Genomic DNA, 60,948 nt, shown 5'->3' on the forward strand with positions numbered 1-60,948 from the left:
GGGGAGGGGTTTTATAGCCAGGGCCGGCGTCCAAGCCAGGTCTTTTCATATAAGGAAGAAAGCGCAGGCTACAGCGGCGGTCAGTGTCCGAGGGCTCTATGTTGGTACCTGATTGGACCAGGCTGCAGGGGGTCGGTCTCCGGAAGTTTAGCCGGTCTCCGGAATTTGCCGTGCAGCACTTTCCCGGGGCATGCCCCGACCTTTCATCCCGGCCTTTTTGTTATAGGACAAGGGGCGCCGGTTCTCTCTGGCTATTTCCTGCTGAACGGGGGCGGCGAGGGGTAGGGGCCAGCCGGGACGAAAGGTCAGCTTATGTAGGATTGTGAAGTGGGTCTATGTCTTTTTTATTGAGTTGAGTGTAAGCTGTTAGGAGCATGGCCCGTCCAGTCGCAGCCTGCGCTATTTTTTTGGACCCATTGAGTCCGGTCCAGAGGGGGCTTTCTTGGAGCTGTCTGCGCCTTTGTTCCAGGCCTGACGATTGGGGCCGATAGGGGATGTGGAGATGCCAGTCGATGTCCAGGGCCGAAGCCACCTGCTGGGAGATCTGTGAGAGTATATTTCTTTTTTTTTTTTAAGAGAGGAGTAGGGCAGGAGGGGATGACCAGAAAGGAGTGGGCAAATAGGCAGGAATCTAATTGACAGGGTGGTGGTTGGGTTTGGAGCAGACATGAGGGTTGGCCGTCAATGCCCATAACCGAAACCTGGGAAGGACGTAAAGTGTCCCCGAAAGAGGGAAGGACCGAATAGGTAGCCCCCGCATTAACCAGACTTACCCGTTACCTGGAGCGTTACCCTGGGCTTGGCTTGGGTTACCGGGGTTCCCGAGTCTGGGCGACGTCAGCCATCGTCGAAGCTCAGCAGCTCGAAGGCCGGAGGAGGGCAGGAGGTCTCCCTGGGGCGCTCTGGTCCCTAGCCCCTAGAGGTCGGGGCCCGAGAGGCCTAGGGACAATCACTAGCCCAGTGTCCTCGCTGTTTGCCCAATGGGCACGGCTTGGAAGGAGGCTGCGGACTGGGGCACATCTTGGCCCAGTGTCCTTCTTGGCCGCACCTGAAGCAGGCCCCCAGAGGGGGGTTTTGGGACCCCGAGCCCGCCGCCAGCCGCAGGGCAGCTACCAAGGCCTGGGTTGGTTGGTTTAGGAGGCTTGCCTGAAATTCGGCCTCTTGCTTGAGCCTTGCCCTTTGGCTGGCCTCAGCAGTTTCTTCACGGGCGTTGTAAACCTTAAAGGCCATTTTTACCAGGTCTCGAATAGGGGTCTGAGGGCCGTCCTCGGCCTTGGCCAGCTTTTTTCGGATGTCAGGTGCGGATTGGAAGATAAAATGATTGGCCAAGGTAGCTGCCCCAATGGGGGACTCAGGGGACAGTCTGGTGTATTGAACAAGGGCCTCAGTCAGCCGATTAAGAAACATGGCTGGGTTTTCATCGGGCCCCTGAGTCACCTCATCTAGTTTGAGGAGGTTTACTACCTTATGAGAGGACGTTTCCATCCCATCGAGGATACACTCTATCATATAGTGTACCCGCAGCTGGCCGCCACCCCCTTCTTGGTAGTTTCCAATCAGGGTCGGTGTCAGGGACTGCCTGAGCTCCCGGGGGGCGCTCGGGGGAGGGGTTGGCACTGTGCCGCTGATCGGCAGCCCTGGCTGCCGTCCAAATGGCCTGCCTCTCTTCGGGGGTGGTGGTAGATCCCAGGATGACATATATGTCCTGCCATGTTAAGGCGTAGGCGCGGGTCAGACCAGTAAACTGCTTAATGTACTGAGTGGGGTTGGAAGAAAAGGATCCCAGCTTGGCCTCAATCTGTGCTAAGTCCTGGAGAGAGAAGGGGACGTGGACCTGGGCCAGGCCCTCAGCTCCAGCCACTTGTCGCAGAGGGAGTAGCGGGGCTGGGGGAGGGGGAGGGGAGGCCCCTGGAGGGTTGCTATGGGAGCGAGTGTGGGAGCTAACCGGAGACGAGAAGGGAGTGATGAGGGGAAGGGGAGGATACAAGATAGGGTTAATGGCCGGAGAATCTGGGGCCGGCGGTGAAGCCTCAGGGGCGGGAACAGGAGCAAAAGAGGCCGGAGTAGGTTAGAGGGGGAGGGGTTAGGAGGGGCCGGAGAGGAGGGGGAAGAGGTAGGAGGGGCCGGAGTGGAAGGGGAGGGGTTAGGAACCGGAGAGGAAGGGGTGAGGGCCGTGGGAGAGGCATAGGGAGGAGGGGCCACCAGATCTCTTGGGGGAACAGAGAAAGCAGAGGACTCAGAGACAGGAGGAGTCAGCTTAGCTCGGGAGGGTGGAGTCGGGGGGCCATGGTGAGTAGGATTTGGCTAGGAGAGCACGTAGTGCACAGGGTGGGGCGAGAGCGCAACGCCCAAAAGGCCTGAACATAGGGGACCTCAGACCATTTTCCCGTTCTCCAGCAGTAATTATCTAAATCACGGAGGACGTCAAAGTCTAGTGTCCCTGTGGCTGGCCATTGTGAGCCATTATCTAGGGAATACTGAGGCCAGGCCTGTGAACACAGAAAAGTGAGCTGCTTGGGGCGGATATCTCTCTTTAGCCTTAGAGTCTGCAGGTTAGCCAGCAGGCACTCTAAGGGGGTGGAGTATTGGGGATCGGGTTTGGAGGCTGTCGATCCCATGACGACCACGGGGCGTGGAGGCAACCCCCGCTGTCTGAACGTCTTCGGACGAGTCAAGGGGAGCCAGAGGTCCGTGTAGTCGCGGGGAACGTCTTCCTCACGACCGCAGGGACCCGGAAAGGCCGAAGCCGGAGGTCTACTCAGCCGCTGGGGACGTCTCTCCACCAGCTGGTGACCGGGAGGGCCCAGTAAGTGCGCACTCGTTACGGGGCCCTAGGAGGTGGTCGTCAGGGAGTGCAGGCCCCAAAGCCGAAGGGACTTACTCCGTATCCTGCCGTCCAGGGGGTTGGTCAGCCGCCTGGGTCCGAGGCTTCCGCGGCGGTGGAGCTCGAGGGGGCCTCAACGGCGAGTGCCGGGGGCCCTCACCTCGAGCCCCACGTTGGGCGCCAGATGTTAGAAAAAACGCCGCGGGAGGAAAAAAGCCGCCTCTAATGACCGGTGGTAAAGGCTTTATTGAGTGGTCGCTCTCTGGCAGAACTCCCGGGGGCGGGTGAGTGAGGAGACAAAGGGAGTCTGCGAGGTATGAGAGGGTGGGGAGGGGTTTTATAGCCAGGGCCGGCGTCCAGGCCAGGTCTTTTCATATAAGGAAGAAAGCACGGGCTACAGCGGTGGTCAGTGTCCGAGGGCTCTATGTTGGTACCTGATTGGACCAGGCTGCAGGGGGTCGGTCTCCGGAAGTTTAGCCAGCCTCCGGAATTTGCCGTACAGCACTTTCCCGGGGCATGCCCCTACCTTTCACTTGGCAGTTAAAATTTTCCCATTTCTCCACATCTTGTAGGCTACAGGTTTGAGAACAGGTTAGACCAATTATAAAATAAGCTACATTTTTTCCCGTGCATTGTTGTTGTTGTTCAGTCACTAAGACATGTCTGACTCTTCAACCCTGTGAACTGCAGCATGACGGGCTTCCCTGTCCTTCACTATCTCTGGGATTTTGCTCAAACTCATGTCCATTGAGTCAGTGATACCATCCAACCATCTCATCCTCTGTTGCCCACTTCTCCTTGTGCCCTCTCTGAATGTAATGAGTAGTAAATTGTGAGCCACTACACATGTACAAGCTAGATTTAGAAAAGGCAGAGGAACAAGAGATCAAATTGCCAACACCCGTTGGCTCATAGACCAAGAGAATTCCAGAAAAACATCTATTTCTGCTTCCTTGACTACACTAAAGTCTTTAACTGTGTGGATCACAACAAACTGTGGAAAATTCTTAAAGAGATGGGAATACCAGACCACCTGACCTGCCTCCTGAGAAATCTGTATGCAGGTCAGGAAGCAACAGTTAGAACCGGACATGGAAAATGGACCAGTTCCAAATTGGGAAAGGAGTATGTCAAAACTGTATATTGCCACCCTGTTTTTTTTTAACTTATATGCAGAATACATCATGCAAAATGCCAGGCCAGATTAATCACAAGCTAAAATCAAGATTGCCAGGAGAAATATCAATAATCTGAGATATGGAGATGACACCCTAATGGCAGAAAATGAAGAGGAGTTAAAGAGCCTCTTAATGAAGGTGAAAGAGGAGAGTGAAAACCTGGCTTAAAATTCAACATTTAAAAATCTAAGATCATAGCATCTGGTCCCATCACTTCTTGGCAAATAGATGGAGAAAAAATGGAAACAGTCACTTTCTTGGGCTCCAAAATCACTGCAGAGGGTAACTGTAGCTATTAAATTAAAAGATGCTTACTCTTTGGAAGGAAAGCTATGACAAACATAGACAGTGTATTAAAAAGCAGAGACATCACTTTGTCAACAAAGGTCTGTCTAGTCAAAGCTATGGTTTTTCCAGTGGTCATGTAGTAGTGAAAGCTGGACCTTAAAGAAGACTGAACGCTGAAGAATTGATGCTTTTGAACTGTGGTGTTGGAGAAAACTCTTGAGAGTCCCTTGGACTGCAAGGAGATCCAACCAGTTAAAATGAGGGCTTGAGATTTCAGATTTTGAGAGAGTCAATTCCTAGGCAGGTTGATAAGAAGTCCGGGGTCCCTGAGGATGAGAGGAGTCTGGGGTCTCTCAAGGAGGGGAAAAGGACAAACTTTTTTTTTTCTTCTCTACATTCCTTAGTCTTAGTCACATAAAACATTTTTTCTTTAAGCCCAGAACTGATGATTGCACAACAAACAATTCAGTTTAAACTCTGTACTAAGGATTATATAACAACAATGTATCCTGTTTGAGGACAGTTTCCCCTTCCTGAAAACCTCCTGGCTAATCCTGTTATCTTAAAATGTAAATTGTGGGAGTGGGTCTAGTAAGAACTTTACAATCTTGAGACATTCTTTTGATTTATTTTAATAAGAAATTTAAAAAGTATATGACTCCCTTGCCTAGACTTAGGGATGGGGGCACTCTCCATCCCCCTCCTGATGTCTATGTTAGATGCATTCTCTGTCCCTTTTCACTTTAATAAAACTCTGCTACACAAAAGCTCTTGAGTGATCAAGCCTGGTCCCTGGTCTTGAAATCTTCTTCTTCAGAGATCATGAATCCGACACCGTTCACTGTAAGTTATCAATTTTAGGATCTTGACTTTTAGGAACAGGTCAGTTTGCAAGTTGGAAAACTGATTCTTCAACTTACTGGCTGTATATCTTGGACACATTGTTTAAGCTTCCTATGTTTCAATTTTCTCATACACAAAATGTACTAATATTATTCTCACTTTACACGGGGCATGCAAAACTTAAGTTTAGAAACTTTGGCTTTAATAGCTCAAAAATTTTGATAATTGTGAGAGTGAAAACTTTGATCTAGACTTTTAGGAAATCAGTGACTTGGCCTGATTTCTGACAAAAGAAGGAGAGGATAAAATTTGGGAGTGGTCTGAGGCAGTATGTTCTTGGCGAAGAGGACATTTGAGTGATTCATGCATGTGAAAAGGAGGGACACAGAACTGTGGAAAGATGTGTTCCTCCTGGTACTTAAATCCTAGCATCTAATCCTAGCATCATTCATTAGTACCTAGTTTCATTATTTCTTGGCAGTCTTCCGTAGAGTTAGCATTACACATTACTTAAAAAATTTTTTTTCTTACTGTAAAATACATATAAAATTTACCATCTTAGATGAACCCTTTTTAAGCGTACAGTTCACATTGTTGTGCGACCATCACCCTTATCCATTTCCAGAATTATTTTCATCTTGCAAAACTGAAACTCTGTACCTATTAAAACAGTAACTCTCCATCCCCACTACCTGCCCCCCCAGCCCCCACCTGTAGAATTCTACTTTCTGCTTCTGTGATGTTTGATCATTAACCACCTCATATAAATGGAATCAGTATTTTCAGTATTTTTCTTTTTGTGACAGGCTTATTTCATTTAGCATAATGTCTTCAAGGTTCATTCAATGTTATAGCATATGTCAGTGTTAGAAAAACACCGCGGGAGGAAAAAAGCTGCCTCTAAGGACCGGTGGTAAAGGCCTTTTATTAAGCGTCGCTCTCGGGCAGAACTCCCGGGGGCTGGTGAGTGAGGAGACAAAGGGAGTCTGCGAGGTATGAGGGGTGGGGAGGGGTTTTATAGTCAGGGCCGGCATCCAGGCCAGGTCTTTTCATATAAGGAAGAAAGCGCGGGCTACAGCGGTGGTCAGTGTCCGAGGGCTCTATGTTGGTAGCTGATTGGACCAGGCTGCAGGGGGCCAGCCCCTGGAAGTTTAGCCAGCCTCCGGATTTTGCCTTGCAGCGCTTTCCCGGGGCATGCCCCGACCTTTCAGTCAGAATTTCATGCTTTTTTAAGGCTAGTAATATTTCATTGTATAAACTTCACATTACTTTTTGTTATATCAAGAACTTTGGCCCTTTATAACATGTTTCTTATATTTTGCACACAGGAAGGGTCACCATACATAGTCAGGTCAGTGTTTTCCCTCTAGGATTTCAGTTCACCTTTTAAAGGGAGGAAGTGAAGGCAGAACAAAGACAGGAGTGGGAACGGACTAAAATAATCATTCAAATGAGTAATTATTTCCTGGACAGTATTCCTGGCTAGATATGTAAAACAGCAGGCCCCCAGAGCTAAACTAAGGAGTTAGATTTGGGGTGAGGGGGTTATTGACTCATATATTTATTGGTAACAGTTTTATTGAGATATAATTCATAGGCCATACAATCCATTGATTTAATGTTATTTAATTCATTCGCTTAACTTCATTGACTTTTCACATATTCAGAGTTGTACAACTGTTATCACAAAATCTTAGAAAATTTTCATAGTCCCTGAAAGAAATCTTGTACCAGTTTGCCATCATCCCCAGGTCCCTCCTCAGCCCTGTGCAACCATTAATCTACTTTCTGTCCATACAGAGATGCCTATTCTGGAAATTTCATGTAAATGAAATCATATAATATGTGCTTTTTTGTGACTGGCCTCTTTCACTTCATTCAAGGTGCATCCATGTTTTAGAGTGTATTGATAATTCATTTCTTTGTTTACTAGATGAAAGAAATAATAGCAGGAATTCATTTATTTTTATTACTCAATAATATTCTATTCTGTTGATTATACTGCATTTTATCTACTCATCAGTTTTTGGACATTAGAGTTGTTCCTATTTTTTGGCTATTATGAGTAGCGCTGCTTTGAATACTCATGTATAAATTATGTAGACCTATGTTTTAATTTCTCTTAGGTATATACCTAGAGGTGGATTTTTTTTAATGTTTTTATTTTATATTGGAGTATAGTCGATTTATAATGTTGTGTTAGTTTTAGACATACAGCTGAGTGATTCAGTTATACATATATCCCTTCTTTTTCAGACTCTTTTCCCATATATGTTGTTACAGAATACTGAGTACAGTTTTCTGTGCTATACAATAAGTCCTTGTTGATTATCTGTTTTTATATGTGTGTGTGTGTGTGTGTGTAGTAGTGTGTACACGTTAATCCCAAACTCCTAATTTATCCTTCTCCGGCAAGGAGTTAGATTTTACAGGACCAGAAAATGAATTTAGGAAGCTAAACTAAGTGTTCACTTCTTTTTGTATTCTTATTTAAAACTGTAAAGGAGAGTGGAGATACATGCTGAGGTGGCAACCACTGAACATTCTCTACAGGCCTCCGTGTGACAGAGGGGAGGACGGCATACACTTTTAGCAACTGGAGTAGATGTTAGGAGACTTTCTACTCTAAAGGAGTTCTCCTCTGAGTCGTTTCCACTCTGTGAGCTCAGCTGAGACCTAGGACAGCCCAGAACACAAGGACCCTCCCTTCACATCCGCACGGACCACTGTCAGTGTGGGCTAGTCTCTGATTCTCCTCTCCCGACCAGGAACCGGACCGAAGAGCCGGTGCCAGTACCTTTCCCCAGGATCGGTCTCTGAGGAGGCAGAGCTCTCACACCTCTGACCTCCAGGGTCAGTGGGTCTCTGGGAGAGTTGCCTGGAGTTCACCCTCATCACACCTTATCTGGCTCAGGAGACTCACTCTTCATCTACTCATCACTATTTCTCGCCCAGGTTTTCCCCTAAAGCAACTCCCTGGGGGGAGCTATTTCCCCGAGTACACAGCGACACTGCCCTGTTAATCACTTTCTGGGCGGAGGTGGTGGCAGTCCTCCGACAGGAAGCTGAGGTTCCTTCCCTGTTCTGAATTGAACATCAAGATTTTCTTGGCTCTTAGAGTCTCTCATGTCTCTCCACTCCACCCCCAACCCCATCCCGGCTTCCTTTTATTTATTTTTTAAAATTAATTAATTTAATTGGAGGCTAATTACTTTACAATATTTTAGTGATTTTTGCCATACATTGACATGAATCACCAGCTTCCTTTTAAAACTTGACTTTGTTCCTGACTCTGGACTTTAATACTGACGTCATTTAAGGATTTGGAGACAATGGGCAAAATATTTCTTCCTTTGTAGTGTAGGGGGACTAGTTGGAAAACTAATCTCCACTAGAGGGAGACTTCATCTTAAAAAAGAAAACGATATGAAATTTGTGATGTTTAATGGAAGTAAAGTATAGAACATGTAGAGGAAGTATATAATTAATTTATACAGCTGTTGCATTTAGCCAACTATCTCTTTTAAAAAAAAAAAAAAAGCTGTTATTTCCACATTATTTTCACAATAATTCATTTTATGTAGAAATTACTTTTTGTTTTTAACTTAATTTTATAATTATGTAAAATATTTACATAATTACTTAAATATTTGCATAATTTACTTCCCTGGTGGCTCAGACGGTAAAAGCCTCTGCCTACAATGCAGGAGACCTGGGTTCGATCCCTGGGTCAGGAAGATCCCCTGGAGAAGGAAATGGCAGTCCACTCCAGTATTCTTGCCTAGAAAATCCCATGGATGGAGAAGCCTGGTAGGCTACCGTCCATGGGGTTGCAAAGAGTTGGACACAACTGAGTGGCTTCACTTTTCTTTAACTTAATTTTATAATTATGTAAAATATTTACGTATTTTTTACATGTAACATTTGGGGGGCTTCCCTGGTGGCTCAGTTGGTAAAGAATCCGCCTGCAATGCAGGAGACCTGGGTTTGATTCCTGCGTTAGGAATATCCTCTGGAGAAGGGAATGGCTACCCACTCCAATATTCTTGCCTGGAGAATTCCATGAACAGAGAAGCCTGGTGGGCTACTGTCCATGGGGTCGCAGAGTTGGACACGACTGAGTGACTAAGCACATATACAAAATATTTACATGGTTCTAAAATCAACTCTAGGGGTACTCTTTTGCCCCCTTCTGATGCCTATGTCAGAAGCTTTCTCTATTTCCTTTATACTTTAATAAAACTTTATTACACAAAAGCTCTGAGCAATCTAGCCTCGTCTCTGGCCCCGGATTGAATTCATCTCCTCCGGAGGCCAAGAATCCCGCGTCTTATCATTCAGCAACAACCTTTCATCTTGGGGGCTCGTCCGGGATCCTTTAGGACAAGATGGGCCTGATAATCTATGTGAGCCTACTTCTGCTGACTCCAGAAATCCTGAGTCTGCCGTTTGATCCTCAAGACAATGCCTCCCTGTCCTGGGCTCACTCCTATGCTGCATTCCACAATCGGTCTAACTGCTGGGTCTGCGGAGCACTCCCCTCTTCATCAGTGGAAGGCATCCCGTGGTGGACATCTCCACTTCAAGGAAAAGACTTTCTCCAAGTCTGCGAATACCTTCGACAACAATCGCATGTGATACCTCTTCTTAAACTGATGACATCTAACAACCTTAAGATGGACTGATGTAACTATGGACATAATGTGACTTTTCATTTTGATTTTAACTTGGTTTAATGACTATTTTGCCTTACATCTGGAACTGTATAATGCGGTTTTCTAACCGTCTAAAAGCTTTTAATTTACAAATAGTTGTCCGAGCTCCTATGAGTGCCACAGCCTCCTTCAACTATTACTTGGAGCCCCTGGATCAGACATCCTCACTATGAGGATTAGGAGAATATGTTGCCTCACCAATTTAGGGATAACGCCCCTTGTCAGCTCGGAAGCAGTTATGGAATGAGAACGACTCCCCTTTTCCCTAGGCAACATAATTCTCCTAAAAGAAAAGGGGGGAATGAGAGAGTCATTTCCTAGGCAGGTTGATAAGAAGTCTAGGGGACCCCAAGGAGAGAGAGGTCTGGGATATTCAAGGAGGAAGAAAGGACAAACTTTTTTACTTTTTCTCCTCTACATTCCTTAGGATTATATAACAATAATGTATCCTGCCTGAGGACAGTCTTTGGATTAAACCCTCTGGCTAATTCTGTTATCTTAAAATGTAAATTATGGGAGTAGGTCTGGTGAGGTCTTTGCAACCTCCAGACATTCTTTGGATTCATTGGAGAGTATATAACTCCATTGCTAACACTAGCAAAGGGGTACTCTTTTGCCCCCTTCTGATGCCTATGTCAGAAGCTTTCTCTATCTCCTTTATACTTTAATAAAACTTTATTCCGTGCTTAGAAAAAAAAATAAAAAGATAAAATCAACTCTACAAAACAAAGTATATTCAAAGAAATTTATCTTCTGTCTTTTCTGAATTATTTCTCCTCTCTCTCTAACTTCAGTTCAGTCGCTCAGTCGTGTCCAGCTCTGCAACCCCATGAGCCACACCATGCCAGGCCTCCCTGTCCATCACCAACTCACAGAGTTCACCCAAACTCATGTCCATCGAGTTGGTGATGCCATCCAGCCATCTCATCCTCTGTTGTTCCCTTCTCCTCCTGCCCCCAATCCTTCCCAGCATTAGGGTCTTTTCCAATGAGTAATCACTAATCATACCACTTATTTTTCCAACGTTGTTTTTTCTATTAGAAACACACATGTTTATCAGTTCAGTTCGGTTGCTCAGTCATGTCTGACTCTTTGTGACCCCATGGACTGCAGCATGCCAGGCTTCCCTATTCATCACCAACTCCTGGAACTTTCTCAAACTCATGTCCACCAAGTAAGTGATGCCATCTAACCATCTCATCCTCTGTTGTCCCCTTCTCCTCCAGCCTTCAGTCTTTCCCAGTTTCAGGGTTTTTCTAATGAGTCGGTTCTTCCCATCAGGTGGCCAAAGTATTGGAGTTTCGGCTTCAGCATCAGTCCTTCCAATGAATATTCAGGACTGATTTCCTTTAGGACTGACTGATTTGATCTCCTTGCAGTCCAAGGGACTCTCAAGAGTCTCCTTCAACACCACAGTTCAAAAGCATCAATTCTTCTGCGCTAAGCTTTCTTTATAGTCCAACTCTCACATCCATACATGACTACTGGAAAAACCATAGCTTTGACTAGACAGACCTTTGTTGGCAAAGTAATGTCTCTGCTTTTTAATATGCTGTCTAGGTTGATCACAGCTTTTCCAAGGAACAAGCATCTTTTAATTTCATGGCTGCAGTGATTTTGGAGCCCAAGAAAATAGTCTCTCACTGTTTCCATTGTTTCCCCATCTGTTTGCCATGAAGTGATGGGACCAGATGCCATGATCTTAGTTTTCTGAATGCTGAGTTTTAAGCCAACTTTTTCACTCTCCTCTTTCACTTTCATCAAGAGGCTCTTTAGTTCCTCTTCACTTTCTGCCCTAAATATGGTGTCATCTGCACATCTGAAGTTATTGATATTTCTCTGGCAATCTTGGTTCCAGCTTGTCCTTCACTCAGCCCAGCATTTCTTATGATGTACTCTGCATATAAGTTAAAGCAGGGTGACAATATGCAGCCTTGGTATACTCCTTTCCAGATTTGGAACCAGTCTGTTGTTCCATGTCCAGTTCTAACTGTTGCTTCTTGACCTGCATACAGATTTCTCAGGAGGCAGGTCAGGTGGTCTGGTATTCCCATCTCTTGAAGAATTTTCCACAGTTTGTTGTGATCCACACAGTCAAAGGCTTTGGCATAGTCAATAAAGCAGAAGTAGATGTTTTTCTGGAACTGTCTCACTTTTTCAATGATCCAACGGATGTTGGCAATTTGATCTCTGGTTCCTCTGCCTTTTTTAATATATCTCCTTTTAAATATAAACTATAGCACACTATTCACATGTCGTACACCTTTCTTTATTCACTTTAAAGTATTTCTTGGTGATCACTCCATAACAGCATCTTGCTCACTGCTTTTTTACAGTGAAAAAGTACTGTGTAGTACTCCTTTTAGTGGAGGTACTATATTACTGACAGGCATTTGGGTTGTTTCCAGTTTGTAGCTATTATAAATATGTTGTATACAATAGTGTACACTTTTCATACTTTTGTTAGAGTACCTTTGGGATGGATTTCTATTTTTTTAACATATATAGTCATCTTTATTAAAGTTCACAATTACATTAGAAATAGATGGATTTCTTTAAGACATGCAGATTCTCATGGGCACCTACTTTCCACTTTTAAGACTGATAGATAAAAAGGTCAATATCTTAGTGTCATTACATCAAGTTTTCACCAGGTAGGAAACCTGAAAAGGTCTCTTGAGCCTTCCAGGTCACTATACTCTCTAAGACTTGCCCATATGGTCTCTGGCATTTCTTGTAAATTTCAGTAAGTGCCTGGGCAACAGAACACTATAACTCTGCTGGGTTTTAAGGTGCAGTTCCAGGGGTTAAATATCATACCTATACACTTCCAAATCTCCAAGGCTTATCTTCAATTAATGTATTACTTTGCTTAGTGTTTCAGGAGGTAAAGAATCTACCTGCAATGCAGTAGGATCTAGGTTCAATTCCTTGGTCAGGAAGATCCCCAGAGAGAAAAGAATTGGTTCCACTCCAGTATTCTTGGCTGGAGAATTAATTTTTACTTTACTAATCTCCCTGTCAAAGAAAGACTCCAAAGCATTGCTAACTGTGAAGTCGGTGAGCTCCTCTTCTCTCCTCAAATCCAATTGTATTTGGAGTCCCAAACGAAGTGCTGCAAAAGAGGGAAAACCTTAACCCAACTGCACTTCAAAACAGGTTACAACAATTAAAAAAAAAATTCACTTCAGAGCAACCCAGATCCAGACAGACTGCTATAGAGAGCTGTTTCCTGCATGGTTTTTCCCCCCAGTCATTGTCCACAGGACTCTGAGAAGATGTAGGAATATGCAGGCGCAGACTCAAGGCCCAGCTTCATCTCCAACGTTGTGGAAAGGGACTGTACATCACCGGGCAGAGCCCTATGCTCCCGTATGCCACCTGGACAGAGCCTGGGGAGAGTGAAGGGATGGATTTCTAAAAACAGATTGCTTAATCAAAAGGCACTGATAATCGTGCTAGTTAGATAGTGTCAAAGTCTCCATTGTGGAGGCTGTACCATTTTACATTTCCATACTCAACATACGAGAATGCCTGTTTCCTCACAGACCCATCAAGAGAGTATGTTATCAAAGTTTTGGATTTATTCAGTCTCATGGGTAAGATGTGCTATTTCCATGTACTTTTAATTTCCATGTTTTCAAAATTATGAGTAATACTGAACACTTTTCATATGGTTAACAGAAATTTGTATGTCTTTCTCTGTGATAGGCTCATTTTATCAATTCATCTGTGGAGATGAGCATACTTTTTTTTTTTACCCTGGATCAATTAATATGATAAACTACATTAATGAATTTCCTTTGACTCTCCATTTTTGCATCCATGGAGTATTATCCACTTGTTTATGATACAAATTTTTTTATGTACTGTTGACTTCTGTTTACTAATGTCTTATTTAAGATTTTTATATCAGTATTAACAAGTGAAGTTGATCTATAGTGGTTTTTGTTTAGTCTTTGTCATGATTCCAAAATTTAGGTTTGGGGATCAATATTACACTCACTTCAGAAAATGAATTTAAAAATTTTCCTCTTTTGCCATGTTCTAAAATAGCTTGAAAAGCTAAGGATTTATTTTTTTAAGTTTGATATTATCTTCTGTGAAACTATCTGGATCTGTTTTGTTTTGTGGGGTAACTCTAATCAGTTTCTCTAATTTTTTTATGTTAAATGGTCTGTTTTTACTTTGTCTCCACATGAATCAATTCTATTAAATTGGGGTTTTACACAAAATTATATATTTAATGTAGATTTTCAAACATATTTACATAGGCTGTTTTAAAAATTCCTCTTCTATCTCTTTCTTTCTAGTTTCATGTATTTGTGCTGAAATTCCCCCCCCTCCATGTTTTTTGAATAGTTTAGCTAAGAAGTGGTCAATTTAATTTTTTCAAAGAAACATTTTGGGTTTATTTGTTAGTTCTACTTTTTGTTGTTGTTTTCAAACCCATTAGCCATTGACTTTCTTTTGACTAATTTCTTCCTTTTGTTGTTATTTGGTTTGCTTTGCTTTTCCCCCTAGTTTTTTGAGTCATAATGTTTATTCATTTATTTTTGCTTTTAAACTTTTATTCATTTATTATTATAAATCTTTCTCTGACAGCTGTTTTAACTATTTCCCATAGTTATTGTTTTCATTATTAATATTTTCAATTTGTTTTGCATTTTTCCTTTGACCCAGAAGTGGTTAACAGCAAGTTTTTTAATTTCCCACTTGGAAATTTAAATTGGACTTTATTGAGATTTTTTTCTGTGGCCAAAAATGTTTCCAGTTGGCACAGGTGGTAAGGAATCTGCCAGTGTAGGAGACTGTGTCAGAAGGAAATGGCAACCCACTCCAGCATTTCTTGCCTGGAAAATTTCAAGGACAGAGGAGCTTGGTGGGCTATAGTCTGTGGGGTCACAAAGAGTCGGACATGACTGAGCACACACATCCCATGCCAGAATATGAATGTACCACATTTTTGTGATTTTTGTGAATCCTTTATATGCATTTGTTGGTGGGGGGGAGTCATATTCTCTATTATCAAGTTTCAGAGTTTAATATATTTTAAATATGCCTTATTTATTGTGTTGTTTAGGTTGTCTGTATCTGTACTAATTTCTTGTCACTTTCTCTCCCTAGGTCTGACAGATTTGTTAAAGTTCCTATTATTATTAGTGTGTTTCTATTTCTCCCCATTTTAAGTATAATTCTTCTGATTTTTTAATTGTGATAAAAATTTCTTTTAAACCTTTTAAGTTAGAATCCTACTTTCTTGGATAATTACAATTGCAACCCCTGCTTAAATTACAGAAAAAATTCTGGTACATTTTTAGTCATTTATTTTTAGGCTTCCTGAATCTCTTCAATTTAGATATATTTCTTTTATACAGCATAGTGTTGGAATTTGCTTTTGTAGTCAATATGAAACTCATTTTAACAGGTGAGGTAAGCTTATTTATATATTTGTTGATGTAGTCAATATGTCTGGCCTTAGAGCCGCCTTACTTTTTTAAAAAAAAGTTATTTATTTTTGGTTGCACTGAGTCTGTTGCTGTGTGCAGGCTTTCTCTAGTAGCAGAGAGTGGGGGCTACCCTTTAATCGGGACCTGAGGGCCTCTCATCGCATCGGCGTTCCTTGTTGTGGCGCACGTGTTCTAAGAGGCTTCAGTAGCTTCAGTAGCTGCACAGGCTTCAGTAGCTGTGGCATGCGGGCTCAGTAGTTATGCGGTAAAAGCAGGCTTAGTTGCTGTGCGGCATGTGGAATCTTCCCCCACCAGGGATCGAACCAGTGTCCCCTGCATTGCATGGCAGATTCTTATCCACTGTACCACCAGGGAAGTCCTGCCGTATGGTTTTATCTTACATATTTTTTGTATATTTAGGTCTCTCACCATATGATCTATGTCATTTGCGTCCTCCCTCCTTTTTAAACATATCTTCTGATATTTAAAAGAGTTTATATTTTTGTACTAATGGTTAACTTTATCCTAATACTTTTATTGTATAATACATAAGTTCTGTCTCTTTTTGGCTATTGTCTATATGAGCATGTGAGATGATCAAAAATGTATATATTGGTCTCTGCCCACATTTTTCCCACACAGCTCCTGACCCTGGTAAATACCTAAGTGATAAAGGCTCTAGGAGCATCTTTTATGCTAACATTTGTCTTTGCTAACATTTATGCTAACATTTGGTCTTTGATCCTGGTTCCTAACAGAGTGCTTGGAATTTCCTGGGTAATAGGGGTGCTTTTGTTCCCAGTGAGGTGATTCTTGGTGGGCTCCTGGATGAAAGCTGGTCACAGAAAGGCCAAATCATGATTAGAGACTTAGAATTCAACCCCACCCCCATTCTCTGTATAAGGGAGAGGTGCTGGAAGTGGAGTTAATGATGGATTAGGCCTGTGTGATAAAGCCTCCATGGAAATCCCAATAAGATAAGTAAGGTTTGGAGAGTTTCCAAGGGGAGTGGCAGGCCTGCAGAGGATATGGGAGCTCCACACTGCTTCCCACACACCTTTCCTGAGCATCTCTTCCATCTGGAGGTTCATCGGTATCCTTTATCTTATTTTTTTATAAATTTTTGTTTTGACTGTCCTGGGTCCTCGTGGCAGCACACAGGCTCTCTGTTGCGTCGTTCGGACTTCTCTTTTTGTGCCGCGCAGGCTTAGCTGCTCTGTGGCATACGGGATCTTAGTTGACCGACCAGGGATTGAACCCAGGCCCCCTGCATTGCATGGTGGATTCCTAACCACTGGACCACCAGAGACGTCCCCTCTCACTGCCTTTTATAAAAAGCAGTAAAGATTACTTTCTTGAGTTCCATGAGCCATTCTAGCAAATTACCTAAGCTCAAGGAGGGGATTATGGGAAGCTCTGACTTAAGAGCTGATTGATCAGAAGCACAAGTAGCAACCTGGACTTGCAATTGGCATCTGAAGGGTAGGAGGGCAGGCAGTCTTGTGGGACTGAGCCCTTAACCTGTGGGATCTGATGTTGTAACCAGATATTATCTCCTTGAGCTAAATTGTAGGATACCCAGCTTGTGTCATGGAATTACTTGTATGGGTAAACCCCCCCACATCTGGTGTCAGAAGTGTTGTAATGAGATAGTAGTGTGAGAGTAAAGGAGGACTGGAGTTTTTCCTAATATAGAGAAACATTGAAAAACTACCTAGGAATCTCTTGATCCCACCCCTCCACCTGCCCACCTATTGCTTTCCTCTAGCACCTTCATATGTGGTACTTAGTATGTGTGTACTCAGTCATGTCCGACTCTGCGACCCCATTGCAGGAAAGAAAATAGGCTCAGAAATTTGTAATTTATAGACAATTTTTGAAATAATTTCTATATTTGCAGCCATCCATTTCTTCAGTGTTTACTGTGTAAAGATCTATTCTTCAGTTCCTATAAAGGAATATATAGAAAACAGGAAGTTTAAATAATTCTAAGTTGGGCCAATAGCTGGTTGGATAAGATCCTCTTAGCTCAGGAAAACAGAAGAAAGCCAAGCCTCCACTCTTAAGACCCACCATCACCTGCCCCATTGAAACAGCATGCAGGGCACTTTGGAGCCATCTGGAAGAAACCTTCAAGAGCTGTTTGCTAAACTATGTAATAGATGAGATGATACTACTCTAATAGTAGAAAGTGAAGAGGAACTAAAAAGCCTCTTGATGAAGTGAAAGAAGAGAGTGAAAAGCTGGCTTAAATTCAGTATCCAAAACCTAGGATCATGGCATCTGGTCTCATCACTTCAAGAAAAAAATAGAAGGGGAAAAAGTGGAAGCAGTGACAGATTTTATTTTCTTGGGTTCCAATATCACTGTGGAGGTAACTGCAGCCATGAAATTAAAAGATGCTTGCTCCTTGGAAGAAAAGCTATGACAAACCTAGATAGCATAATAAAAAGTAGAGACATCACTCTGCCAACAAAGATACATATAATCAAAGTTATGGTTTTTCCAGTAGTCATGTATAAATGTGAGAGTTGTACCATAAAGAAAGCTGAGTGCTGAAGAATTGATGCTTTAGGATTGTGGTGCTGGAGAAGACTCTTGAGAAGCTGAAGCTCCAATCCTTTGGCTACTTGATGCGAAGAGCTGATTCATTAGAAAAGAACCTGATGCTGGGAAAGACTGAGGGCAAAAGGAGAAGAGGGCGACAGAGCATGAGATGTTTAGATAGCATCTCAGACTCAATGGACATGAACTTGAGCAAACTCTGGGGGATGGGAAGGACAGGGATTCCTGGCGTGCTGCAGTCCATGGGGTCTCAAATAGACATGACTTAGTGACTAAACAACAACAACCAAGTTTTCACTAATGAGGCTACTAATGATTCTTCTGGTTTAAAAAATTGCCATGGGGGGAATTCCCTGGCCATCCAGTGGTTAGGACTCCGAGATTTCACTGCCAAGGGCCTGGGTTCAATTCCTGGTTGGGGAACTTAGATCCTGCAAACTGCATGACAAAAAAAAGGAGTGGGGGAATTGCATAGGAAGTAAAATACACTGATAGTTCAAGTAGAAACTTTTGACTGTTACCAATTAGAAAGCACTAAATGAGATAGTTTACCTAACAATGCAAATTTTTCTTTAATGTCTGGGAAGAGATGCAGGATAAAAGCAAACTTGGAGATCTAACCAATCTATCAAGGCTGCAAGATCTCTGATACATGGTTGGAGAGGGTATGACCTCTAGAAGGCAATTTGGCAGTATCTATCAAATTGCATGTAACTTTTGACTTCACAGTTTTACTTCTATAAATTTATCATACAAATATACTTACACAATGAAAAACAACACATGTACAAAGCTAGTCACTGCTGCATTGTGACAGCAAAAGTTTAAAAACAAACTAAATGTTCAACAACAGGAAACTGGTTAGATAAATTATAATACATCATGAGTGTGATATTATGCAGCTGTAAAAAAGCAAGGAAGCTCTTTATGCACTAATATTTAATGATATTCAAAATATATCTTTTGATCTTAAAAGCAAAGTAGTATGTATGCTATAATATATGCAAAAGGTAATGAATAAAATATATTTTTCTATGTATTATTTCTATCCCTTAAAAAATTTGTTTTATTTTTATTTCATTTTGTGAAGCATGTGGGATCTCAGTTCCCTGATCAAAGAACAACTGTGCCCCTTGCATTGGGAGCATGAAGTCTTAACCACGAGACCGCCAGGAAATCCCTATTATTTCTATTCTTGAATATGCACAAAAGCATGGGAAACTACACAAAAACTGATAACTGATTGTGGGAAAGTTATTACCTATTTTTTTAAAAGAAGAGCCACTGCTTCAAAGCAAAAGTTTTACCTTCTATGGTCTCTCTCCACTGAAACTAACCAGCATGCTTTCTGTTCTTCCCATTCTCTCCTACTGTTAGTTAAGACCCTTTCTTATAAGGTTGCAACAAAGGTATGAACCCAAGTTATCTCAGGATGGTGGCTGTCAGTGAGGGAGCAAATCAGTTGGCTGACTTGCAGAGAAAAGAGATGGAGGAAAAAAATCTCCCTTCCTGATCATGTTCTATCGTCCAGATTCTAATACCCTCTGAGGTCCAAACTATACTTTCTACTTTTGAAATCTGTTATAAATATCCTATAACTTTATAATAAATTCCCCCCTTTTCTGTTTCAGGTAACCTGAATATGTACTTCTTTTTACTGGGCAGTCTTGAGCCAATAATAATGCTAAAATTATTGAACACTTATTATTCATCAAGCACCTACTAGGCATATTACATATGTTTAATGCTCAAAACTAAAATTATGCTCATTTCACACCATAAGGGTACTCAGATCCAGGAAGATAAACTAACTTATCCAAAGTCACACATTTAGGCAGAACTAGAATTTAATCCAGGCAATCTGATTCCAGTGCTCAAGGTGGTAGCTGCCCTCAATTATACAGTTTATACATTTCCTCTAGACACAAGGTAAATTTGTTGTTCAACGGCAGATGATCCCAATCCAATAAAAGATTTCCTCATGGTCTAAGGAACAGTATGAAAAGGCAACAAGATAGGAGACTGAAAAATGAACTCCCCAGGTCGGTAGGTGCCCAGCATGCTAGTGGAGATCAGTGGAGAAATAACTCCAGAAAGAACGAAGAGACGGAGCCAAAGTAAAAACAAACCCAGTTGTGGATGTGACTGGTGATGGACGTCTGACGCTGTAAAGGGCAATACTGCATAGGAACCTGAAATGTTAGGTCCATGAATCAAGGCAAATTGGAAATGGCCAAACAAGAGATGGCAAGAGTGAACATCGACATTTTAGGAATCAGTGAACTAAAATGGACTGGAATGGGTGAATTTAACTCAGATGATCATTGTATCTACTACTGTGGGCAAGAATCCCTTAGAAGAAATGGAATAGCCCTCATAGTCAACCAAAGAGTCTGAAATGCAGTACTTGGGTGCAATCTCAAAAATGACAGAATGATCTCTGTTCGTTTCCAAGGCAAAACATTCAGTATCACAGTAATCTCAAGTCTATGCCCCAACCGGTAATGCTGAAGAAGGTGAAGTTGAACGGTCTATGAAGACCTACAAGACCTTCACAAAAAACTAAAAGATGTCCTTTTCATTATAGGGGACTGGAATGCAAAAGTAGGAAGTCAAGAGATGTGTTGAGTAACAGGCAAATTTGGCCTTGAAGTAAAAAAAGAAGCAGGGCAAAGGCTAACAGAGTTTTGCCAAGAGAACACACTGGTCATAGCAAACACCCTCTTCCAATAGCATAAGAGAAGACTCTACACATGGACATCACCAGATGGTCAATACCAAAATCAGATTGATTATATTCCTTGCAGCCAAAGATGGAGAAGCTCTATACAGTCAGCAAAAACAAGACTGGAGGCTGACTGTGGCTCAGATCATGAACTCCTTATTGCCAAATTCAGACTTAAATTGAAGAAAGTAGGGAAAACCACCAGACCATTCAGGTATGACCTAAATCAAATCCCTTGTAATTATACAGTGGAAGTGACAAATAGATTCAAGGGATTAGGTCTGATAGAGTACCTGAAGAACTATGGATGGAGGTTCACGACATGGTATAGGAGGCAGTGATCAAGACCATCCCCAAGGAAAAAAAAATGCAAAAAGGCAAAATGGTTGTCTGAGGAGGCCTTACAAATAGCTGAGAATGGAAGAAACACTAAAGACAAAGGAGAAAAGGAAATATATACCCATTTGAATGCAGAGTTCCAAAGAATAGCAAGGAGAGATAAGAAAGCTTCCCTCAGTGATCAATGCAAAGAAATACAGGAAAACAATAGAATGGGAAAGACTAGAGATCTCTTCAAGAAAATTAGAGATACCAAGGGAACATTTCATGCAAAAATGGGCTCAAAAAAGGACAGAATTTGTATGGACCTAACAGAAGCAGAAGATATTAAGAAGAGGTGGCAAGAATACACAGAAGAACTATGCAAAAAAGATCAACATGACCCAGATAACCATGATGGTGTAATCACTCACTTAGAGCCAGATATTCTGGAGTGTGAAGTCAAGTGGGCCTTAGGAAACATCACTAAGAACAAAGCTAGTGGAGGGGATGGAATTCCAGTTGAGCTATTTCAAATCCTAAAAAATGATACTTTGAAAGGGATGCACTCAATATGCCAGCAAATTTGGAAAACTCAGCAGTGGCCACAGGATTAGAAAAGGTCAGTTTTCATTCGACTCCCAAAAAGGCAATGCCAAAGAATGTTCAAACTACTGCACAATTGCACTCATCTCACATGCTAGCAAAGTAATGCTCAAAATTCTCCAAGCCAGGCTTCAATAGTACATGAACCGAGAACTTCCAGATGTTCAAACTGGATTTAGAAAAGGCAGATATATAGGTAGATACAGATTTTCATTGCAGCAATGTATGTAACAGCAAAAGACTGGAGATGACCTAAGTATCATCTAAATTAGACTAAAAAATACATGACGGTATACCCTAAAATGAAATAATATACTGCTATGAAAAAATTCCCCAAAATGGTCAAAAAAGCAAATCACCAAACAATGTGGACAGCTTACTCCCATTAGTCTAAGAATGCATATAACATTTCTGGAAGGAGACACAAGAAAATAATAACAGTAGTTGCCTCTGAGGAGCAAGAATGGGAGCTGAAGTCAGATGGAGATTTGCTTTTTACTAAATACCTTTCTGTAAATATGAAACTTTTTTCCCCATGTACATTTTTTTAATGAAACAAAAACTAGTTAACTAAAAAAATAAGAGTGCAACCATCATATAATATTACATCTCTATCAGAAAAGCATACCAGCTAAAGATAGAAGTTCTATGAGAGATGATGCTTGCTTAACTATAATCATGGCTTTAGGGACCAAAATATTATCACTCTAGAGAGTGATGAGAACCACAGAGACTAAACACATGAGCCTCGTTTCCAGAGCTCATATTGTCCATCTGTTAACTAGCTCTAAAATAAGAGCTGCTTTTAACTCCATCCCTAGAAGTGTATGAGTGTTCTTGTACTTGGTGTATTGATTGGGATGACTTTGGGGGAAGAAGGAAGGGAGAAGGATTGACAATCATCCGTTAAAATGCTCTCCTGGTTTTCAATGATCTTTTTTTTTTTTGACAACTTATTTCTGTTTTTTTCCTTTCATCTTAACACCTTACACATAAACTTTATAATTCAGAAAGCACAATTCCACTTTCTCCCTAACAATCCAGTAGATGGGTCTGATAACATCATTTTAGATGAGTCTCAGAGAGGTTGCCTAATCCAACAGGTATTAGGTTTGTGTCCTAGCACCACCACTTAATCTTCTAAATCTGTTACTTTCCACACTACAGCCTTCTTTCATCATCCCTGCTCAATCTCATGGCACCAACTCCGGATTCCACCTCAACCCAGCCAACATCAAGCACCTGTATACTTAGGCCCTATGATTCTAGAGAGTGATGGCAGAGACAGGAGTCAATTAAGGACAAAGGATAAGATATGTTTTTCTTTCTAGGGACAAATCTGAATCAACTGCTTTTTAGAACATCATTTCTTCCTTCTTTCTGAGAAAATGAAGTAGTGGACCCTATAAAGAGGGTCTTGGCAGCACTGAGCACCTACCATACTATGACATTATCTAGATACTTTATTCACTTTACCTTATTTCCCCTGTAAAGGTTCTATTATCTTCACAATACAAATGACTACAGAAATTCAGTGAAGCGATGTCAATTGCTTTATATCACACAGCTCCTATGTTCCTGTGTTAAATAAGGACTCAAACCGCAGTCTCTGGCTCTAAAGTATGTTGTACATTACACCACTCCACCCAATGAACAAATACTGCTTTTGGGGCTCCATGATTTGCAAGGGTGGTTAAAGAGCCCAGTCAAAGACAACCTGGAAGTTCTTAAGCATGCTAAGAACCTGGAAGTTATGCTAGAAAAAAGTCAGGGCTGCTATTCAACCAATTTTCCCATATTTATTTACTCTGTCCCTCACATCTCTAAAATGAAAATGCACCTAAGTTTCAGGGGAGAATACTGGGGGCACTATCAGCCAATAAAATGAATAACAAGAAGCAAAAGGCAGCCCCTGCTAACTGCGAGGCGGTCCTGGAAGGGCTGCCTTCTGTGGTTGCCAGGCAACAAAGGTAAACAGCAGGAAGTGGCAGGATCATGGCCACTAACTACAGTGCCAACCAGGTAAGCACTTTTTTTCCATTTCTTTAACATTTAATTTTGCCTTCCAGAGTCCACCTTTTGCCTGACCCCTCCCATAGGATTCTGATTACTGAATAGACCAAAAAAAAAAAAGTGCTATATGATAGTATTTTTTTTTTTAAACCTCCTTGGCTCTCAAGGGAGGGAGGGCCCAAAGGACAAGTAATAAGTATTTCTGGGTCAAGTTTGTAGGCTCTAACCCAGAGGTCAGCAGATTTTTTTCTGTAAAGGGCCACAGAGGAAATATTTTAGGCTCTGTGGGCCAAGTGATAAAATCAAAGATACTATATAGGTATGAGAGAAAACATTTTCCATAAATTTTTGACAAAATTCAAAATATAACAACAGTATAATTTTTTTATATTATTAATGAAAATAATGAAATTCTTATAGGATGAGAAAATATTTTTGCTTAATTGGGATACAAAGTGTTCCCTTTTATCAAATCAACTGCAAATGTTCATCTATTAAAAACAATTCTTAGCTTTCTCAGGCCATCTCAAAACAGACAGGAGGATAGATTTGGCCCATTGGCCAGAGTTTGCTGACCCCTGGTCTAGACCAGCACTATAATAAAAAGATAATGTGAATCACAAATGTAACTTCAAATTTTCTAGTAGCTACATGCTGCTGCTGCTGCTAAGTCACTTCAGTTGTGTCCGACTCTGTGCGACCCCATAGACGGCAGCCCACCAAGCTCCGCCGTCCCTGGGATTCTCCAGGCAAGAACACTGGAGTGGGTTGCCATTGCCTTCTCCAAAGCATGAAAGTGAAAAGTGAAAATGAAGTCGCTCAGTTGTGTCCGACTCTTAGCAACCCCATGGACTGCAGCTTACCAGGCTCCGTCCATGGCATTTTCCAGGCAAGAGTACTGGAGTGGGTTGGTAGCTACATGAGAAACATTTAAAACAAAAAGTTAATTTTAATAATATATTTAATTTAGCCTGGTAAGTCCAAAATATTATTTCTAACATTTAATCAATATTTTAAATTATAATTAGATGTTTCACATTCCCTTTTTTTTGGGTACTAAATCTTCAAAATCCAGTATTCTTTATATAGCTGACCCTTGAACAAGGCAGGGATTAGGGCACAGATCCCCACGCAATTGAACATCTGCATCTAACTTAACAGTCAGCCCTCCATATCCAGGGTTCCACATTCACAGATTCAACCAACTATTGATCATGTAGTACTATAGTACATATTTTTTGAAGAAAATCCGTAAGTTAACTTGCACAGTTCAAACCCATGATGTTCAAGGGTCGACTGTACATACAAAGCACCTCAATTTGGACTGGTCACATTTCCAGGGCTCAAGAGCCACATGTGGCTAGTGGCTTTATGTTGAACAGCACACAGACAAAATGACTTACATCCTCTTTGCAGTGAGTTAAAGCTTCCTTAGCATGGTTGTTCATGCCTTTGGTCTTCAAATCTAAAGAACTGTGTCTAGCTATCATTTCCTGGGCTTGGGACCTGAGTTTCACGGATTCTCATCTCTCTCTCCACAGTACGAAAAACCTTTCTCACCCAAGTATCTGCAGAACTGGTCTCTTGCCAAGCCAACAAAAGAGGTATTCCAGCTTCAGTTCACCCTCTTTACGTCACAGTCTGTGTAATTCACTGGCACCTAAACTCTTTCAGCATCCTTTGGATTCCCATAGCCTCCTCTCCTTCAGCCCTTAATTCAAATTTAAGCCCTTCAGATACTCTCTCCCACTTCTCCACTCCATCTTTACAAGCACTCTTCTCTCCACCTCTACCCCAGAGGATTTCTTCCCATGAAGGCTACACTCAGATTATTGCCGATGATCGTGGTCATCTGCTGCCTTCAGTGCCCCGTTCCAAGGTGAGATATTCATCTCCATTCTCATCTAGAAAGTTAAAGAACCAAGGCATAGGACTGGAGTAACAGAGGGAAGACTTGTAATCTCCTGCAGCCACTGCTTGGAAAATTAAAGTGCAATCTAATTCACATTGTAACAAGAGTGCTCCCAAACTTCCAGCCAATAGGATAGGTTTAACACCCAGAACTCCTTAAGTTGATGAATGATTGGTATAAAATGAACACCTTCAGGTGATAACACTTATATAGTGGGTACCCTGCCAAATTTAGGCTAAGGATGTAGAGTTTAAGCCAGTGGAGGTAAAGGGGATTAAAAAATTAGGGCCATCTAAATAAGAAAGGGGGAAGAGATTGGGTAAGTTATGCTTTCAGTCTTGTCTCATGACAATCCCAAAGGTAAAAAGATGGAACTAAGATGAAAAGAACAGACCTGCCAATAGGCCAGTTACTGGGAGTGAGAAGCCCTGCTGAGGAATCCCATCTTTTTCCATTTAGGCAAGTCCTTGGGGCTCCTTCATGGGCACCTGGCAAATGCCTCTGAAGATACCCCCTGCTCGGGCAATCCTGACCTCCCGTACAGCTGCTGGTGCTGCCTCCCTCACCAAATGGATACAGAAAAATCCTGATTTACTTAAGGCCTCCAATGGGTTGCGTCCTGAAATCTTAGGCAAGGTATTTACTTCTTCCACTTAACTAACCTCAATCCTATTTTCTTTTCAACCTCAGAAATGCCTATTGTTATACTACCACAATCCCAGCAGGGGGAACCTTTAACCAATTCTGTCTTATCCTGTTTAGTCCTTAAGCAACCTCTTCGGCCTGAAGGGATAAGCTAAGGACATCTTCTCCACCCAACCCATCTCCCCCCTTCACACAGTACAAAATGATCTGATCTCAAGGGGAGGTTAACGGTACCAGTTTAACTCTTATTTGAAACCTGACTTCTTGCCCATGGGATAGGGAGAAGGGGATTTAGAATTGAGATGGATTGAGAATGATCTAGGCCTAACTGGAAACATAATTGTCTCTTCTGTTCTACCCCTGACAGCCCCATGATCCAGACAGTCAGAAGAAACTCAGGAAGTCTATCACAAAGACTGTACAACAAGCACCAAGTCCCACCATAATCCCAAACTCCCCAGCCTCAAATCTCAATTCCCCAGATCAACTCCAAAGCTCACATCCCTCTGCAGGTCACACTCCAGGTCCCCAAAGCCCACTCAACTCTCCAAAGTGCCCATCTGGAAGCCCGTGTTTGCCCTATGCAGGCCGTAATGTAGCTGAGATCCAGAAATGCAAACCTGCAACTCCATAAGGGACTAAGGGACTGAGTGACTTAAGGAAGATCCCGCCTTAATCAGGGAAATTACAGATGGGAATAAAGGCAACTTTGTAAAATAAAACTTTTTTTTTTGTTCTTATTGGAGTATAGTTGCTTTACAATTTTGTGTTAGTAACATTGTATGTTGAATCTTTTACTGACTTGAAATTTTTCTCTTCAGCTCTTGAGGTAGGAGGTAGATGGGCATCCCCCCCAACTCCCCCAAGGTAAAGCGATTGGAGATTCATTCCCAATAAACTGAAACACCACTCCAAGATGAGAACAGCAGGACAATTAAGGGAGGAGGCTGGGCCCTGCTCAAACCACTTATTTCTCACTCTGGAAGTCAGGAGATCTCCCCGACCACACATGCGCCTAGGCTCCTTGCAGGCAAAAGCGGAGAGCAATGTCAAGGGATGCTCTACCCATAACACCTCTTCAGTAGAATTTACCTTGGCTAAGAGATGTGTGCAATCACATGAGAATCCTGATATACCACATATGGACTGTGAACCAGACAAATCAAAATGATTGGCCAAAGGAAACCAACAAGAAATGCCTCATAAAAGTAATTCAAACTGCTCTGAGGGCGCAAGTCTGGGACAGTCTGCCTGTGTGCCTATCCACATGTATTATACTTTTTCCTCTTAATAAATACCTTACTTGCTTCACTACTTTCTTTGTGGGAGTTCTTTTCTGCAAAGTCGAAGGGCCAGGGCCCTTGCCAGTGACCACTGGTCTAGTAGCTAGGCTTTGGTGCTTTCACTGCTGCGGCCCAGCCTCAATCTCTAGCTGGGGTACCAAGCCCTGCTCTAAGCTGTTGCGGGCCGAGGCCATCCAAGATCACTCTGGCCGCCTCTTTTAACCCATAATTAGAAGGGTTGGAGGAAATAAATAGGGAAAGCAACATGACAGTGGCTTGGGGTAGAACTAGGATTTTACTCCAGAAAAGACCAGACCAGGAGGAAGATGGTCTGAATTATATCAAACAAAACCTCAAATAACCAGTCTGTCACTCCTACCCCCCTCACTTTTCACCCCGAGCATGAACTACAACTTCAAAGTCAGAAGTACAACCATTTAGAGTAGAGCAGGTCTATGTGCATTTGAAGGTGGGTAAGAAAAGCAACAGGATGCCAGGGTAGGAGACATGACCCTTGTCTAAGAGATCATATCTGATCTGACAGAACACACAAGGGAACTAAGAGTTGTAAAAGCAAAACTTAAGCAAAAATACAAATACAATTTGAAAACTGAAGATACAGAAGTGATTAAGAGACAGAGAAGAAAAATAAAGGGTGACAGTTAAGTAGAAAATTGAGGCAGAATTACATATATGACGACCACTCTGCCACTCCCCTGAATGATTAAGAAGCCACCAAAAAAGTCCCCTATCCACTTCCCAGCCTCTAATTTCTCTTTCTCTTTATCCCTGTTCTGCACCTTCCTGGCACTGGCTGTTACACTTAATGCACTTGCCAAACCTTTCCCAGTTCCAGTACCCAGCTGTTCCCTTGTGAACACGGGTGCCTCACTCAGGACAAGCACAGAGGACATTTGGTGTACACTGGAAAGCGTGTTAGTCGCTCAGTCCTGTCCGACTCTTTGTGACCCGTGGACTGTAGCCCACCAGGCTCCTCTGCCCACGGGATTCTCCAGGCAAGAACACTGGAGTGGGTTAGCATGCCCTTCTCCAGGGGACCTTTCCGCCCCATGGATTGAACGCAGGTCTCCGGCATGGCAGATTCTTTACTGTTTGAGCTGTAAGGGAAGCCCCGGGTGTGCGCTGGAGAAGGCTCCAAAGACTTCTCAGGGCCAGGATGGCAACAAGGGAGAAGTGATCCTCACTTAAAGCCAAGGACTACTGGGAGCTGGGATGAAGACTGACGAGGCAGCCAAGCAAGGTCTTCCTCTCCAACTGACACCAATCACAGTCACTGCTCCTCCTCTCCAACCCACAGCTGTGACTGGCTGGCTAGCACCGAGAGCGACACACTAAGGATATCAGTCACCCAGAGCCCAGGGACTATTAAAACACCACCCCTGCCACAGGGAGTTAGGGACCCAAAAGCCTGGCCTATATGGACTAGGAAGTAGCAAGTTTTCTCATAAAGCCAAAAATGTCTGCCAGCTTTCCAACAAGCCTCCTTACCTCTACTCTCCCCTGATTTACATACTTAGCTCATGGTCCCTTGGCCATCCCTCCTATTGTTCCACTGGATTGTAACTTGCTGATCTGTACCTTGGGGCTTATAATCAGTTCTCAGTGGGATTTTGGAGTTTATAACAAACTAAAAGCTCTCCACAGCTTAACTTCCTTTCTCCTGCTCCTTTCTTCTCTGATGTTTCTGCATGTTAAATCCCTAGCTACTCTTATTTGCTTCCCTGATAATTTTTCCAGTGCTCACTTAAAAGACAAACTGCTTCCTTCCTGAGGAAGGTAGGATTGGAGGATGCAAACACCTGAGAGGAGCAGACCAGAGGGAGACCAGACAGGGGAGGGAGGAAACTGGCTCCTCCTCCCCAATTGCCACTGTCTTGGTTTCTCAAAATATCAACGAGAGTCAAAGGCAAAATAATAATTTTAATTCAGTTTCAGAAAAAGATGTCACGTGATTCTGGATTAGAAAACATGACAGTAAGAGGTTTGGTTTTTCTGGAAACACAAAGAAAAGAAAAACCTGCAATAGATTCAATGATAATTTTCTGGATCTTCTTCTTGCATCAAAAGCTATATATCTTCTCCCCAAGACCTGCTTCAAGAGCCAACTTAACTCTTTTTATCTCCCGCTAGCTGGGACAGGCTAATTCTCCTCCACCCCCACCCCTCTCCTTCAGTCACACTGTGTGGGTGCTAAAGACCCTGGGCTCTGACCAATGGACAGAATTGTCCTTTGAGCCAGCATCCCACAGGCAGTGGCACCCGAATCCCCACTCCTAGTCCCCATGGCAGAGGCCACAGAGCTGGCATTGTTTCCACTGTCTCAGGAAGAAGGAGCCAAAGGCTGACCCTCAGCATAAATCAAGGCCTGACATGAAGAGAGAAAGAAGGCTCCCAAGCCCAGAGTAGGCTGCAAGCCGGGGGCAAGAAAAGGGAGTTTTTTGCAATCATTCCATCCTTAGAAATAAGGGGAAAACTGAACCCTTTTCCACCACTTTGGTTCTGTAACATACTCTACTGCTGAGCTCCAAGGGGATCTGCAAGCAAAGAAGGGTCTAAACAAATCAGGATAACTTTGCCCTGGCCAAAGACAAGAGTAACAAACAGAAGACAGGTCAATGTGATCATTTGCAGGATGATGACGCTGGGAACTTCGGCTCTTCACATGGCTGCCAGCCCTACCGAGGACAACACAGTAAGAACCAAGACAACCACTCCAGACTGGTGTAGCTGGGAAATCGTCAGGCCTTTTCCTAGATCCCACATCTGTAAAAGTAAGAAAAAAATGTCAGCAATCCGGGTCCTGGTCACTCATAGCGCCTTTCTCAGGAAAGAACTCCACTTAGAAACAGGCAATTTCCCTCAGAACGATTCTAGAGAAAAGCACTTCTCCCTTATTCGTGACCTTCACCTTCCTCGAAACCCACAATACGGTACCTGCCACCCTCTTATCCCAATGACAGTAAAGGGAATCGATTCTCAGTCCCTATATATAAGAACTTTCAGACTAAACAGATAAAACTTCCCCTCGTGACAACAAAACCAGATCAAGGTTTTCCAAAGTGTGTTTCTCCAAAAACTAGTTCCTCAGAATGTTAAAAGGCATTACTCAAGTTCTGAGGTCAAATAAATTTGGCAAATGTTTAAATACAAGACTTCTCAAACAATTTACTAATGCACACTGTTAATCTCCAAAATGGGGATATACTACATGGCTTTTTAGATATAGTCAACCACTGAATCCTCTTTGGAAAGCAACATTTGTCCACTGGGGGAACGAGTATTTTTAAAAAAAATACTCTTTGGGGACTTCCCTGGTGATCCAGTGGTTAAGACTCCACACTTCCAATGCAGGAGGTTCAATCCCTGGTGGGGAAATAATCCCACATGATTCAAGGCATGGCCAAAAAAATATTAAAAAGTACTCTTGGGATCTAGACTCAATTTTGTTTTGACTGTGACACGCCCCCATGACTAAGAAATATCTTTTTAGTTAGTACCCAATGTCTGTGTATATATATTTTATATATAAAAATTCATGAAACGATAAGCAATATTTATCAACACCTTGTTGATATATTCTGTATGGTATATTCTATTTAAAGTTCTTTTTTGTTGGTAGCAACCCACTAAATAGATTTTCTACCCACTGAGTCAAAAAACACAGTTTAAAAAACACTGATTTAGACTCTCCTGTGCCCTAGGGATACCAACATATCGTATTCTAAAAGATCCCCTAAGGCTAAAGCAGAGTCTTCAGGTTTCACACTTTCCACACATGACTGCATCAACACAAATGAGCCCAAACTTTAAGAATGCTTCAGAGAAAAATTAGAACCTGGAAAAAACTGAAGATGAGAAGATGTCCCTACCTCAGGTGTCAAACAGCTTCTACCTAGATAAGATTAGGAGTCAAAGAGACAAACAGTTGCTTGCTTATAAAGGAACAGTTCAGTTCAGGTGCTGTCGTGTCCAACTCTTTGCGGCCCCAGGGACTGCAGCATGCCAGGCCTCCCTGTCCATCACCAACTCCCAGAGCTTGCTCAAACTCATATCCATCAAGTCAGTGATGCCATCCAACCATCTCATCCTCTGTCGTACCCTTCTCCTCCCACCTTCAATCTTTCTCAGCATCAGGGTCTTTTCCAATGAGTCAGTTCTTCACATCAGGTGGCCCAAAGTATTGGAGTTTTAGTTTCAGAATTACTCCTTCCAATGAATATTCAGGACTGACTTCCTTTAGGATAGACTGGTTGGATCTCTGCAGTCCAAGGGACTCTCAAGAGTCTTCCTCAATACCACAGTTCAAAAGCATCAATTCTTCAGTGCTCAGCTTTCTTTATGGTCCAACTCTCACATCTGTACACGACTACTGGAAAAACCATAGCTTCGAATAGACAGACCTTTGTTGGTAAAGTAATGTCTCTGCTTTTTAATATGCTGTCTAGGTTGGTCATAGCTTTTCTCCCAAGGAGCAAGCATCTTTTAATTTCATGGCAGCAGTCACCATCTGCAGTGATTCTGGAGCCCAAGAAAATAGCCTCTAACTGTTTCCACTGTTTCCCCATCTATTTGCCATGAAGTGATGGGATCAGATACCATGATCTTAGTTTTCTGAAAGTTGAGTTTTAGGCAGTTTTTTCACTCTTTTCTTTCACTTACATCAACAGGCTCTTTAGTTCCTCTTCACTTTCTGTCATAAGGGTGGTGTCATCTGCCTGTCTGAGGTTATTGATGTTTCTCCCCGCAATTTTGATTCCAGCTTGTGCTTTATCCAGCCCAGCATTTCACAAGATGTACTCTGCATATAAGTTAAATAAACATGGTGACAATATACAGCCGTGACATACTCCTTTTCCAATTTGGAACCAGTCTGTTGTTCATGTCTGGTTCTAACTGTTGTTTCTTGACCTGCAGATTTCTCAGGAGGCAGGTAAGGTGGTCTGGTATTCCCATCTCTTTCAGAATTTTCCAGCTTGCTGTGATCCACACAAAGGCTTTGGCATAATCAATGAAGCAGAAGTAGATGTTTTTCTGTAACTCTCGCTTTTTCGATGATCCAATGGATGTTGGCAATTTGATCTCTGGTTCCTCTGCCTTTTCTAAATCCAGTTTGAACATTTGGAAGTTCTTGGTTCATGTACTATTGAAGCCTGGCTTGGAGAATTTTGAGCATTACTTTGCTAGTGTGTGAGATGAATGCAATTGTGTGGTAGTTAGAACATTCTTTGGCATTGCCTTTCTTGTGAATTGGAATGAAAACTGGCCCTTTCCAGTCCTGCGGCCACTGCTGAGTTTTCCAAATTTGCTGGCATATTGAATGCAGCCCTTTCACAGCATCATCTCTCAGGATTTGAAATAGCTCAACTGGAATTCCATCCCTTCCACTAGTTTTGTTCATAGTGATGCTTTCTAAGGCCCATTTGACTTCGCACTCCAGGATGTCTGGCACTAGATGAGTGATCACACCATCATGGTTATCTGGGTCATGAAGATCTTTTTTATACAGTTCTTCTGTGTATTCTTGCCACCTCTTTTTAGAATCTTCTGCTTCTGTTAGGTCCATACTGTTTCTGTCCTTTATTGTGCTCATCTTTGCATGAAATATTCCCCTGGTATCTCTAATTTTCTTGAAAAGATCGAGATCTCTAGTCTTTCCCAGTCTATTGTTTTCCTCTGTATCTTTGCACTGATCATTTAGGCTTTCTTATCTCTCCTTGCTAGTCTTTGAAACTCTGAAATCAGATGAGTGTTATCTTTCCTTTTCTCCTTTGCTTTTCTCTTCTCAGCTATGTGTAAGGCCTCCTCAGAGAACCATTTTGCCTTTTTGCATTTCTTTTTCTTGGGGATGGGCTTGATCCCTATCTCCTGTACAATGTCACAAACCCCCATCCATAGTTCTTCAGGCACTCTGTCTATCAGATCTAATCCCTCAAATCTATTTGTCACTTCCACTGTATAATCATAAGGGATTTGATTTAGGTCATACCTGAATGTTATAGTGGCTTTCCTTAGTTTTTTCAATCTTAAATTTTGCAATAAGGAGTTCATGATATGAGCCACAGTCAGCTCCTGGTCTTGTTTTTGCTGACTGTATAGAGCTTCTCCATCTTTGGCTGCAAAGAATATAATCAACCCGATTTTGGTATTGACCATCTGGTGATGTCCATGTGTAGAGTCTTCTCTTGTGTTGTTGGAAGAAGGTGTTTGCTATGACCAGTGCATTCTCTTGGCAAAACTCTGTTAGCCTTTGCCCTGCTTCTTTTTTTATTTCAAGGCCAAATTTGCCTGTTACTCAATGCATCTCTTGACTTCCTACTTTTGCATTCCAGTGCCCTATAATGAAAAGGACATCTTTTGTGTGTGTTAATTCTAGAAGGTCTTTTAGGTCTTCACAGAACTGTTCAGCTTCTTCAGCATTACTGGTTGGGGCATAGACTTGAGATTACTGTGATACTGAATGGTTTGCCTTGGAAATGAACATAGGTCATTCTGTCATTTTTGAAAGTGTACCTAAGTACTGCATTTCGGACTCTTTGGTTGACTATGAGGGCTATTCCATTTCTTCTAAGGGATTCATGCCCACAGTAGGAAATATAATGGTCACTTGAATTAAATACACCCATTCCAGTCCATTTTAGTTCACTGATTCCTAAAATGTCAATGTTCACTTTTGCCATCTTCTGTTTGATCACTTCCAATTTACCTTGATTCATGTACCTAACAGTCCAGGTTCCTATGCAGTACTGCTCTTTACAGCATCGGACTTTACTTCCATCACCAGTCACAACCACAACTGAGTGTTGTTTTTGCTTTGGCTCTAGCTCTTCATTCTTTCTGGAGTTGTTTTTCCACTCTTCTCCAGTAGTATATTGGGCACCTACCAACCTGGGGAGTTCATCTTTCAGTGTCATATCTTTTTGCCTTTTCATACTATTCATGGGGCACAGTGCTTTCAAAAAAAATAAAGGTACAATGCTTTACAAAAATATTGAGTTCTACTGGGTGGTGGTGATAGGGGTATATTCTCTAGCATATCAGAGACCCTGTCACTTCCTACTCTCTTTCATCAATTCCACCCTCCACTCCATTAGTTTTTTTTTTTTTTTTTTTTCTTTTAATGTAAGGGTAGATGTGTATTTACATGAATATGAATGTACAGGGAAAGTTCTGGATGTGATCCTGGAGAGACAGCAGTGAGCAGTTCTAGAGAAAAGTTCTTAGTTCCTGCCCAGGAACTGAACCTGGGTAGCCTGGATGAAAACCAGGAATCCTAGCCACCAGACCACCAGGGGATAGAGCCCCATTAGATCTCCTGGCAGCACAATTATCAAGCTCAGAGTGCAAGAACTATGGACTGTCACAGAGAACAAAATCCTGTCCCACACCCAGAGCCAGGACTTGCTAGAACAAACAAAAGCAGATTTAAGGGCTTAAGAAAAGCCCTGACTGAGTTCTGACATTTTATAAAATCTCTTCCCCATCCCTCCCCCTATTCTGAGACAAAAGCAAATATATGGGAAGTCCCTGCCTGAGCCAGGATGCCAACAGAGGAAGCTGATCAGCTGATTTTATTGGAGAGCTTTGTTCCAATAAAGCTTATTCTGTTTGGAATAAGAAGTCATTAATGGAAATGCTCTCCCTCTGCCTCCCCCCTCCCTGAGGGAAGTGAAGTCATTTTGAATCAAACTGAACACTGCCCCAGGGAACAGTTAATAGATACACTTAATTTAATAGGTCATTTAGTCTCTCACTTTTCTGATTCCATTAAACTGTCTACTGGACCAGAGTAAAATTCACAAAGTGCTTGTCTCTAAGCTCTAATGTGGAAGCTACAAAAGGTCAAATTAAGGCAAGAACATCCAACTGACAGATGGCTCAGGGTGAGAGATAATGGAAAACCATAAAGAAGGAAGCTGTAATTATCTTCCTGACAAAGGAAGCAAGACCAGGGGTAGGGAGACCACAAAATATAAATTTTGAACTCAGGAGAGATTGATCCCTGACCTGGGGTAGGTTTGATTTCTTAATAAAAAGAAGGGGACACCAGTTTGAATTGACCCCAAGCTCATATAGGAGGCAACTTGGACAGAGTTCAGGCTGTCAAAAGATTTCTAAACCCAATATTGAGATCCTAGACAGTCGGTTTCTTGTTGAAGTTGGTCCCATTCTAGTAGTTCAAAACAAATAAAAAACAAAAGCAGCTAACATAATCCAATATCAAGTTAATAATAATCAGTATACTTGACTCCAGATTTGTCACTTTGTCCTGATGGGAAGATTAAGACTGAAAGCAGTAACTATGTTATCTAGTTCATAAACAAACCTCCAATGTCTACAACAGTGCCTGACACAACAGGTAACAATTTCTGTCTGATAAATATGCCTTCTATGCCAGATTGTGGCCTGGCTTCAGGGCTCTCTTTTAGTAATGACCCTTTAAAACTGAAGAGTTCACTGAGACCCTGAAAGCATCTGCCAGGTCTATGTCCGTGCTCAGCTACATCACCAGCTGTGCTGCCTGGCAGTGCCCAGGCAATCTAGTTTAGCTTTGTCCAAGAGGCCCTTGAGCAAACATCCAGCACAACTAACTTTAAGAACAGTACTAAACCCAGATCAGGAAAGAGAATCCTCTGAGTCTCTCCGTTCCTTTCACCTAGAAAATATACAAGTCTACAATCAACTTACCAAGTGTCGGATCCCATTCCAGGTGTGATACATGAGAGGGAAGACAAGTGCAAATTTGGCTGTGTGGATCAGTGCTGGCCCCAAACACAGGGACTTCACAAATTCCAAATGAGACTCAAAGCTCCCAGGGACCAAGAGGGCCGACAAGCCAAAAAGAGAGACTCCTGAGGAGAAACAAAATAAGCCCATCACAGCGGTCCATCAGCTACAACCAATAAAACACATAAAAGTGGTTTCTATGACAGTCCCTAGCACTTCACACAATTCTAAACCAATTTAAAATGGGGAAGATTTAAACTAATGTTCACATGTGTCGTAGGAGATAGGTTCCATGGAATCTGACTCCAATCTCTTAAATTTAGAATATATATTTTAGCATCTTAATCCTTCATCCAACAATCTGAAAGTGTTTAATTTTGATGAACTTTTTGGGGCTGTCCATTACTCCGTTAGTCTGGAAGGACGCTGATGTTGAGAATAACTACCATGGCTCTCGGTTCTTTGACGAAACTTCAGATTGTTGGAGCATTCACTGTATTCCGGGGGTGCAGCTTTCTGTAAGTTTGCTGTGGCTGAACCAAGAAAGCAAGCAAATGCAGACTACTACAGAATTATGATTCCATGAAAGATTTTTGAGGAGATGAGGAAGGTTGGTATCTTTCAGAGTGATTTCACAACGTAAAGAATTTCTTTAGGTTGAGTTCCATGGAGGTTTGTCATTGAACTGTAATCTGAACTACAAAACTATGACATAAGAATAATAGAATAAGGAATAATTTGTGTTAAGTCAACAAATACTATGGAAAAAAATAAAAATGCAATGCCAACAAGAAAGTAAAAAGACAACATACACAATGAGAGAAAATTTTTGCGCATTGTTATGTCTGATAAGGGACTTGTATACAGAATATATTAAAGACTCTTACAGCTCAATAATTAAAAAAGACAACCTAGTTTAAAAATGGGCAGAGGATGTGAATAAATCTCTCCCCAAAGAAGATAAGTAAAAGGTCCATAAGTATATGAAAAGATGCTCAATACCATTAGCCACTAGGGAAATGCAGATCAAAACTATGAGAAGCCACTTCACACCCACTAGGCTATACCGTTAGTGATCCATACCCATGGGTTCTGCATTCAAATGAATCTGAATGGAAAATATTAGAAAACAGATTCCAGGACTTTCCTGGTGATCCAGTGGTAAAGAATCCAGCTACAAATGCAGAGGACACGGGTTCAATCCCTGGCCCAGGAAGACCTTGGATACTAGAAAACGCTTCTCAGAAATGTTTTGCTTTCCCTCAGGGCATGAATACTCCTGCCACCCCACCCCCTAGAAGCTGCAGGGGAACAGACAGGCAGAGTGTATCATGAGATTAGTTTGACAACACTTTAGATAAAACAGCAATCAGATGCTGGCAACCTGAGTTTTAATCATCATTTGAACAGATTCAGCAAGGCCCTTTTAGCTGTTTTCATTTTCTTTTGCAGTGACATCTACAGGGGTTTGCTGGGAAGAAGTATCAAAGTTTACGACAGCTTCTGGAAGTGCCAACAGGATTTACTGACAATCCGCACAGTTCCTTGTGTTGTAGCACTTAACTGCAGAGGAGCAGGCTGAAGTTGGTCTTGGCAGCCAACAGAAAGCACTATTTAATTTTTCTCAGTGATGAGATGGGACAGCTTCAGTGGCTTTGTTTTCCCAACTTAAATTGTTTAGATGTTAGAAAAGTCTCTCCTCATGTTCTAGGAGGACAGTCTATTTTCTGCTTCCCAGTATACTAAACATTAAGAAGAGGACTTGGGAAATTCCATACTTAATTTCTTCTCACATACTTTTCATTTGTAAAGAGAAAGCTTTGGCCAACTTGTGACTGAATTAACTGATTGATATTCTGTGTTTGAAGATGTGACACAATAAGAAATACACATGTGGTCTTTTTCCCAAATCCTGGTACACAGCTCCTAAAACTCTTGGAGTGAGTTTTTTGTATACTAATGAGATGGCTGGTAGCTGGGGGCGCCTAGACAGCTTCGGGATGGGGGGCTAGCTGCCAGGAAGAGCAAAGCATGATTGGAGGATTGGGACTTTCAGTCCCATACATCCCTCCCCTTCCCTGTCTACTCCCCGCTTCCTCTCACTACATACACACACCTGTGAGTGGCTGGTGATCGAGCTAATGACCAATGGCCAATGATTAATCAATCCTGCCTAGGCACTGAAGCCACCATAAACTATAGAATTTGGACAGCTTCTAGGTTATTGAACACAAGGATGTGCTGGGAGGGTGGTGTGCCCAGAGAGGGCATGGAGGCTTCATACACACTTTCCTCTCCATTCCCATATACCTTGCCCTTTGTAATCTCCTCCACTGGTTTTTATTTTGAAAACCAGTATGTCTAAATAAAGTGTCTTCCTGAGTTATGGTGAGCTCTTCTAGTAAATTATCAAAACTGAGGAAGGGGTCATGGGAACCCTGGTTTCCAGCTGCAACTTTATATATATAATTCTCAAAGTCCTAGCTAGGCATTATAAGCAGAAAAGGAAGTGATGATATAGTAGCTAGTTAGTGACAAAGTTGGAACTGAACTCAGAAATACCCAAAGTTTGTGCTTTTTCTCTACACTGTCTCAGTTGGGAATGACCAGGGTGTAACACTTCACATCTGAGAATCAATAACTCATGACCTACCTCATGAAAAGCCCAGAAAAACAGGGATTTCAGAGTTCCATTAGTTACTTTATAATCTGTCAGTTCTTTGGCTTTTCTAGAAAAGAAGTGACTACCTGAGCAGGTTGCCTATAGAGTCAAGTGACCTCTCACTGAAGTTCTGATTTTCAATCCGACCTGTTTTTAAAGACTATCCAGAACATTCAGGACCACTCTTCTTCTCATTCAAGTTAACTGTACAATTTATTTACAGCTGCATTCTACATTAGGACTTCCTTGGTGGCTCAGATGGTAAAGCGTCTGCCTACAATGTGGGAGACCTGGGTTCTATCCCTGGGTTGGGAAGATCCTCTGGAGAAGGAAATGGCAACCCACTCCAGCACTCTTGCCTGGAAAATCCCATGGATGGAGGAGCCTGGTAAGCTCCAGTCCATGGGGTCGCAAAGAGTCGGACATGACTGAGCGACTTTACTCACTTCTTCTAACGTATCTGTTGTTTGGCACCCACATTTTATTTTTCAAATCGCATTCTTTAAAAAAAAAAAAAAATTATTTGGCTGTGCTGGGTCTTAGTTGTGGCATGTGGGCTCTAGTTCCCTGACCAGGGATAGAACCCAGGCCCCCTGCATGGGAGCATGGAGTCATAGCCACTGGACCACCAGAGGAGTCCCTCAAATCTCATTCTTTTCATTGTTGTACATTGCATTTTGATTAGCCTTTCCCAGTCTTATGCACATTGCAGCTTCAGCTACCTGCCATCTTCAAGGAATTTACCTAATTTCACCTAGATTTTTACACTGTTGCTATGAAAAATCACAAGTATTTTAATCTCATATAGAACCTAAGCAATGGAAAAGTGTTACTGGCTTCTTTTTCCATCTTTTAAAGAACTGCTTATAAAGTTCTTCCTCAATAAATTCTATTTAAAGTCAAACTAGTGTCATCATGCTTTTTTAAGTTCAACATGCTTTTCAGAGTATCAGCCACAAAATCTCTACAGTATGAATAAACACCTCATCATGGATTTGTCTAGCCCAGCTCATTCTGTTACTGAAACAAATGAGAACGTAAACTTTTTTTGATTTCTTATGGTCTATGGGATCAAGTTCCAACTTCTCAACACAGCGGTCAAAGTCCTTTACAGTCCAGGACACTTATCTTTTGCCACTTTTTCCATGACACAACTCTTAAACAATCTAGTTATCATTATCCAACCTTATCTTCTGCTACTTCCGTAACACAGCTCTTAAACAAGCAGAACTATTTATCATCATTCAAGATTCTGGATGCTTTCCAAACCCTGGGCCTTTGCATCTGGTGGTTTCTCTGTTGGAACATTCTCCTCTACCTCCTTTCCATGAATCCTCCCGCCCGTTCTTCTTCAAGATCTCCAACTCCTGCAGAGGTGGTCTCACCTCTGGGACCTCGTATCTCTATTAAAAAATTATCCCAATGCATTATAAACATTTATTTGTCTTATTCCTTAGATTCTTTTACTCTTGAGGGTAGACGCTTTTATCACTATCCAATTTCTAATGCTTAACAGAAGATTAATTAGAAGTTAGGAGGAACTGGTTCCAAATAGGAAAAGGAGTACATCAAGGCTGTATATTGTCACTCTGCTTACTTAACTTCTATGCAGAGTACATCATGAGAAATGCTGGGCTGGAGGAAGCACAAGCTGGAATCAAGATTGCCAGGAGAAATATCAATAATCTCAGATATGCAAATGACACCACCCTTATGGCAGAAAGTGAAGAACTAAAGAGCCTCTTGATGAAAGTGAAAGAGGAGAGTGAAAAAGTTGGTTTAAAGCTCAACATTCAGAAAACTAAGATCATAGCATCCGGTCCCATCACTTCATGGCAAACAGATGGGGAAACAGTGGCTCACTTTATTCTTCTGGGCTCCAAAATCACCGCAGATGGTGATTGCAGCCATGAAATTAAAAGATGCTTACTCCTTGGAAGAAAAGTTATGACCAACCTAGATAGCATATTAAAAGCAGAAACATTACTTTGTCAACAAAGATCCATCTAGTCAAGGCTATGGTTTTTCCAGTGGTCATGTATGGATGTGAGAGTTGGACTATAAAGAAAGCTGAGCACAGAAGAATTGATGCTTTTGAACTGTGGTCTTGGAGAAGACTCTTGAGAGTCCCCTGGACTGCAAGGAGATCCAACCAGTCCATCCTAAAAGATCAGTCCTGGGTGTTCATTGGAAGGACTGATGTTGAAGATGAAACTCTTAATACTCTGGCCACCTAATCAGAAGAGCTGACTCATTTGAAAAGACCTTGATGCTAGGAAAGATTGAGGGCAGGAGAAGGGGACGACAGAAGATGAGATGGTTAGATTGCATCACCGACTCAATGGACATGGGTTTGGGTGGACTCTGGGAGTTGGTGATGGACAGGGAGGCCTGGTGTGCTGTGGTTCATGGGGTCTCAAAGAGTCAGACATGACTGAGTGACTAAACTGACTGAGGAACAAACATTTCTGAACTGACCACCATAAGCAAAGTGACTGACATGGTTGCATTCATTTAGCCTAAAAATCACTCGAAGGATGAAAGCAGTTTATTACGTTAATAGTTTCCATTACTGGGCTTCCCTGGTGGCTAAGAAGGTAAAGAATCTGCCTGCAATTAAGGAGACCCAGGTTTGATCACTGGGTTGGGAAAATTCCCTGGAGAAGTTAATGGCTACCCACTACAGGATTCTTACCATGGACAGAGGAGCCTGGTGGGCTATGGTCCATGGAATCACAGAGCTGGGCATGACTGAGTGACTAAGACACTCATACAAGCACCCATTGAGTGCTAGAGGATATGAATGGTAAATAAGATAGATGCAAGTCCTACTCTCTGAAGAGTTTACAGTCTAATAAAAGAGATTTACAAAAAGCTGTGAAGAAACAGTGCAATAAGAACTATGAAGGAATAGTGTTGTGAAATTGAAAAGTAATAACAGAACTAGAAAGAAACCAGAGCTACTACTTTAGATATGGTGGTGAGTAAAGTATACATTGAGCTGACAATTTTGTGGAGATCTAAGAAATAAGAAGGAACTAACCACACACTCTGTAGCAAGAGGAAGGGGTGGACATTTCAGATCAAGGGAATAAAACATGCAATGATTCTGGGAAGAGAAAGAGTTTTTACCTGTTCCAAAGAATTCAAAGACAAGTGTGGCCAGAACAGAGTAAGCACGGGGATAAACGGCAGCATGACTCAGGCAAGGGCCAGATCAGGCAGAGTGTTTTAGGTCATGGTGGAGAGTTGAATTTTAATCTAAGTGCAAAGGCAAACACTGTAAGAGGAAGATCCTAAGTGTGACTTGATTCAATTTATTTTCAAGAGATTTTTATTGTTCTTGCTGTTGTGTGAAAAATACATTGGAGGAGTGCCATAAGATTGCAATGATCACAGCTGCTGGGACTGACTTCATTTCAGGTCAAATGATCCAATTCTTCTCGCCATTTGGTCCAATACACACCATCTTCCAAGAGACTACTGCTATCAAATTTATCGTGCTTCTCATCCCTATTTTCCTAAGTCAACATCCAGAGTGTAGTTTCTTGAAATCCCATCAACTCTGGAATAGGCATTATTAATATTTTAAAACAAGGAATAAACAGAGGCTTAGAGAGGTAACTAAGTTGCCTAAATCATCCACCTAGCAAAAATCTGTTCCAGTTTTGAAGTAGGGACTTTCAGAATTTAAGGGAAACATGGTAACTACTATTCTACAGCAATCAGCTACTGTTACAGAATTAAGGGAAAAGGTTTGGGAGGAAGAGTATACATGCTAACAAATACAAGGTCATTCAAAGGGGTAAAAACAGAAAAAAATAATTATTAAGTTCAGCTGTGAAAAAAATAATACAACTTTAGCCATACTTAGCAAACTAATACTTCTTTACATTACAGTCTATGAAAGATTCAATATCCTCTTTTTTCATTCAGTAGCGATAAATATACTGAGATAATATGGAACTGTGTGCATACTCAGTCATGTCCAGCTCTATGCAACCTCACGGACTGTAGCCAGCCAGGCTCCTCTATCCATGGACTTTTTCAGGCAAGAATACTAGAATGGCTTGCCATTTCCTACTCCAGGGAATCCTGCCAACCTAGGGATCAAACCCACGTCTCCCACAATAGCAGGTGGATTCTTTACCACTGAGCCACCCAGGAAGCCCAATAATCGAAACTATAGCCTAATAAATAAATTGTTCTTGTCCTTCCAATGATTTTTAGGACTCAATCTGTTTATAAACACCACCACACTAAGCAAAAAGTATCAATCTAAAAATTATAAGATTCTAAGTAAGAAAAAATAAAGTAACTATGAATTTATAGTTAAAACAAGTTGGAATCAAGATTGCTGGGAGAAATATCAATAACCTCAGATATGCAGATGACACCACCCTTATGGCAGAAAGTGAAGAGGAACTAAAAAGCCTCTTGATGAAAGTGAAAGAGGAGAGTGAAAAAGTTGGCTTAAAGCTTAACATTCAGAAAACTAAGATCATGGCATCTGGTCCCATCACCTCATGGGAAACAGATGGGGAGACAGTGGAAACAGTGTCAGACTTTATTTTTGGGGGCTCCAAAATCACTGCAGATGGTGACTGCAGCCATGAAGTTAAAAGACTCTTACTCCTTGGAAGGAAAGTTATGACCAACCTAGATAGCATATTAAAAAGCAGAGACATTACTTTGCCAAAAAAGGTCCGTCTGGTCAAGGCTTTGGTTTTTCCAGTGATCATGTATGGATGTGAGAGTTGGTCCATGAAGAAAGCTGAGTGCCGAAAGATTGATGCTTTTGAACTGTGGTGTTGGAGAAGACTCTTGAGAGTCCCTTGGACTGCAAGGAGATCCAACCAGTCCATCCTGAAGGAGATAAGCCCTGGGTGTTCACTGGAAGGACTGATGCTGAAGCTGAAACTCCAATACTTTGGCCACCTCATGCGAAGAGTTGACTCACTGGAAAAGACCCTGATGCTGGGAGGGATTGGGGGCAGGAGGAGAAGGGGATGACAGAGGATGAGATGGCTGGATGGCATCACCAACTCGATGGGCATGAGTTTGAGTAAATTCCGGGAATTTGTGATGTACAGGGAGGCCTGGTGTGCTGCGATTCACGGGGTCGAAAAGAGTTGGACATGACTGAGCGACTGAACTGAATTGAATCCTAAAATTTATCCTATTATTTAAGTGCAAGTACGTTAAAAATCAGAAACTGTACAGATTCTCAGACAACACCAATCATCCTTATACCTGGATTCCATTATTACTTTACCAACCAAAGAAAAGGCAATACAGGAATAACAACATTGGATCTTAAGATAGGAGTTCCTATCCTTACTTGATTACCAACAAAACTAATCTAATTTTGAATCACAGACTTAGTTTTATAATTTCTCCAATGTCTCAGCAGTAGCTTCCTAAATGCAGGAGCCCTATACTTGAGCCACCAGTCCTGCTGATGACCACTTCAGTAAAAACATACTCTATGGAAGACTAGGAGGGACCCCAAAGGATATTATGAAAAACAAAGGCTGCAGCTGTATTTCATATTATATAAATAAACAGAAATTGTGGTTTGTTACCAGGATCTTTTGAGAATGGAGAATGAGTTAGTATTTCTGTACTTGATCAATCCCAGGTGACGAAAAATGGGTGCTAAAATGGATTTTCTGAAAGAATAAGGTTGATGATTAATCTTAGACTGTGTTTGGTCAATGTTCAGTCGGCCAGGCTATCTCCATTATATTTCTGTATCTGTTCTCTGTAATGTCAATAAATATAATATCAGGACATGCTAGGAATAGTTTAAAAACTGGATAAGAAAAAATTTTTAAAAAGAAAATAAAAACTGGTTAAGAAAAGAACCTGAGCATTGTGAGAACTCATAATTAACTGTTAAAGAAATGAATGAACAATAGCTTCAACGGACTTATCATTTTCTCTAAATCGAGCTGCTGAGTTGCAAAGGAGACACTATCAAGAGTCACAGAAATAGCAAAGTTTTTCAAAGAAATGTGTATGTATGTGTCTGTGTGTTCATGTGCAGATAAAAACACACATACATACCTGCACTCAAGGCAATACCAGTGCCACGGTGGCAAATGGACATCGCCATGGGAAGAGACCAGCTGAAAAGAAACACACAAAGGCAATTTGTAAGAGGAATAGAGGACACCATTGTAGAGAATCCATCTTGGAAAAGAAAATATAAACTACTTTGGAAACAGGCAACTATTTATCACAAAGCAAAACCAAACAGCTTTCATATTTCTGTGTTTCCACTCTCCAGGTTAAAAGTAAGAAAATGATTTATTTAAGAAGCCCCTCCCTTTTCTAGACTGCATCACTAACAGAGATGAGAAATTAATTAAGACTCAAATTCCTTTCATAAAAGAAATAACATGGGTCAAAAACATCAATTAAAGTTGCATACAATTAGAAAATAAACACTAGAATACAACCATCTGGGGCCTTCCTTTCCTCCAGTAGTAAGACAGAAGTAGAAGAAAACTTGAGTTTTATTTATCTACTGTTTCATATAACATAGTCATCCATAAACTTTATTATTATATAACCAAAAATATCCAAATTGAGCATATCATTCACTCCCTAATAAATTACTTATCCCAAACTTAAAATCTAATTTTGCTGGATTTAGTATATGTTTCTTAAATCCACAAGTGTTTTGAAATACTCTGTCATCAAACCCTTTTAAAAATCATGTTCTCAAAAAAAAAAAAAAAAAATCATGTTCTCATCTGTCTATCTGCCATGCTTTTCCTTAGAAGGATAAGCAATACTTCTATATTCTGGACCTAGTTCTCTTGCTCAAAAGAGAATTGGTTAGTAATATGAAAAGAACAGGCATCTTTGGATAAAGTTAACATTCATCCTGAAAAGTCAGCTTAGAGAATGTTGAGCATAATCAGACCATATAATCCACACTCTAAAGGAAAAGAATTCCAGTAGATTGAAAAGATCATGAAAATAAATTCTATGTAATAAAAATGACCACAGTAAAAAAAAGAGCAATGTCTATGTAATAAAAATGATCACAATACTAAGTGTAATAAATAATGTATGTAAAAAAAATTATATGTTAAAAAATGGTTACAGTATTAAAAAAAAAAAGAATAATGTCTAAAGAAACCAAGAAAACTGGCTAGACACCACTCTAGATTAACTCAGACTAACAAGATAAATATAAAAGGCAGAAGAAGAGCCTCATAACAAAGGACGAGGAGAGAACAATGGCATAATTTGGTCAGAAGAATCAGGAGACTAAAACCCAGAATGAGCTGAGGCTTGCAAAAATGTCAAGGACAACAAAAAGGGGCTTTTAAGATTGTACTCAGGGAAAGAAAGCCTCCTAACTAGGGTTGACAATTTTATGTTAATGGATGACAAAGTGCAAAGCAGATTGCTCAACTATTTTATTTGTCAAAGAGAATGATTATCAGACTAAAAAAGACAGAACAAATATTGATTTGAGAGAACTGGTGGGGGGGGGGGGAAGTGGGGAAATAATAAGACACTACTTAGCATTCCAAATGCACTTAGGACTCCTGGCCAGATGAATTAAACCCCAAGGGCTAACACATGAAATATAACCACTGATCTTATAATCTTTAAGAAATACTGAATGGAAAATGGGAATGATATAAAGTCAAATGTTAACCTAACTTTAAAAAATGGTTAAAATCATAGGCTGGTTAGCCTAGTACCGAGCTGCTAAAGGAAATTTTATTTTCTAAATAATCATGATAGTATTTCCAGTCCCATATGATCTTCTAGAATCTTGTCACTCCTCATCACACCGTATTTATATTTAGCCCCTTGACTCTGGGCAGGACTTCATGACCGACTACCTCATGATACAGAGCACAGCAGATCTGGCATTGCATGACTTCCAAATCACTTGCACTCCTTCCATCACTCCATCCTTCTCTCATGCTGTAAGGAAGACTGAAATAGTCTATGCAGAGAGATCAAGTAGAAAGATCCATGCAGAGAGAAAATGAAGGCCCCTCTAAAAGCCAGAATCAATCCAAGACATGTGAGTAAACGAATCTTCAAATTATTTCAGCCCCAGTTGGTGTTTTCTCGTTGAGGCCTCAGACATCATGAGGCAGAGACTAATAGGTCACCCCCAGTATTTCCTTCTGAACATATGTAAGAGTCTAGCACAGAAAATCAAGATTGATTAACTCAGTTAGAGAAAAGTGACAACTAGAAGCCAGTAAGATTTCCCTTAGGAAAATTTTTTTTCAGGAAATACTGAGATCCTTTTCAACACAGGTTATATCTTATTCACCTTTGTATTTCAACTTCAAAAAGAGTACCAAGTGCACTGAGCAATTAACAAACAGCTCCTGATTTGAAGAGTGTTGATCTTTCCCCTTTTTTTGACTGTTAGTAGAATGTTAACCAAGAAAAAACTAGAGACATAGGCTGTATGAATTTCAGCCAGTGATCTAACAATCATGCTGCAAACAATACCATCAAAAAAGCAAAAAGCAAAGAAGATATATAAATGGCCAGTAAGTATATGTAAAGATGTTCAACATCACCAATCATTAGAGAAATGCACATCGAAATCACAATGAAATACCTCTTCACATTCACTAGGATGGTTATTATTAAAACAACAAAAACAGTAAATCACAAATGTTGGCGAGGATGTGGAAAAACTGGAAACCTTGTGCACACTGCTGGTGGAAATGTAAAAAGTGCTACTGCCCCTACAGTCAATACATTGTTTTCTCAAAAAATTAAGTATAGAATTACCATAATCCAGCAATTCCACTTCTAGGATATACCCCTAAAGAACTGAAAGCAGAGATTCAAAGAGATATCTGTGTGCCCATGTTCGTAGCAGCATTATTCACAATAGCCAAAAGATAGAAACAATTCAAATGAATAGATAAGCAAAAAGTGGCACATATGTACAATGGGATATTATTCAGCCTTAAAAAGAAATAGAATTCTGATAGATTCTTCAACACAGGTTAACCTTGAGGACATTATACCAGATGCAATAAACTAGATACAAATGCACAAACATCATATGATTCTACTTTATGAGGTCCCTGGTAGCTCAGGGGGTAAACAATCCGCCTGCAATGTGGGAGACCTGGGTTTGATCCCTGAGTTGGGAAGATCCCCTGGAGAAGGAAATAGCAATGCACGCCAGTATTCTTGCCTGCAGAATCCCCATGGACAGAGAAGCTTGGTGGGCTACAGTCCACGGGGTCGCAAAGAGTCAGACACAACTGAGTAACCACGCACAGCACACAGGCCAGTCAAATCTATAAAGACGGAAATGCGAACGGTGGTTGCCAGTGGCCGGGGGAATGGGAATTACTGTACAGAGTTTTGGTTTGGGAAGATGAAAAGATTCTGGAGATGAACAGTAGTGATGGTTGCACAACAATGGAATGTACTTAATGCCACTGAACTGTACACTTAAAAATCAATAAATCAATAGACTGCTTAAGTTTGTTATGTATATTTTACCACAAATTTTAAACAAGGTTAAAAGGCAACCCAACATAAAAATGAGCATAGGACTTGAATATTCATTTCTCTAAAGAAGATATACAGGTGGCCAGAAAACACATGAAAAGACATTCAACATCAATAAAGGTCATCAGGGGGAAAAAAATGGGCTTAGATCTATTTTACATAGTTCATGGTAGAACTAGAGCCACTGTGCAGAAGATATAAGTTATAGTAAGTTCAATAAAATAAGGGTCTTTCTGAAAGTAAGAGAAATTTCCAAACTAAAGGGTGATATGAGTTTCTTGTCACTGGAGGTATGCAAGCACAAGTAGACGTTTACAAAAATATTGCAGAGGAAATTTACTCATTTGTGGCTTTTAAACTTTTTTCTTTTTTTGAGTAGCACCCTTTCTTCAAAAACAAAATCCTTAGTCAAGTTGCTTTGGTTGTAGCCAGGTCTAAGGGCCTACAGTACAATCTGCATGTTGGCCAGCCCCACACAACTACTCACAGAAGTGGGTAATTGTGATACTTAATGAAGTATCCCAAGCCCCAAGCAGCACTCTTAAAACCAATGTGGTTGAAAATTAAATTAAAATCTAAGAACTCTTCCAACTCTAAATTTTTAAAATATTTTTCTAGCATCTTTTAAAATGACTTGTTTTCCTGAAAATGTAATTCCCTATATATACTTTTGCTTTGATAGTGACAATTTACTAAGCGATAAAGAATACTTCAGAAAGGTTAACTTAACCATATATTTCCATGCTACCTCCAAAAATTTATAAAAGTTATAACAGAAAATATGACTCCAGATATCTCAGATATCTTACCCAGACATATCACCTTGGAAACAGCCCCATGTTTCCTGTTGTTTCTTTTCTTTTTTTCCCATGAGTATGTCTAGAGTTTCATAATCAGAAGAGCAAACAAAGTAGTTTAAGTCTCATCCCACTAGCTTATTATCATTTGTTAATATGACTTGTGAAAACAGGCCAGAGCTTTAAATATAGACTCAACATAATTTGACAAGTTCTTCTTCATTATAATCCTCCCTCAAATCTTTCATCTCTTAAAAAAAAGTTTTACCATAAAGTAGCAAAGATTGAGATCACTTATTTGTCGTCTTCTGTTTTAGTAGACTGTCCAATTTCTACAATCAGAATTATTTCAGGAATCTAGTTTGGAAAAAATCTGAAGGGTTGTGGTATTTGTGGAGGTGGTTAAAAAATGACCAGCTTCCCTGGCAGGAATCCAAGAAAATACGGTAGCAGGACTCAAGATGCTTTGCTGCGTTAGGAGTTTTTTGGGAAGACACTAGCATAACAGCCATCAATGCTACTTCTGAGGACAACAAATTAACAGAAATAGATGTACGTATATGTATATACTCATATATACACATGTACGTGTATTTGTATGTGTCTGTGTGTTCATACATATATATCACAGCTCTGTCAGAAAAAGTCTAGAAGCAATGATATCCTGTTAGCAGTGAGCACATCTAGCACCCAGATCTTGATTTCACAGGAGTCATCTTGAAAAATTTCCACCAGCCAAGTCTGGGACAATCTGAACATCAAAATAAATCAGAGTAACAGTGTAACTCTGGGTAAGACAAGAACTGTGAAGTAATGTGGTGGGGGAGGAGTGTGTGTGTGTGTGTGTATAAAACATATCTATTCCTAGTTTCTGACACAGAGCTCTTAAAACCCTTATCAATCTCCTCACTGATATGGGTGCTAGGAGTATCTTTTTATTTGGTCTTTGACTCTGGTTCCCAACACACAGTTCCTAAATCCCTTAGAATTTCCTGGGAGGTAAGAGTGACCTCTGTTCTAATGAGGTGACTCTGGATGGGGGCTGGTTGCCAGAAAGACCAAACCATGACCAGAAGCTTGAACCTTTCTGCCCCAACCCCACCTCCTTCCAGGGAAGAAAGGGCTAGAGATTAAGTTAATAACTGATCATGACTACATGATGAAGCCTCCATAAAAATTTCCAAAGTACAGGGTTTGGGAAGTTTTCAGATTGGTAAATACGTCCACATATCAGAAGGATAATGCACCAACTCCATGGAGACAGAAGCTCCTGTGCTCAGGATCCTTCTAGACACAGAGGGACCTAAAAGAGCACCTGGCTACTCATCTGTATCATCTGTAATACCCTTTACAATCATAGTAAACTTAAATAAATGTTTCCAAGTTTCTTGAGCCATTTTAACAAATCACTGAACCCAAGGAGGAGGTTATGAGAACTCTTGATTTATAGATGGTTAGCCAGAAGTACCAGGTGGTGCTAGTGGTAAAAAATACCTGCCTGCCAATGCAGGAGACCTAAGAAACATGCGTTCGATCCCTGGGTCAGGAAGAACCCCTGGAGAAGGGAAAGGCTACCCACTCCAGTATTCTTGCCTAAAGAACCCCATGGACAGAGGAGCCTGGTGGGCTACAGTCCATGGGGTCGTGTACAGTCAGACACGACTGAGCGACTAACACTTTCAGTTAGAAGTACAAGTGACAAGCTGGGATTTGGGATTGGCATCTGAAGTGGGAGGCAGTCTTGTGGGACTGAACCCCTACCTGTGGGGTCTGTGCTATCTCCAAGTAGTTAAACAACTAAATGTAATACATGATCCTCAGTTGGATCCTGGACCTATAAAGGACATTTTGGGACATCTGGCAAAATCTGAATGGGACCTGAGGATTACGTGATTAACACAGGATCAATGTTAATTTTCTGACTGTGATGGCTGTAGTATGGAGAGTTTCCTCGAATTAAGAAACATACACTCAAGTATTAAGGGACTGCAGCAGACAGAAGATGTCCACACTCTAATTCCTGAAACTTGTGAATATTTACCTTAAATAGCAAAGGGGAATTAAGGTTGCAAGTGAAATTAAAGTTGCTAATAAGCTCACCTTAAGATAAGAAGGCTATCCTGGATTATCTGGATGGGCCCAATATAATACAAAGGGTCCCTAAAAGTGGAAGGGGCTGGCAGAAGGAGGGAGTCAGAGAAGAAATGTGACAATGAAGCAAGTTCAAAGTGATATGATGGTAGAACCTGACACATCACTGCTGGTTTTGAAGATGGAGGAAACAGGTTCCAAGCCAAGGAATTCAAAACAGCCTTCAGAAACTGGAGAAAGTAACATAACACTCCTCCCCAGAGCCTCCAGAAATGAATGCAGCCCTGCCAACACCTTAATTTTAGCCCTGTTAGACCTAAGCCAGACTTTGAACTACAGGACTATAAGATAATAAATGTGTCATTTTAAGTTACTAAGTTTGTGATCACTTATGACAGCAGCAATAGAAAACTAACACAGGAGTAATGGAGTATCATCATCGCTGCACTTTTTTAAAATCATTCAGACATGTTAACACATTGGGAGTCTGCATAACGGTATACAGAAACACAGCACACTATTTCTGCAACATTTATGCAAATTTCAAATGATTTCAAAATAATTTTTTTTAATTAATAGGAATTACATTTTGACTTACCTCCAGAACTTTTACCTGCTACTACTAAATTCCCTGGTTCCAGAGCCCTTACCTGTAGATGCTGATATGGGGCGACAAAGGACGGTTTGAACTAGTGTTCTTACTCCAGAACCTCTCCATCTCTTCTTTGGCCGTGGTTCCCAAAGGAACAGCACTAAAATAAAACCAAAAGGTTTAAATGATTAAAAGTAAACTTGGTTTAAAATTTCACATAATAAAAAGTTAAAGGTAAGCTGGGCTAGATGAACCCATATATTAAGAAAACGTGTCTGTCCACTCACCTTATCTTTCTGCCAAGTATGACTCAGCTACTAATAACCTCAACCACCCAATGAGGAATATAGAAAGCAACTCTTCTTTTCAATCCCCCAACACCCAAGTACAGTAATGGAAGATTAACTTTCTTGTTGGGCAGCAGGGCAAATACAGTATTTCAAAACCATTTACATATCACCCAGGTCATGTGTGATATCTCATACATTACCACCTGCTTTCATCCAGCTCTTCAAGACTCCTTTCCAAGTTCTCAAAAACTGAGAACTAGATTCAGTTCAGTACCTCTAAATAGTTGCATGATTTTTCTTGTCACTAGGCTAGGCTGAAGAAAGTGAAAGAGGAGAGTGAAAAAGTTGGCTTCAAACTCAACATTCAGAAAACTAAGATCATGGCATCTGGTCCCATCACTTTAGGGCAAATAGGTGGGGAAACAATGGAAACAGTGTCAGACTTTATTTTTTTGGGCTCCAAAATCACCGCAGATGATGACTGCAGTCATGAAATTAAAAGACACTTGCTCCTTGGAAGAAAAATTATGACCAACCTAGACAGCATATTAAAAAGCAAGAGACATTCCTTTGCCAACAAAGGTCCGTCTAGTCAAAGCTATGGTTTTTCCAGTAGTCATGTACAGATTTGAGAGTTGGACTATAAAGAAAGCTGAGCGCAGAAGAATTGATGCTTTTGAACTGTGGTGTTGGAGAAGACTCTTGAGAGTCCCTTGGACTGCAAGGAGATCCAACCAGTCCATCCTAAAGGAAATCAGTTCTGAATATTCATTGGAAGGACTGATGCTGAAGCTGAAACTTCAATATTTTGGCCACCTGATGTGAAGAACTGACTGACTTGAAAAGACCCTGATGCTGGGAAAGATTGAAGGCGGGAGGAAAAGGGACGACAGAGGATGAGATGGTTGGATGGCATCACCAACTCAATGGACATGAGTTTGAGAAAGCTCCAGGAGTTGGTGACGGACAGTGAAGTGTGGCGTATTGCAGTCCACGGGGTTGCAAAGAGTCAGACGACTGAGCGACTTAACTGAACTGAGGCTAGGCTGAAGCCAATTCTTAGACAGCTATGTTCAACAATTTAATTTACTATGTACCTACATTAAACATGATCCATCCCCCTCAAGAAAAATATTTCCCCATATATTACTTACAAATTACAAAAGTTAAAAACAGTAACTCCATACTGGGAAGAAACTTAGCACATATTTCCATATTCAAATTGCCAAAGTTAAAATCACTGACAATGAGGCAAATGATATCATATGTCCCTGATGTGATATACTGAGGATAAAACATCATTAACGTATTACTCCTGCCAAAAATGCATAACCTAAATCATCAGAAAACAATCAGACAAATCTAACTTGAGAGAAACTCTGAAAAATAACTGACCTGTATTCTTGAAAAATGTCAATGTCATAAAAGACAAAGAAGGCTAAGAAACAGTTCCAGATTAAAGGATACTACAGAAATATGACAACTAAATATAATATGTGAGCCTAATTAGATCCTGGATAGGGGACAGACAGACTGTTTGGGACAAATGAAAAATCCGAAAATTGACTGTGTATCAGGTAAGATTGGTCAAAGTTACATTTCCTGAGTTTGATAACTGCATTTGTATAATTATTCTGTGTTTTATAAGATAATTTTCTTGTTCTTAGGAGAAACTGGGGTTTATTTTGCTGCGCTGTGAGGTATGTGAGATCTTATTTCCCTGACAAGGGATCAAACCCATGCTCCCTGCAGTGGAAGTGTGGAGTCCTGATTATTAGAATGCCAGGAATTCCCTTAGGAGAAGTATTTAGAAGTAAGTGGTCATGATGTCTGCAACTTAATCTCAAAGAATGCAGAGAAAATCACAATAATTAAATTGTGCTGAACCACACTAAATTGTCAGTATTACACAAGTTTTGAGCTACAAAAATATAATTTCATATGGCACAACCAAAAATATAGAGCAATATGTAAACACAGCAAAACATTAACAACTGAGAATATAAGTGAAAGGTATGTAGAACTTCCTTGTACTATTTTTCCAACTTTTCTGAAAGTACAACGTATTTCTACTCTTTTTTTTTTTTTCCCAGTTGCGTTGCTCAGCTTGCAGAATCTCAGTTCATGGAACAGGGATTGAATCCAGGCCACCACAGGGAAAGCCTGCAATCCTAACCACTAGGCAACCAAGGAACTCCCTAAAAGTACAAAATATTTATAAAATTAAAAGTTAAAAAGGGGGATAAAAAAATAAGTAAAAAAGTTATGCTGCAACTACTGAAACCCTCATGCCCTAGAGCCTGTGCTCTGTGATAAGAGAAGCCACTGCAGTGAGATGCGCCTGCACTGCAACTAGAGTAGCCCCTGCTTGTCACAACTAGAGAAAAGCCCACATAGCAGTGAAGATCCAGTACGGACAAAAATAAATAAATTAAAAAAAAAGTTAAGGGGGACTTCCCTGGTAGTCCAGTTAACACTCCACCCTTCCAATGCAGGTGCGTGGGTTCAATCCCTGGTCAGGGAAGTTCCACATGCCGTGGGGCGTGGCCATAAATAAATATTTTAAAAATTTTATAACAAAAAAAAACATACAGAGGCAAATGTTGAGGTCAACAGACTATAAATAAATATTATAAGAAGAAACAGATTTAAATACTAACTCCTGGGAGCGGCCCAAAATTAAAGGTTACAAGAAAAAGGAAGTACAAAAGGAAGAAAGACGAGACAAAAGAGAATTAACTATCAAGAAAGGAACCAAAAAATGGAGCAAATAAATGAAGTTAAAAATAGCAGAAAAGCTTAAAGTGAGGAAAGCTAAGAAAAGACCAAAGATATATTCAAAAATTCCTTCTTTCTTCTACTACCAGATAAGAAAAATAGAGACCACGGTCACTAAATTTTCAGCCGACCATCTACAATTACCTGCTTTCGTACATATCCCCAAAATCTCAGTCAAAAACCTATTGCTTTTCTCAGATGAGAAAAAGTTTAAATAATAGTAATAATCTCCACAGATTTAGGAACTTACTTTCTGATACAGAGCTGAGGACTAAGGTGGGCACGAAGGCAATGACGGCCAACATGTCTGCAAGATAAGAGAACCAACAGTTAATAAACATTTAGTATATTTAGTATATATATAGTATATATATATTTAGTATATATACATATAGTATACATATAGTATATATAGTATACATTTAGTATATATATAATATATATTCATTTAGTATATATGTAGTATATCAACTTCTCTATTTTTGTACTGTGTAAGACTTTAGGGTGGAGGGGAAAATTAGGAATAAGATGAAAACAAGGACAGTATCAGGATTTTGAGATTTTTCTTCTAGTTGGAAAGCTTCAACTTTAATAACTTGAGAATAATCACAAATATTATTTTCAAATGCAAAATAAGGTTTTAGCTAAACACAAATAATACAAGGTAAAAGAATAATCAGAGTTGGTTAATACTCAACAAGGAAATATAGAAAGTGGGACTTCTCTGGTGGTCCAGTGGTTGAGACTCCATACTCCCAATGTAAGAGGCACAGGTTCAATCCCTGATTAGGGAACTAGGGTCCTACATGCCACAAGGGGTGGCCAAAAAAAGAAATATAGAAAGCAATTTTTTTTCAAGCTAGGTCTTAACGGAGGTGATGGTTAAAAGACAGGGTTTTTCCTAAAAAAAAAAAAAAAGGAAGAAAAAAAAAAAGGGCAGACAGACAGAATAAGCCACTGGCAACACCAAGAACTGTGTGTGCGCTGTGCTGTGCTAAGTCACTTCAGCCATGTCCAACTCTTTGCGACCCTATGGACTGTAGCCCACCAGGCTCCTCTGTCCAAGGGATTCTCCAGGCAAGAATACTGGAGTGGGTTGCCATGCCCTCCTCCATGGGACCTTCCCCACCCAGAGATTGAACCCACATCTCTTTATATCTTCTGCATTCGCAGGTGGGTTCTTTTAGCACTACTGCCACCTGGGAAGCCCCCCAAGTACTATACAGCTTAGCTAAAGCAGACACCTGCTGCAAATGGATGAATTTAGAAGGTTTAAAGAACAGGGGTTTGAAGAGTGAGGGTCCTAAGTATTAAACTGTTTTTTCAGGGAACTACCATCAGGTTCTAGACAACCCGGATGAACCTGAAGTGAAAAAGGCCATCATACAATAATGCAAAAAATATGAGAATGCAGATTTCTCTGCTATCCACATGAAAAGGTACTTAAAGAGGACACACAAGCTTGCCACTAAAACGCTGCTATTTTTTAAACAGCAATCAATACCAGAACTGCTTTTCAAGTCCAAGACTAAAATGTGCCCAGCCATTCTACCTAAAGAGGCTCTGATCCAGAGTTTACATGGTATCATGAAAACACATGATCACTACACCCCTTTAATTCACATTATATCGAATCTTTATTTAAGAAAGGCATCAAAATGAAGCTCCGGGGCCAAAACTAAAAATATACTGAGATTCTACAAAAGTTTACCATATATCCACTATGTACCATGGGGGATGGATACAAGATCACGTTAAGATCCAACACTTCTAAAAAAAGTGCATGATGTCCCTCACACCATTGATATTAGAGGCATAAACATTTCAAGAACCTTATGTTTTACATTAGAAAACTAGAAGGGCCCACTACTGGAAGAAAAAATAATCCAACCAACACTTCCTTCAGCTCTTCCCTCTTCCCAGCTTTGGAGGCAAGGGGTAAATACAGACATTGTGCACCCAAGACTCCCAGAAAGAAAGAAGTGGGAACAAATCTCTTTATATCAATTGAAGTAATTGTGACTCTGAAGTTGCAGGGCACGCATTCCTCACACCAGGCTAGGTCCAGTCACTCAGCTACCCAGCAAGAGTTTTCAGATGTGGGTTGGAATCTACAGCACTCTCTGTCTAGTGCTATTGTTTCCCAGACAAATACCAATATAAACTTTCCACAAGGCCCTAACAGAATCTGGTTGCACAACTACATAACCTTATTTGAAATATGACAAGAGTAGATATCTAATCTATCCTTGCCTTTCATGTGAAACCAGAAACCCTGAAAAGATTTCTTTTCCAAACCAGGAACAGCACTTTATGTTACAGCTAGAGAGTAATAGTAGTTGCCTTGTTTTGTTTTTAACAAACCAGAACTTATAATTTCCAGTTAGTGCTGGAAATGCACTATATATGTCTCCCCCTAAATGTAATCATTGCTCAAATTGTTTCTGAAGGTCTTCCCTGTATCGAGGCAACAACAGTAATGTAGAAAGAACACTGGACAAAGTAATAAAAGCCAGACTGGAGGTCTAGATTGCCCTAAATTGCACAGTGGGTAACTGAGCTTCAGCTTTTTCATTTATAAAATGGGATTGATAAAACCTACATTATTGATTACTAGGAGGATAACATGAGAAAATGTATAGGAAAGCACTCTCTAAACTGCACTATACCATATATATGTAGTTTATTAATATGTCACTGGTTTCCCAAAGGCCTTTAGAGTTCACATCACATTCTCTTTAAAATTCTTTGTGGTGTAAAAATCTTAAATCTGCTGAAAATGGATCTGACTTCTGGAAAAAAACAAAAGTTATTCAAAGCCAAGTCTATGTCATCAAATTAAATAAAAAACATTTTTAGTCCAAAACAAGGTATGAGTGTAATATAATGACTTTCTTTTGCACATCCTCTACACCTGATCTGATGGCACACAAAAACTTAGTTTCATAAATGTCTGAGGTTAACATCAACATTAAAATACATAATCTTGAAGGACACAATGAAGAGCAATCATTTATACACAAAAGTTCTGATTAGCTGTATGAGTATCCAACCAACTCCAGCAAGAACTCCTGAACTGATCTCCTACCACCACCAATTTCTTCCCTATCATTCAATATAACCAGTTAAGTTACTGAAAAAGAAAGCTGACTTCATCAATCATCTGCCTAAAAGTCTTTAACAGCTCCCCACTGATTACAAGGTTCATACCACAGTCAAACAAGGTCCTTCTCAACATGACCCAATCCAATTCTCTAGAACTATTCCCCCACAAGTTCCCTTCAGTCCTCTATACTACCAAACTGAAAGTTACATTACCCACAGACAGAGCAATAGTTTCTTCTGATCACATGCCTTTGCTCAGGCTATTCTGAGTGGACCTCCCTTACAGTCTGATAAACTCATCCTTCAAGACCCAGCAACTCCCAAATGGCAACTTCATTTCTTTAGCCTTACCTGCTGCACCTGCTATGCTCCCAAAGCAATTGTTCATATCTCTAAATCAAAATTAGGTTGCTTATTAATTAATCTATTAATCTCCTTTGCTAAACTTTGAGTTCCCCCAAAATAGAATGGAATACTTTACATCTACAGCACCTATAACAACATGACTCATAGAACAGGCTCAAAAAAATGGTCTGTGAATGAGTATGCTTATTTTAAAAAGCAGTCTTGGGAAAGGGGATCGGGATGGGAAATACATGTAAATCCATGGCTGATTCATGTCAATGTATGGCAAAAACCACTACAATATTGTAAAGTAATCAGCCTCCAACTAATAAAAATAAATGAAAAAAATAAAATAAAATAAAAAGCAGTCTTAAGAACTCAGACTTTAAATAAATTAAGTCTTGTTTTTAGAGGGGCTTCACATGTAGTATTTAATATGATGGGCAATGCCCAGAGGGTTAATGACTCTTGGTGGGTTTGCGCTTAAGTTGCATGACTATTACTAGACAGAAGCCTAGCTATTCTTAGCTTAGTTCTCCTTCTAGGTCTTCTTGGCTCTGGCAAATCATTCCCTGACTATCAATGGAGTTTGTGCTACATAGCTGGTTATTCACCCCTAGCTAGTTTATGAACTGTTCAGGAACTATACAAAATATAGAGTACTATTCAAAATCCATAACATACAGTACTGCCATACTAATAATTTTTAGTTAACCAAGCATTAAAATCACTTAGAAAATATTTCTTCTGAGTTCAAGTTATTACTATTTTCATTTGCAAAGAAATGACAATCATGACCAGACTTGTTTAATCAATGACCCAGACTTGTCTAAAATAAATGGAATTAGTGACACTACTAGAACTAGAAACCAGCTCCTAGAATTTCTTAGAAGGTATTTTCCTTTGAGGTGAAATCAGCACATTATAAACAAATCCCTCTAATGAAATGCAATTAGACCCCAGAACTTTCATCGAGAAAAAAAAAAAAACAACTTTTTTTAAATCTCCTATTTCTCCTTTTAAAAAGCCCTTGTGAGAAATGAAGAGAGGTGTCCCTCCCATAAGAGTTTTGTACTACCACTAATGAATCCTAATGATGACAGTCCTACATAGCTCAAAATTAGAGTTTGAACATACTCAATGAATACAGTGATCCTCACGTTCTAAGTACTAAACATGAGACTCCTAAAATGAACTGTTCAGACCCAATAGGATCATTACAAGAGCTACGGTAATGCCACCAAAAGCCTATGACATCTACTAAAATGTATATACCAAGGAATTCAAAAGCATTCAATTATGGTCAAACCACCTGTAATAAAGGAGGCAATCTGGCAAGACTAGCCCTGACACATTTTAGAAAGAGACACAACTGGAAATAACAGGGAGAAAAATGAAGGATCACGATAAACCATTCCTTATCTCAACTCCCAAGAGGAATCATTTTGTCACAGAGAAAAACTAAATAAAGTCCGTCTATTTTTATGCCGGGTGATTGAAGTGGAAAGAGAACGAGAAGATATTTGGGGAAATCAGGAATTAAATCTCAACAGCATTTAAGTTAACTTTCCATAACAAATAGTTTCCAAATATAGTGCTGGCACAAAACTGTGCTGGGATTTGTACCAAGAGCGTCTAAAGTCACTAATGCGGCTACAGCTATAAAAGGCTCCGAGAACGAGGCCTCTTAAAAAGTGGACAATTCAGAACGGAAGAAAATCTAGCGTATTTCTCTGGACGAGTTGACACTGCAGAGAAAAACTGAGATATCTACTCCCCTCACCCACCAAATAAAAAAATAAACTAAAATTGAATTTCCGGGCTGCTCTGGCGCAGCAGAGCGACAGCTATAGGCGCTGTTACTAATCGTCATTGCAGTGGGGTCCAGGCCTCCTGCACTTTCTACCAGGGGCCGGTTAGGAACTCGAACAGTGCCACCCACTGCCAGCAGCTGGTGTTTCCAGGAGTAAAACGCAGAAGTAAAGTACACCAAGATTCTTCTCCTCGAAGCCCAAGCCCTAGATAAAAAAGTTAAAGCTATTTCCTTGGAGCTCGGCTCTGGCCGTGGCCCAGAGAGCAAGCTGGGGAAGAACTATTAGAAGCGGGGAAAGCAAAAGAAGGGAGAGCCCCGTGTCCCCTAAGTAAAACGGAGTAAGGAAAAGATTATCCGCCAGTGACCCCGAAGCTCTCCACTGTGTACCGGAGCGGCTGGGGGAGGGGAAGGGGTCTCTAGGATTCTAGACTGCGCCGCCGCCACCCACGGCTCCTTTCCGTGCCCAAGCACGGGGTAAACGGCTCTCAGCAATACGTGAGGGGCCAATACAGGTCCCCTGAGGGCCGCCGGAACAGACTCCCAGCCCCAAACTAAAGTCACCTCAACAAGAGCGCCGCCATCTTGGGTTCCGACCTGACGGAAGTGACGCCGACGGCCCCTCCGGGGCTTCCGTCACATGACGGCACCGACTATTTTAAAAGGACTGGGCTCCTGCCGGGTTGTTTGTTGGCTGGTTTTGTCTGCTGTTCTGGTGTCGGCTTTTTTCGGTCTCAGCGGGCTTCTATTTTAAAGTGACAGAATTTCGGCAGAATTGCGGCTGGCTCAGGTTCTGCAGTGCACATTCACCGATGTACACACTCATTTGTTCAGCCCCAC

General features: G+C 41.0%; 2 protein-coding genes and 1 non-coding gene across 5 annotated transcripts; 1 reads left to right on the top strand and 2 right to left on the bottom strand.

Moving 5' to 3' along the window:
• The first annotated feature begins 2,362 nt into the window (after positions 1–2,362).
• Positions 2,363–27,383, top strand: CFAP126 (cilia and flagella associated protein 126). Of its 3 annotated transcripts, XM_061120277.1 has the most exons (6): positions 2,363–2,806; positions 13,397–13,447; positions 25,067–25,129; positions 25,324–25,404; positions 25,897–26,073; positions 26,450–27,383. In XM_061120277.1, the coding sequence occupies exons 2-6, from the start codon at positions 13,412–13,414 to the stop codon at positions 26,714–26,716; spliced, it is 624 nt and encodes a 207-aa protein (XP_060976260.1). In that variant the 5' UTR covers positions 2,363–2,806; positions 13,397–13,411; the 3' UTR covers positions 26,717–27,383. The 3 variants fall into 3 exon arrangements, with proteins under 3 accessions (XP_060976260.1, XP_060976259.1, XP_060976261.1); XM_061120276.1 differs by lacking the exon at positions 2,363–2,806 and having other exon boundaries at positions 12,992–13,447; XM_061120278.1 differs by lacking the exons at positions 2,363–2,806; positions 13,397–13,447 and adding an exon at positions 22,887–23,534.
• On the bottom strand, positions 13,072–13,280 carry LOC133041816 (small nucleolar RNA SNORA73 family). The gene has a single exon (XR_009689380.1). It is a non-coding gene; the product is annotated as a small nucleolar RNA SNORA73 family (small nucleolar RNA).
• A 1,903-nt stretch (positions 27,384–29,286) lies between the features above and the next one.
• On the bottom strand, positions 29,287–60,729 carry SDHC (succinate dehydrogenase complex subunit C). Its single transcript, XM_061120279.1, has 6 exons — positions 60,673–60,729; positions 55,099–55,155; positions 51,839–51,940; positions 44,842–44,903; positions 36,072–36,235; positions 29,287–30,149 (listed from the first exon to the last, which is right to left on the bottom strand). The coding sequence occupies exons 1-6, from the start codon at positions 60,690–60,692 to the stop codon at positions 30,045–30,047; spliced, it is 510 nt and encodes a 169-aa protein (XP_060976262.1). The 5' UTR covers positions 60,693–60,729; the 3' UTR covers positions 29,287–30,044.
• Between the last annotated feature and the right edge of the window lie 219 nt (positions 60,730–60,948).

Source organism: Dama dama, chromosome 20, assembly GCF_033118175.1.
Source record: "Dama dama isolate Ldn47 chromosome 20, ASM3311817v1, whole genome shotgun sequence".
Lineage (NCBI taxonomy): Eukaryota > Metazoa > Chordata > Mammalia > Artiodactyla > Cervidae > Dama > Dama dama.

Bases quoted from the DNA above. Each gene is read 5' to 3' on its own strand.
- CFAP126 (XM_061120276.1), top strand. From the start codon at position 13,379: ATGCCTGTTTCCTCACAGACCCATCAAGAGAGTATGTTATCAAAGTTT. The intron at 25,130-25,323 runs GTATTCCAGCTT...CCTCTACCCCAG, and splicing joins TTGCCAAGCCAACAAAAGAG to AGGATTTCTTCCCATGAAGG. The intron at 25,405-25,896 runs GTGAGATATTCA...TTTTCCATTTAG, and splicing joins CTTCAGTGCCCCGTTCCAAG to GCAAGTCCTTGGGGCTCCTT.
- SDHC (XM_061120279.1), bottom strand. From the start codon at position 60,692: ATGGCGGCGCTCTTGTTGAG. The intron at 51,941-55,098 runs GTAAGTTCCTAA...GTTTTATTTTAG, and splicing joins CCTCAGCTCTGTATCAGAAA to TGCTGTTCCTTTGGGAACCA. The intron at 36,236-44,841 runs GTATGTATGTGT...GTTTCTCCTCAG, and splicing joins TGGTATTGCCTTGAGTGCAG to GAGTCTCTCTTTTTGGCTTG.